This window comes from Azolla caroliniana, unplaced genomic scaffold, assembly GCF_043228905.1.
Source record: "Azolla caroliniana isolate FFs.n. ecotype wild unplaced genomic scaffold, voAzoCaro1.0.p SCAF_13, whole genome shotgun sequence".
NCBI lineage: Eukaryota > Viridiplantae > Streptophyta > Polypodiopsida > Salviniales > Salviniaceae > Azolla > Azolla caroliniana.
In genome coordinates, this window is record NW_028230448.1 from 17,198,572 (window position 1) to 17,259,519 (window position 60,948).

At 38.4% G+C, this 60,948-nt stretch overlaps 5 protein-coding genes and 1 long non-coding RNA gene across 14 annotated transcripts in view; 3 read left to right on the top strand and 3 right to left on the bottom strand.

Annotated features, from left to right (window-relative positions):
- The window catches only part of LOC147856430 (uncharacterized), a 10,269-nt gene extending 2,545 nt beyond the window's left edge, over positions 1–7,724 (top strand). The window contains exons 1-8 of one of the 3 annotated variants that reach the window (XM_087329266.1): positions 1–478; positions 570–651; positions 3,014–3,229; positions 3,374–3,442; positions 3,519–3,788; positions 3,893–4,243; positions 4,325–4,599; positions 4,765–7,724. The exon at positions 1–478 is cut by the window's left edge and continues 1,013 nt beyond it. In XM_087329266.1, the coding sequence (XP_087185392.1) occupies positions 637–651; positions 3,014–3,229; positions 3,374–3,442; positions 3,519–3,788; positions 3,893–4,243; positions 4,325–4,599; positions 4,765–7,534 (3,966 nt within the window). In that variant the 5' untranslated portion in view covers positions 1–478; positions 570–636 and the 3' untranslated portion in view covers positions 7,535–7,724. Of the gene's footprint in view, positions 652–3,013; positions 3,230–3,373; positions 3,443–3,518; positions 3,789–3,892; positions 4,244–4,324; positions 4,600–4,764 lie in introns of all 3 variants that reach the window. The other 2 variants (XM_087329265.1, XM_087329264.1) reach the window with 2 other exon arrangements.
- A 959-nt stretch (positions 7,725–8,683) lies between these two features.
- LOC147856431 (proline-rich receptor-like protein kinase PERK8) lies at positions 8,684–11,294 on the bottom strand. The gene is made up of 8 exons (XM_087329120.1): positions 11,237–11,294; positions 10,722–11,153; positions 10,382–10,471; positions 10,210–10,280; positions 10,041–10,117; positions 9,652–9,799; positions 9,289–9,450; positions 8,684–8,947 (listed from the first exon to the last, which is right to left on the bottom strand). Exons 1-8 carry the CDS (start codon positions 11,292–11,294, stop codon positions 8,747–8,749), a joined length of 1,239 nt encoding a protein of 412 aa, XP_087185246.1. The 3' UTR covers positions 8,684–8,746.
- A 2,539-nt stretch (positions 11,295–13,833) lies between these two features.
- On the bottom strand, positions 13,834–16,656 carry LOC147856432 (pentatricopeptide repeat-containing protein At1g06140, mitochondrial-like). Its single transcript, XM_087329121.1, has one exon. The coding sequence runs from the start codon at positions 16,654–16,656 to the stop codon at positions 13,834–13,836; it is 2,823 nt and encodes a 940-aa protein (XP_087185247.1).
- A 5,954-nt stretch (positions 16,657–22,610) lies between these two features.
- On the top strand, positions 22,611–26,822 carry LOC147856433 (pentatricopeptide repeat-containing protein At5g16860-like). 6 transcript variants are annotated; one of them, XM_087329548.1, is made up of 4 exons: positions 22,611–22,745; positions 23,462–24,375; positions 24,463–24,559; positions 24,652–26,822. In XM_087329548.1, the coding sequence occupies exons 2-4, from the start codon at positions 24,355–24,357 to the stop codon at positions 26,763–26,765; spliced, it is 2,232 nt and encodes a 743-aa protein (XP_087185674.1). In that variant the 5' UTR covers positions 22,611–22,745; positions 23,462–24,354; the 3' UTR covers positions 26,766–26,822. The 6 variants fall into 6 exon arrangements, with proteins under 6 accessions (XP_087185674.1, XP_087185675.1, XP_087185676.1 ...); XM_087329549.1 differs by having other exon boundaries at positions 23,462–24,357; XM_087329550.1 differs by having other exon boundaries at positions 23,462–24,357; positions 24,463–24,555.
- A 6,340-nt stretch (positions 26,823–33,162) lies between these two features.
- Positions 33,163–43,157, bottom strand: LOC147856434 (kinesin-like protein KIN-7A). 2 transcript variants are annotated; one of them, XM_087329685.1, is made up of 16 exons: positions 41,207–43,157; positions 40,028–40,117; positions 39,794–39,894; positions 39,581–39,694; positions 39,040–39,121; positions 38,886–38,953; positions 38,720–38,785; positions 38,401–38,525; positions 38,107–38,311; positions 37,859–37,996; positions 37,653–37,757; positions 36,411–37,272; positions 36,237–36,328; positions 35,651–35,958; positions 34,768–35,099; positions 33,163–33,399 (listed from the first exon to the last, which is right to left on the bottom strand). In XM_087329685.1, exons 1-15 carry the CDS (start codon positions 41,397–41,399, stop codon positions 34,775–34,777), a joined length of 2,874 nt encoding a protein of 957 aa, XP_087185811.1. In that variant the 5' UTR covers positions 41,400–43,157; the 3' UTR covers positions 33,163–33,399; positions 34,768–34,774. The 2 variants fall into 2 exon arrangements, with proteins under 2 accessions (XP_087185811.1, XP_087185810.1); XM_087329684.1 differs by having other exon boundaries at positions 33,163–33,409.
- LOC147856435 (uncharacterized) lies at positions 37,160–38,585 on the top strand. Its single transcript, XR_015530731.1, has 2 exons — positions 37,160–37,298; positions 37,804–38,585. It is a non-coding gene; the product is annotated as an uncharacterized LOC147856435 (long non-coding RNA).
- Positions 43,158–60,948: the final 17,791 nt, after the last annotated feature.

Sequence of the window (60,948 nt, forward strand, 5' to 3'; positions counted from 1 at the left end):
TTATAACCGTGGGCTTTACTTTGAGACACATCAAAATTTGAATTGAGTCTTTCCCAGCACATATTTGCATCTTCAATGGTTAAGGCATGTGATGACATGTCATTGCAGTATGGTATCTACATTCCGTATGACCATTGGCAAAACTTTGAGGCACATTGAAGATCGCAATGAATCTTTGCCAATGCACATTTGTGTCTCAAATGGTTACAGTCATTTGATGATGTGCCATTGCAACCTGATGCTATCAACTTTAAGACAGTCTTATTTGGGCCAATGAGATGTGTTCCCTGTGAAGATGCGTTTTCTTAAATGGGCTTAGGAGATGTGACTTAGCTTCTCAGTTTAAAGCAAGGAGGTTGGTTGAACTCCTTAAACAAGCTTCAGTGAAAATCTTTGGTGTATTTGGACGGTTGCATTCTGACATACATGGTGAGCTGCGTATTTCCCTCTGGTGAACAACCTTGTAATGAAGAAAGAGGTGATCTAAACCATCTCCTCAGTTGTGGAAAGTTGCATTTTGATGTGCATGTCAGGCTGCTGATTTCCCTCTCCTTAACTGTCTTATGAAGAAAGAGGTGCTCTAAAGCATTTCAACAGAGGAGAACCATAAATTCAACACTCGAAATGTATTAAGAAATGAGAAGCTTGCAGGTAAACATAGCTTTATCTATATGTACTCACGAATTTGCATTGTCATGATTCTAGATAGTTGTCCAGACTTTATGCTGCCTTTAAGCATGCATTGCGTGTCATAATTATGCGATAATTTAGATGACATTTGTGTGGCTGTTTATTCTCGTAATTTCTGCATTGACCTAAGGTTTACTTAAGTACAAAGTGATTTGATGTTTCATGCAATACTATAGGATTGTGTTCCCCCTTGTTTTCTGTACGTGCTATGATATGTGGTTCTCACTTTGGGCTCATGTTTATGTTTTCTTTTTTGTCATTTGTGAAACTTGCATTACTGCATTTTTGGAACTCTGTCGTATTATGAGCGCAATAGAATATTGTATTTTGGATATTCAGACCTATATTAATCAATGCAAGACTCAGATATATATCCATGTGTATGTGCACATGTCTATCTATGCTTGTGTAACCACCAACATGCCACATTTTAATATATTAAGATGTCTAATTGATCTTTACAAAAAATATCATATTCTATTCATGTTGGCAGTAGGGAAAAGGCATGCCATCTGAATGTAATTTGGTATTTACTTGGAAGTACATATCCTGATGTCATGGGTAAGGTTCCTCATGCACCAACATGCCACATTTTAATATATTAAGATGTCTAATTGATCTTTACAAAAAATATCATATTCTATTCATGATGGCAGTAGAGAAAAGGCATGCCATCTGAATGCAATTTGGTATTTACTTGGAAGTACATATCCTGATGTCATGGGTAAGGTTCCTCATGTTCCATCAATGTTGCAATGCAATCAATTTTGGAAGAGACTGTTCTCTTTTGCGATGGGCAGGGTGTAGCAAACATTCCATGAAGAAAGGGAATACTTTTTTCTGCTCCTTGAAATATTACACACTCTTCTAAGCATTCTATCCATAGTTTGTCTTATAATATTGTTGTGTCAGCAAACTACAGGTGCTGATTCAAGAGTTGGATAAGAGAATGTAGGAGAGATAGTATGATAATAAATGACGAATTCATATAATATAATGACGGTATGAGCTATGATATTGGACATATTTTCATGTATCAATGAAAAGCGAAGGCATGATAAATGGCATGCATATGCCATATACACAATATTTTATCTTTTTCGAATGTATCTACTTTTCTGTGGGATCGTTTGTCAATATACATGAACTTTTTGAAATAGGGGGAGGGATATACCTTAGTAAAGGAGGGTAGGGGTATTTTGGTTCCGTGCATGTGTACTGCAAGTGGCATTTTTTTGTCTTTTGCTCCTTCTAGTTGTGTACTTCATTTTTTTTCTCCTCCCTTGGCATTTAATATTGATTTAGTTATGTTTGTATATAGTTTACATGTTCCGACATGCTGTTTTTGACACATTTTATGCTGGAAAAGCCTTTCGCGATGATGTTGATCCATCCATAAGTTTCCGTTGAAACAAGCATTAGCATTTGCCTGTCCCACGAAGGTGGTTTTAGGCGACATGGTTATAACATCCTGAAAAGGCCTGTAGATACTAGGAGCGTTGAGCTTGACCAAGAATGGGATTAATTTGTTGCTATAACTAATGGCCATTTGAACCTAAATGGCTACTGTAAAGCTATCTCATTCTTAAACTTGTCCTCAACTTTATTGCATTCTGAAATGTGATGCAAGGATGATGTGTGCTCAGCTTATCTGCAAAATCTGGATCCACAATGTATGCTCTTGTATGGGAAGGTGGTCGATACATGCTTCATGTCGTTACGCATGATTTCTTGTATCTATGGTCATGATGTTTGATACTCTTTTAAATTCTCTATCATCGTATCCCTAGCCATGTACATCTTTCTAGTTTATGATCTCATCTCATCTATAGACTCAAAAGGTGGACAATCAGTCTACTTTATACCTAAATTGTGTCTCTGTATGAATAATTTAGTTTAGCCACTAACGCATATGGTCAGGAAGTGAAGTCTGATACACTGCTGAATATGCACTTCAATGCATCATTGCTATCTCACAAATGATAATGCATTACCATACATTAAAGGTATGGCTTGGACCTTGGCAGGTTTCCTAATAAAGGAAACAATAGTTGCTGACTATATTATTGGGTTCAAATTTTCATAAGTTGTAGCTTAGACGGTGTGTGATACGAATTGACACATTCATGTAAAGAATACTTGCTGTCAATAATTGCTTCGATATTTTCCATTCTTGCTCTTCTGTCTGCCAAAACCAATAATTTCTATGATCGATGGCCACTGTAAGAGCCTATTATGGTGTAGAACATGGGATATCGTTTTTATTATTTAGTCTTATTGTATGTGTTTGTTGCAGCTGACTGTAATAACTTATTGATTTTAGGATGGCATGAGAGTCATACATTATGATCAAGCTCGACCAACGGTATCTTCTCATCTGGATGGCCCTCTGCCTGGAGCACCTATTGGGTCTTTGAAGCGATCGGCTAGTGAATATCCAATCAGTGCCCCAGATGCTCGCAAAAGACCTCGTATACAGGAGCCCTTCGTTGTGTCAGATGTTCAGACGTACAGAATGCACCATGAAATAACTGTAGTGGTATTGATATTATTTAATATATGAATTCTTCATACGCATATGCTATGTTCCTGTGATAAAAATGTATAGCATCTAGTATAAAATGATTTTATGTGTGTTGTGTACCTATTTTGTTAATTCTTTGCACTTCTGTTTGGAATTTAGGGAGACAATGTGCCACCTCCATTCATGACATTTGATTCTGGAAAATTCCCTCCTGAACTACACAGAGAGGTATATGCTATTAAGTATTTTAAATAAGATTCATTATGATAGAGAATTCTTCTTACAATTATAAATGTGGTTACAGTTATGTGCTGCTGGATTTACTGCACCAACACCTATCCAAGCTCAGTCTTGGCCAATTGCTCTTCAGAATCGTGATATTGTTGCTATTGCAAAGACTGGATCTGGGAAAACCCTTGGCTATCTTCTTCCTGCATTCCTTCATTTGCGACAAACCAAGACAAACAGTCGTGCTGGACCAATTGTATTAGTTTTAGCTCCAACAAGAGAATTGGCAACACAGATTCAAGATGAGGCTGTGAAATTTGGCAGGTCATCAAGGATATCCACCACAGTAAGGAACATTTTAAGTTAAAATTTTTAACACCAATTTGTCATTTAATGAAACGTTTTCTATTGGATCACAAACTTTTACATTGTATTTTTCTCTCGGTGAAGTGTGTATATGGAGGAGCTCCCAAAGGTCCACAATTGAGAGACCTGGAGCGCGGTGCGGATATAGTGATTGCAACACCAGGACGACTAAATGACTTCTTAGAAGTGAAGAAAATTAGCCTCAGGCAGGTTGCGTATCTTGTTCTTGATGAAGCTGATCGAATGCTAGATATGGGGTTTGAGCCACAAATACGAAAAATTGTGAAAGAAGTGCCTAGCTCACGGCAGACACTAATGTTTACAGCAACCTGGCCAAGAGAGGTCAGGAAGATAGCTGCTGATTTATTGGTTCATCCAGTGCAAGTAAACATTGGGAATTCAGATGAGCTTACTGCAAACAAAGCCATCACTCAGGTATTGCTCAGAAATATGATTGACATGCTATAAAAAGCTTTTTCCTTTTCTTTTTCTTACATATCTCTATATTTTCAACAGTGTGTAGAAATCGTGCAGCCATATGAGAAACTAAGAAGATTAGAGCAAATACTTCAGAGCCAAGAACCTGGCTCAAAAGTAATTATCTTCTGCGCAACAAAGAAAATGTGTGATCAGCTTGCACGGAAACTGCAGGGTTTCCGAGCTGCTTCCATTCATGGTGACAAGTCCCAGACTGAGAGAGATTATGTCCTTTCACAATTCAAATCTGGAAGGTCCCCAATTCTTGTTGCAACCGATGTCGCGGCTAGAGGTCTTGATGTTAAAGATATTAGGTAAGAGTATTGCTCACATTCACTTGTGGATGATATAAATGTTGGGAGATACTTGTATGCATTATGTATAAACATGATACAGCTACATTTCTGTGTCTTCAGATATTTATATATATAATTTTAAAGACTTCAGTGGTGTTTTGCTGATACCCTGTGATTGACCAGGGTTGTCATTAATTATGACTTTCCAACTGGGGTTGAAGATTATGTACATCGAATTGGTCGCACTGGAAGGGCAGGAGCGACAGGAGTGGCTTTTACATTCTTTTCTGAACAGGACTCAAAACATGCTAGGGAGCTGGTGAAGATATTAGAGGGTGCAGAACAGAAGGTGCCCCATGAGCTTCGTCATTTTTCTGCGAGATCATTTCAGTCACGAGTTAGAGGTTGGCAAACTGATGCATTAGTTGATAGAGGGCCTGAACACCGTCCAATTGACATTGGAGGTAGAGATGGAGGTATGAGGGTAGGGCCGCGTGATGGAGGCTTGCTTATTGATGGAAGTGGAGGTTTAAACTACCCAGATGGAGCAAGAGATCGTAGTATGAGCCGAATTGGGAGTGACAGAGTTGGTAATATAGTAGGGAGAGAAGGTCGGATCAGCAGTAGAGCTGAAGATGCTGGGACTAGGGTACCTTATGATACTAGAGATGAGATAATGCCCACAAGGGAGGGAGATTTTCACGGGGGAATTGGCACAAGTGTTGGTGGGATGTCAGGTACTAGAGAAGGCAATTTTAAAAGGTCAGATGGTGGTCATAAGGATGGATGGGGTGAGCATACAAGTGCAGATGGGTGGGGTGCTGTTGGTGGTGGTGGCCTTAGAGAAGCAGGCTTGAGAAGTTCAGAAGGTGGTCACAAAGATGGATGGAGGGAGGGGCATTCGCGTGATGATGGGTGGAATGCTGTTACTGATGTTGGGACAAGAGTTGGTGGGCCGTCTAGCTTTGGAGAGGCAGGCTTTATAAGTTCAGAAGGTGGTCGTAAAGATGGACGAGGTGAGCATCCACATGATGATGGGTGGGGTGTTGACACAAAGGCTGGCACTAGAGAAGAGGCTTTCAAAAGTTCGGAAGGCATCCATAAAGATGGATGGGGTGAGCGTCCACATGATGGTTGGGGTCCTGATACAAGAGTTGGTACAAGAGGAGGCTTTAAAAGTACAGAAACTATCCATAAAGATCGCCATGGTGAGCATCCACATGATGATGGATGGGGCGCTAGCACCAGAGCTGGTACTAGAGAAGGGGGCTTCAAAAATTCAGAAGGCAGCCGTAAAGGCAGACCAGGTGACCACCCGCATGATCATGAATGGGGTGTTAGGACTTTAGCTGGCGGGATATCTGACAGCAGAGAAGGGGGCTTTAAAAGTGTAGGAAGTGGCCGTGAAGATGGCTGGGGTGTTCACGCTCGATTTGGTGGGATGCCTAACACTAGAGAAGGGGCCTTCAAAAGTGTTGGAGGCCATAAAGATGGACGAGGAGAGCACCATCCACGTGAAGATAGGTGGGGTATTAGCACCCGAGGTAGTGGCATATCTGACACTAGAAGGGGGGGCTTCAAAAACATGGATGGTAGGCATGAAGATGGACGAGGTGAGCGTCCATATCATGAGGGGTGGGGTGTTAGTACAAGAGTTAATGAGGTGTCTGCCAATAGAGAGCGAGACTTCAAAAGTTTGCCAAGTAGCCACAGAGATGCTCGAAGTGAGCGACCACATGATAGGTGGGGTGTGAGTCCAAGGGTTGGTGGCAGTAGAGACGGGGCATTTAGAAGTTCAGAAGGTGGCAATAAAGATGGACGGGGTGAACGTTTACATGATGATGGGTGGGGTCCAAGTACCGCTGATGGTGATGGTGATGGATGGGGTAATGCTGATGGGAGACATGCCGGAAGGGAGGATAGCAAGTACAGCAATAGCCCATCTGGCAGCAAAATATCTGGGGTTCCATATGGCAGGCAATCTGAACGTGGAAGGATTTTTGACCGCCTTGGCGATCGCAAAACTTTTCTTGATAAAAGTGGGCATAGGGAGCGATCAACAGATGATAGAATGCATGGTGGTGATTTTCCAATTAAATCAACAGTTGCAAAAGAAGATACAGTGATGGGAAGTCGCAGCAGAGGTCATAGTCCAAACAAAGGATGGACAGTGAACCATACCCATGGCCGCAGTCGCAGCCGCAGCCCGAATAAAGTTTGGGAAAAAGGCCATAGTGGAAGGAGTCGAAGTCCACAAAGCCATATTCAGCCGAACGATGATCTGTGGAAACCTACTCAATCCGGGCAGAAGAGGCTCCAGACAAGGTCACCTTCACCGAGGTCCTTGAATGCTCCTAGAGAATCTTCTTCAAATGTTTTGAACCCAGCAAATCAACATGTCATTGAGGATGACAAAGAGCATAAAGATGAACAGCATACGATATTGCTGAATGAAAGCGAAAAGATAGTAGCGAAAAACAGGGAGAGTAAGATACAGCCTAGTGAGAACCATGTAGTGGATCCTCTTCAAACAGGTGCTGATAAGGTTACATCTTCTGATCAGAAGTTCAACACCGAACGAGATGCAAGTAAAGAGAATAAAAGCCACTGTGTTTTGGATGAAGCTGGTGCAAAATCTATTAATGGCATCTCTACGAAGTATGAGCCAACAGATAGTAACGTAGACATCAATGTGTCCGAGTTGGAACCAAATATTGTGGTAATGGAAACCGTCAGAATTGAAGGTTCTACAGTCAAGAACCATATAGTAACACATGACAGTTTGCCTTCTGAGCAGATAACCAAGAAAAATATTGTGGATGAGATCTCAGCTTCAGAGGAAAATATCAGCAAGAGCAATCTATCAGGAAATGCAGATGTTACAACTGGCAATGCCATGCAAGAGATTGATACTGTTGTTAGCAGCCCTGAAGAGGGTCTTATAGAAGGTTGAACATTTCATCTTCCATCATTTCTGAGCTGATGGTAATTCTAACTTGATTTTTACAGAAACAAAGTTAAAAAACGGATCTGGTTTTCCAGTGGATGGGGTTACAGTTTGATCTTAGTTATCTTTTTTGAAGCATTTTTGACTGTTTCCTTCTTTGATAGTGCAACCAATCAATATAAGCTTCAGTTATTGCTGTCTCGATCATACATATATTTGTGGATACCTATTATGAGATCAAGGAGAGTTTTGAAACCACGAGCTCTAGCCAGAGTATACAACTTACGCTTTGATAATGAATAGGTTTTGTTTCTTTTGGGTTGTTTGGGACAAGGAATGTACTTTTTTATGCAAGTAAGCTGGCTTGATTAAAAATGGTGTATAAATCTTTAAACAATATCATCTTTGCTCAGATGTCTTAATGTCTTGTAAGGCTTTAATTAAGTTCATGTTTGTTTCTTGAGAGCTCAAAATGTCTGGACTCTACAGTATATATATATATATATATATATATATATGTAGATACATGATTAAGCTTTGACCCCGTTTTGTTCAATCATCAAAGCTACAATATTCCCATTAAGAGCTAATTTTCTTGATTTTTTGTCATGAAATTAACTGGATACAGTGTTTTTTGCTTACAGTAAAAGATATGCGTACCTTGTCTTAGTGTATCTGTAGACAAATAGTTAAAGCTCTTATCAGTCTGTGCTATGCATTCCATGCTTTTCTTTTTAAAAGGCTTTTATGAAGTTTACATGATAACACTACTCTGACAGTGAATTAGACAACTTCCAAACATTGTGGCCAATTACTCTATTGTAAGGGTAGTCAGCTCGTTCTGGACAAATTGTGACCTCTAATGAAATGTTAAAATGCTTGATGTCTAGATTTCCTGGAAGACCTGATTGTTGTGATGAATACAATTTGGTGCGCTTAATATGTACCATTGTGGTTGTAACTTGTATTATATTCCAAAAACAGCAAACATAGCATTCTCAGTTCACCTAATATTTAAAGCTAATATGATAAATAATTTAATTTGAATGCTAACTTAATATTTACAGTAATGTACTTCCATGTCCACATACAACCATTCAGATTGAATGATATAAGTAAAATTAGAAAGAATTTCCTTATCCAATGTCTCTAAATCAAGGCACGAACATATGCATATTGAAATTCTTTCTTGGATTGCATATGAAGAGATGTGTTGAACTAAATTTGTTTTATCTCACCACTATCTTCATTACTCATGTTTTGCTCATTGCTATTGAATGCTAATGGTTTCAGTGTCCATGTCAGAAATGCGTTATCTTGATCATTGCCTTCTGATGAATCATACATCATGCCAGAAACGGGCTTCATAACGTGGTTGAAATCTAGTTGAAATGCATCCTCCTCCAATGCCCTAACAATCTGTTGATTCATTCAGAAAGGTATGTCACGTGAACAATAAGTTTAGCTGCTAACGCATGAAACTACATATTGATACCAAATCTAAAATCAAGCCTAAATGACACAGACTACATTTTGATATGGTCACACACAATGATGCAATTCGACATTCATCACATTCGCCATTATGTGAGCAGTAGAAATAAGAAAACTTTTCAGAGATTGTAAATAACTTGAAAACTACATGTAACTTAACATTATTTACCTGTCCCCATGATGTGAGCAGTAAAAATAAGTTAAAAACTTTTACAGAGAGTGTAAATAACTTGAAAACGAAATGCAACTTACATCACATTATATACCTGTCCCATCTTTGGTCGCATTCTCGAGCACTGGCAAATGCATCTGGCAGCTATATCAACCACCCTTAACAGTTCCTTTGGATTGTATTTACTTCCCAAAGAAGGATCTGCTAATAAATGCAAGTCTTCTTCTGAGTATATTTGTGTTAGTCGAGATTGGGCCTGCGTAATCATTGCCTCATGATAAACTGAGAATCAATATCATATTATCACCTACTAAAATCACATTATTTTCCAGCCAATATTTACACATTCCTCTGCTGCTTTGCTTTACAATAGACATAAATGACTGAAATCACAGTCTTCATTTTGTTGCTTCTGCTTATGCAAATATGATTTAAAACCACATTAATTTCAACATACCCATTCTACAACACTCTCTTCACCAAATGGTTGTGATAAATCCACTGGTTTTCTTCCAGTTATAAGTTCAAGTAGAACAACCCCGAACGAATACACATCAGATTTCTCTGTAACCTTCCCACTTGATGCATATTCAGGAGCTAAATACCTGGGGTAAACATTATTGTTAAATTTAGCTAGACAAAATAGCAAGCCCATGCAAAGACTTCTTTAGTTTTTCTTAAAATACTAGGGTTGTACGAAAAACATCAAAATACCCTTGAATTTCAAAAATTCATAGAAAAACCCCCCTTCTAATACAAATTCAGTACATAATGTAGGGATTCTAGAACGTTTCTGAAAACTTGGGAGTGCTTTTGTGTTTATATCCATGATGGTAAAAGAAGTACCCAAATGTTCCCATAACGCGAGTGGTCACATGTGTTAATGCATCCGATGTAAGCTTTGCTAGTCCAAAATCAGAGACCTAATAAGCCAAAGTCTTTTTATAAGCCCCCTTACACTATAATAGATTGATTTCATCTTTGGAATGTTATGCAATTCGGTATTGAATCTTACCAGAGCCTCAAAATTACTATCCAATAAAATGTTCGAAGATTTGATGTCACGATGAATGATTCGGGGGTGACCTGACTTTGGATACAAAAGATGATCAAAATGTACCTAACTAGTTTTGATGCAATATAAGCAAACTATTTAAAAATACAAAGAGAGTCATTCGGCTTATTACAATCTTCATGGAGATATGCAAGACCCCGAGCTGATCCTATTGCAATTCTCAATCTGGTTTGCCAATCCATGATAGGTCCACCCCTTTTTCCTGTAGAGACAAATCTTTATGCAATCTAAATAAACATGCGGTAAAAAGGAAGCCTGAACAATAATTGCGTTTTCTCGTAGAGACAAGCTCCAACAAAGATATATCACATCAAGTCAAGTGTTTTTTTAGGGTTCAAATCTAAGAGATGAACCTTTAAGGAAGTCAAGACAAAACTGGGGTGCAGAGTCCAGACTAGGGTTTATGATTTAGGCTAATATGATGAAGACTTCTGAATTCAAATGGTGCTTACGGTATAGATGTTGATCCAAGGTTCCGTTGGGTACATATTCATAGACAAGAATTCGATGCGTTTCGACTTTGCAATATCCCACGAGTGAAACGAGATGTCGGTGATGAACTCGGCTAATGGTTTCCATTTCTGCATGGAACTCTTTCTCTCCTTGGGCTCCTCCAATCCTCAGTTGCTTGATAGCCACAACCTTCCCACCTGAAAGGGTACCTTTATAGACGCATCCGAAACCACCTTCCCCAATAAGATTCGATGTTGAGAAACCATTGCTAGCTCGTACAAGATCGTCATATGAGAACAAGATCAAGCTGTTGGGAGTTGCCTTCAATGGAGTTGGAGGGGACACATGATAACGAGTTTGATCAAAATTATGTAAGTCATGCTTGACATTTTGCTGATAGGATGCTGAGTTCGATAGAGCTCCAGGTGTAACTGTAAATGCATCATCTTAATATGTAAGTGTATGTGGATTGATCACCATGGCATCAAAATCATCATGGGTATCATCATATAACATTCTACATAAAGACATGCACAACACATATTCACATCCAAATCCTCATCTAAATCCATATACACATATGTATGCAAGCTGAGACATGAATCATGAATCATGATGCATGTGTGTGTGTGTGTGAATCTGAGAAAATTTTGCCAAATAACGTCAAGTTCCTCATACCTTTATTAATCTTCTTGTAGGCACAGGGCCACTCCTGAAACCTCAATGTCTTTCTCCTTCTGTACAGAAGGCAGCAGACTAAGATGAATATCGTGTACAAAATGATGCATCCGACAGAGATAATGGCTATGGCTCCGGTAGTGGAGGTCAAGGTCGAGGAAACATGGTGCTGTGGATTGATAGCAAAGGAGTGAGGTTGCGCCTGAGGGGGGTTGATAATAAAGGAACGAGGAGATGCCAGAGTGGGCGAGGAATGAAGAGGGTTTACAGTAGATGAATGAGAGGGGGGAAATGCCGAAGTAATTTCTGATGATAGAGGAGGTGGACCAAAAGAAGTGGATATTATGTGTGGTGATGGGCCAACTGGTGATGGAGCTAGTAGTTCTGGAGGTGAACTTGGAGGTGTTTTCGGGGGTGGGGGCAGCTGGGAGATAATTGGCTTGATATGGCTAGCTAAAACAGAGGATTGCATTGTTGAAGAAGGGGACGGAGATGGTGATATTGAATACGTTGATGGTGGTGGCGATGGAGATGATGTTGATGCGAATGCCAAATATGTTGGTGGTGAATCTGGCAATCCCGATGGCAATGGCAATGGCAATGGTGATGGTGATGGTGATGGTGATGGTGATGGTGATGTTGACACCAAATATGTCTTTGGCATTGGCAATGGTGATGGTGATGGCGATGGCGATATTGATGGCGATGCCAAATGCAAATATATTGGTGATGGTGATGGTGATGACAATGGCGATTGGGATGGGGATAGCATAGGCAATGGCAACGGAGACTGTGAAGATGATGATGGCGATGACGATTGGGATTGGGATTGGGATGGGGATAACATAGGCAATGGCAACGAAGACGGTGAAGATGGTGATGAAACAGGGGAATTGGAATAAGCCGAGGAAGGTGAAGGTGGAGTGATCATTGGCTCACTGGGGCCGATGAAAGGAGTGCTTAATAAGGATCCACTTGGGTAATTAATGGAAGGGGAAACAGGGGAATTTCTGGATACAGAAGTTAGTTGGGAGGGTGCATAAGCACTATTTGTTGGGCTTATGATATAATCAGATGATGATGATGATGTTGCAATCATTGACGATAATGAGGCTGGAGCTGAAATATCTGGTATTGTATCAACACTACTACTATATAGATGCCTGTGGTGGTGGCAATGGCCACTGCCACTGCCTGATGTGGAGCATTGGATTGATGATGACTGTGGCAAACCAACAGTTGAATCAATGTCATAATCATCAATATGGCCTCTTCGGATCGACATTGGATGGATTTTATCAAAAATCAGAAAGAAGCAAGTGATGAGATGAGACGTTGAATAATATGGAGTACAAACATTTGGACTAGAGGAGGAAGTTCACATACATAATAATGTACCTTCAATATAACTTATCTGTAAACTCAAAATTTTCCTGTTGAAGTAAGTCATCATATAATCTCCTCACTTTCACATAATTGATCATTTTCTTCTTTGTCATCAAATAAATCCTACGCTTTGATGCTTTATCTAAAACTATCTTCTGGTTATAAGGTACCAGCAGCTATGGCAGAAAATCAAGTTCTTTGGCCATTTTGGAGCATATAAAAAAGGACCACTAAATATATCTGTACACATATGTATATAGACTCTAATTATGCGAGTTGCCAATTTAGCACCCTTGATTTATTGCATTTACAAATGCATTTTGATAATTCAACTTATACACACTCCAAAATAAACACACAAAAAAAGAATGCAGAACCGTTGTTTTATTTTACAAGAATGTGCATAAAAAAGCACAAGAGTTTCTTCATCCTGAAATAATCTTTTATACAATAATAACTTTTAAAGAATTGTAACTATTTTGAGAGAGGCACTCGCTAATACAAGTTACAACTAACACACAATGCATACATGCGGGACATAGTTATTAAGACTTTTCTTTTCCTTGGACATAGCATTTAGTAACCACTCTTATCACTATGTCGGATACCCTCAATAGATGACCAGTGACAATGGTCGGGAACTTGGGCAACGATAGAGACTTTATCTATCCTTGCACATAGCCCTTTTTGTAACTATCAAAATCAATAATTTAGTTGGTTGTGTACATGCATGCTGTATCATGAGAACATTAGTTTGACGGATTGATATGGCATGTAGTTTAGGAGAATGGTGTATGAAGTTTTGCTTTGTCCAGTATTTCGTGATCACACTAGCATCAAAGTCAGAAAATTGAGAGAAGAACCTCACAGCTTGGTCTTATCTGTAGATCTTATTTGGTCTGAAAGCCTGTGGACATATATAACTACCTGCCAGTCTTTGTCTACACATTCCCAATATGAAACACATGTAAGTTGAGATGAAAATTTGGGTCACCCACATGTTCCATAGAAAGAGTTTTGGTTCAATTTTTAATTTTGTAACAATCATTACTCATATGCCTCATTTTCTTTGTCTTGTTTATATACATTACAATCTGAATAAATGTTGGACATGAATATGTAAGGGGCTAAGCTTTGGTCATCCAAACATAGAGCATACTCGAAGGCATGCTTTGCTAGGTCTACATTGCCCCACTTCTTGCATGCTCCTAGCACACTATGCCATGCAACGATACCGGGATGGAAGGGCATCTTCTCAATTGTGGACACCACCTCATCAATATGGCCGGCCCTCCCAAGGAGGTCTATCATACAAGTAAAATGGTCAAGAGTCTGGATTAAGCCGAAAATGTTCCTAATTGAAACAAATAACATATGGGCTATGTTCACTAATCCTCCATCACTGCATGCATTAAGAACACTCAAAAATGTTACTGAATTCGGCTTTACGTGATCATTTCCAACCATCTTGTGAAAGAAATCCAATACAATTTCAGTCTCCCCAAGCTGTGAATACCCAGCCATTAGTGCATTCCATGAGATCACGTCACCACATCCCCACAGTTTATCGAATACATCTTGTGCTTCTACAAGAAAGCCACCTTTTGCATACATGTCAATTAATACATTACTGCTTTGTATCTCTATTTCAAAACCTTTTTTGACTACCTCAGAATGTATCTCTTGGCCTTCCCTCATGCCTCCTATGGTGCCACATGCTTTTAAACCGCATGTATATGTTAAACAATTCAAAGAAGAGCCCACTTTTCGCATTTGCTGAAAGCATTCTAGTGCTTTCTCCCAGCAACTATGTTCTATATATCTTGTTATTAATATAGTGCCTGATACCACATCTTGAGAAGATAGCTTATCAAAGAGTTTGCAAGCTTCTAAAAGAAGACCGCATTTAGCATATATATCAACTAATGTGTTAGCAACAACTGACTCTTCTTCAAACCCTTTCTTGATGATTTCAGCATGTATTTCCTCCATCTTCTGCATCGAATGCATGCTTGGACAAGCTTTCAAAGCACAGATTACTGTGATCGCATTAACAATAAAACCTTCTTGCTTCATCTGTTCCATATACAAAAGGGCATCAGTACCATATCCATGTTCACTATAGGCAGTGATGAGGGTGGTCCATGAGACATTGTCTCGAATGACAAGCCTATCAAACACATTCTGAGCTTCAGGAAGACAGGAAAGTTTGGCATACATATCCACCAAGGCATCACCCACGAGGAGTTCACTATCGAATCCATTCATCATCACCTGATGATGTATTTCTTGCCCCTTCCTGTCATCCCCTATGCTGCCACAAGCTTTCAAGCTATGCACGTACATGGCCACATGAGGAAGAGTGCCCTCATGTTGCATTCGCTCGAAACAGTGCACTACCTCTTCAAAGAGCCCATGCTCAGCATAACCTGATGTGAGTATATTCCATGACACTGAATCTCGTACACAAATCCTCTCAAATATGGCTTGAGCTGTCTCAAGCAGGTTGAATTCAATATACATGTGAATCAGTGTGTTATCGATGTGCTCAGATTCAAAACCTTTCTTAATCACATCGGCATAGATTTCTTGGCCTTTTTTCATTGCCTTTATGGTGCCACATGCTTTCAAGCCGGACATATATGTCACCATATTTAATGGAACTCCAGAACGATTCATAGCTTCAAGACATTGCAATGCTTCTTCTCCATACCTATGTTCCGTATAACCAATTGCTAGAGAAGTCCATGAGACCACATCACAAATCGGAAGACTTTCAAACACTCGATGTGCTTCGATGAGAAAGCTACATTTGATATACATATCCACCACTGCTGAACCAAGGACCTGTTCTGTTTCCATACCCTTTCCAACAATATCAGCATGTATTTGTTGCCCCTTTACTATAGCATTTACACTCCCACAAGCTTTTAAAATGCAGACAAATGTGATAGAATTTGGAGGTATGCCCTCAAGTTCCATTTGTTCAAGCAAATGGATTGCCTCTTTTGCCTCCCCCAGCTCTGAAAAGCCAGCAATTAGAGCCGTCCATGTGACCACATCCTTACTTGAGAGGTGTCTAAATACCTTGTTTGCCTCATCAAGAGAACCACATTTACAATACATATCAATCAAGGCATTACCAACCAAGAGCTCTCTTTCTAATCCAATCCTTACAAGAACATCATAAATGTGGTTGCCTCTCTCTATAGATTCCAAGCAACCACATGCCTTTAGGGTGAAAACAAGGGTTAATGCATTGGGAGAGACCCCCTGTTGGTGCATTTTCTCAAGAGAAACCAAGGATTTTTCATAAAGTCCATGCTCCACATACGCTCCAATGAGAATAGTCCAAGAAACAACATTGTGAATTGAGAGCCCATCAAAGACTTCCTGAGATTTCTTGACCGAACCACATTTAGAATACATATCCACTAAAGTGCTTCCAACAAAGATATCTTTTTCTAATAAACCTTTTCTAGCAATCTCGGCATGTAATACATGACCCATCTCTACACCACCTTCAACCTCACAACAACAAGCTTTTAGAAGGGCTACAAAAGCTGGTCCAGAAGCATAAAAAGGGCCATCTTTTTGAGCATTTTTTTGATAAAGCTTAAGTGCAAGGTGGTAATACCCATTTCTCACATAACCCATGATGAGAACACTCCATGGGAGCTCACCTTTAAATGCAGCCTTCTCAAAAGCTTGTTGTGCATACCAGACGCATCCAACATCCATTAACATAGAGACAACAAAAGCACTTACTGCGGATTGTGAATCTAAGCCAGCATTGCAAATGTGCACATACCATTGTAAAGCTCCTGGGATGGTCTTCTCCGTCCGGCATATCTGAAGCAGCTCTTCCATGGAATGGCGAAGAAGAAAGCTCATAATTACGGATAAGGAAATGGGAGATTATAAAGGGATGATGTGATGACAGGGGTTTTGGGGGGAGCCATAATTTTGCTCTGCAATGAAAGTGAGCTTGTGCTCATCAAAGGGAGAGAGAGTGGCGTATTTCTGTACATTGGCTCGAGTTGTGACGAGAGAGAGAGAGAGAGAGAGAGAGAGAGAGAGAGAGGCATGAAGGTTTACTAGAGACCATAGACCATAGTATGTACTATGAAGTTTGAACGATACGTACCATACGCGCGTTGGCGTTCGCGAATGTTTCAATCATTCGAGTATGGTAAACACTCTCGAAGTATGGTAAATACTAAATATCATAATTTTGTATTCATTATTTATTGGAAATTGGTAAATTCACAGTTTCTTCCGTATTTTAACAGTTTCTTTTTTGAGTTCAGAAATATGATTATTTGCACTACAAATGATAGCTAGATTCCATCCCCCCCAAAAAACTGTGAAAATACGAAAAAAACTGTGAATTTACTAATTTCCTATTTATTATAAGTTTTTTTTTAAAGGTAAAAGGGTTAAGGTAGAAAGTGTAAAAAAAACATAAGAATGTTTTGATAACATACGCATTCGGTTTCATTCGTATGAAAAAGAATGTTCGCCAATGCATTCGAGTATATTACGTACCATAGTATGCACCATACGTGCATTCGCATTCGTGTAAGGAAAACACCCTCAAAGAATCATAAATACCATACTTTTGGATTAACTATTTATTATGAGGTAAATAAGCCTAAAACATGGAAGAAAACAAAAAAATACATTAAAAAAAATAGAAAAAAAACAAAAACAAAAGCACAAGAATGTTTGAATAACATTCGCATTCGTTCTCCAACGTAGGAAAACGAATGTTATGCTAGACGAACACGAGTTTTACATACTATGTTACATACTATGCCGGAGACAAGTAGTAGGTGAGAATTCATGGTGAAACAAAGAATTCAAGCTCCAGCACCAACCATGATCTTCATTCTTAATGCATGTGATGTAACTCTAATATCTATTGGAGATGGGTTGTGTTTCCAAGACATCATGTCTCTAGTTGATCGGTTAGTCGGTCATTTGGTTGATCTGTCTGTCTATTTGTTGGTTGGTTACTACAGGGACCATTCTCTCGACGATATGCGGTATTTGTTACATATATCTAGGTCATTTTAGTCCTTCGCATCACTTCGGCGTCGAAACAGTTGCTCAGTACTGGCACTTTCGGTGGACGTGGTTCAGTCATTTCTATTTGCCCTATCTATTGGTGGGGGGGTTTATGACAACAAGGTATTATATTATGGGCCTTGCCCTTCCCCAAGCAAAATGAAGGTCAATGGAAACTTGGCTATAGTTGGTCAGTCTGTTTATTGGTCGATATGTCCCTTGACACACTAGGCTCTAGCTATGACTACGTTCATTCAACAAATGCACATGGGTATCCTCATGTAGATCCAACATGACGAGCAATGATCTCCATGACTTTAGTGATGGTATGCCCCATTTCGCTCTATATCTTGGTACTCTTCGATAAACATCAACATTCCTTTGCTTGCTCTTTGTTCCCTCCCCTACGCGTTGTTGGTGGGGATTTTGGAGCTATGAAAGAGCTCAATGTTATGCCATTGTCCAACGTGCCAATGTAAAGGTTGATTCCCCCATTTGCCTTTTGAAACTCGAGCAAGACTTGTTTTAAATGTCGTGGATCAACCTCCTTCATCGTTTGTTGAATGAACACGGTGTCTACATAGAGGGTGGCATACTTTTATGCGATGTGTTTGTATGTTGGGAGGGTACTTGTAAATTTTAGACCATGAGGTCGATACAAGGAGTGCGAGCGGTATACAATCGGTGGGTGTATGTGAGAGGGAGAGTGAGAGTTAAAGAATAGAAATGTGAGTCAAGGAGAGAGAGAGAGAGAAAGAGAGAGAGAGATACAAAGATGAGAGAGATACATATGTACAAAGTTTAGAGAGAGTGAGAAACACTAAAAACTAATTCATATTGAGAAGAAAGTTAGGAAAAAAGAGGAACAATGCAGCAGGCACAGCAGGTAGAAAGCGAGTAGGTCGCGTGTGGCGCAAACAGTGCCGCCACATTGCGAGTTGGTTCCACCACGAGCAGGAGGTCGACGGCGGAGCAGACACAGGTTCCATTTGTGGCTGGACCGTACATGCGTACATGGGAGTCCAGTGTACCCCCCCCAACTTTCGCCTCATCTTTGTGATGAGAAAGTCGACCTATTGTTGTCGGAGGAGGATAAAATCATAGTCTTGGGAGAGGTACAATGTTTACAAGTGTTTTCTTTGGTAGTGTAGGTACAGGGTGCGAGATTGAATAGATCAGAGCTTCGACATACTTTGTACGCTGCCTTTTCGGAGGAAACGGATAACATTGTCGACATTCAATTCATGTCTCAAGGATGCTACCATGTGGAGTTTGCCGATAAGGAATCCGTCACAAAGCTATTGGCAATTAATGGTAGGTTGGTATTAGTAGATGACGAGTCTACAATCATGTCTGCTGCGAAGCAGTTACCAGTGCGAGTAATTGCTAGATTGGATAAAAAATTGGTTATTGACCCTAGTCTCTTAATTGCTAACTATGCATCTCAGATTTGGGTTGTACACGCTAGACCACTTGTGGATCTGCAATGGGATCTTGCGAATTATTGTTGGAAATTGTCCATGCCTAATAATTCCACTAAGGTCCTCCCTTTCTTCACATATTCGGTGGTGTTTGGGAGAAACATCATGTTGAGTCAGACTGAGTCAATACCGGCAGAAAAAAAGTATTGGGACGAAGGTAATGTATCATCTTCTCAGATGATGATGTTTTGGAAACAATTTTGGTCAATTAAATGTATGAACAAGATATTACACTTTCGTTGGTTGATGATTCATTATGCGCTGCCAGTAGGTGATTTGATGAGGGGATCTGTAACTGATCGGTCATGCGTTATGTGTGGTTATGTACGTGAGTCATTGCATCATGTATTCTTAGGCTACTAGGTCGTAAGTATGGGTCGGGGATTTTTACGTGGGGTGCAGTCTTATGGGGAAGGTTAGATCAACAAATGACTTTCTATCATCATCATTATTCTTCTTTGACATTACGTGTCACAAGTTTGCAGGTATACTATACTTCAACCTCCTTGCAAGGAATCAAGTTTTTCTCCTGTAGTCATGTCTGGCAAATTGTCTCCTCTTTGGCTTTATGGATTCTTTGGAAAACTAGGTGCTCCAAGCTATACAATGATGAAAACACTCACATCGTGGATCAGGTTAAGTCTTTCTAGAACTTATTGGTACATATAGTTAAAGGTGAATATGATAGTTATAAGGGTTCTGGTCACACAACTAATAAGAAAATAATGAGAATTCGTAAAGTTTGGTCGTCTATACCTATTATGTTGAATGAAGCCGCAAATGTCAAGTGGAACTATGTACTGCCTCGGTGGTTATTCCCGCCACTGGCACCATCTTTAGTATAAATAACATGATATAATATAGATGACTGTAGATATTTTTGTCAGGATAAGTGATGTTGGTAGAAATCAAGGACATGGCAAGCCAAAACTTGGTGTCGATTAGCGAGAAGGCAAGATGGTTGTTGTGGATGTAAAAAGCAATTTCTTATGAACGATAAGGATGAGTGTAGATGGTGTGGGAGTTGAAGAAGCATATTATCATGAGTTGTTGAGGGAATTTTTACGTTAATTTGTTTGCGGTCTATATGGCAAGATGCTTAATGGAAGGAAATCAAGGACATGGCAAGCCAAAACTTGGTGCCAATTAGCGAGAAGGCGAGATGGTTGATGTGGATGTAAGAAGCAATTTCTTATGAGCGATAAGGATGAGTGTAGATGGTGTGGGGGTTGAGGAAGCATATTATCATGAGTTGGTGAGGGAAATTTTTACATTAATTTGTTTGTGGTCTATATGGCAGGATGCTTGATGGAAGGAAATCAAGGACATGGCAAGCCAAAATTTGATGCCGATTAGCGAGGAGGTGAGATGGTTGTTGTGGATGATGCTTGATGGAATTTGGTGGCATGGCACGGAGTGAAGAAGATTTTAGGTTTCATCTTAGGGAGTGCAACAAACAGGATAGTCTTCTAGTTGTTGTCATCATGTAGTTATTGTCTTTATAGAGTTTATTCATGCCGAGAGGATGAGTGACGATGGTGTGGGGGTTGAAGCAAATATATCAGGGGATGAGGAAACATTTTATAATCACTTTGTTATTATATATACAAGAATTTGGTGGTAATCGACGAGATGGTTGATGTGGACTTAAGAAGAAAAATTGTTTTGAGGGATAAGGATGAGAGAAGATGGTGTGGGGGTGAAGCAGAATATTATGAGTAGGTATAGGAATGGAACGTATGGTAGTCTCTGCCAGATTGCTACATGCATTGGAATACTTTGTGCCCTGGTAATTGGGCTTCCAGTAGAAACTGTTCCTGGTTGTTGGAGGAATTGATTTTGGAAATCCATCTTGCCTGTTGCAGTGCTCTTAGTTGGGATGGAGTTCTGTTCTAAGAGCCCGAAATGGTCAATTGGAGCAGCCATGTTTGTTTTGCAACAACTCTTTGGAATCAATGTTGTGTTTTATTTCTGTTTTATTTCTCCCCAACAGTATTTAGAAATGTTGGAATCAGTTCAGATTTGTTTGCAAGTGTTTAGGTTAGGATTGTGAATCTTCTTACAGATCCAGACCCGACATAGATGATTGGGAAGACAGAGGACATGGAATATCATGTAAAAGACAAGTTTTCTGAGGAGGTGTTATTATGTGGTTCATTTGGGACATGGTCGCCCTCCTCTCCTTCAAAGTTGTTGGACTTTGTGGGATTGAACCATCGAAAAAGCTGGATACTCGTAGATATTGTTTATATGTTGGGTATGGTCTTCAGTACATGCGAAACAAAAGGCGAACAAGAAGTTTTCAAACTACTAGCCAGGGTGGACAACTAGGTTGGAGATTGTTTTCGTTTTTAGATGTGGTCTTCTACCTAGTAAAGGTGTTAGTGACAAGGCTGAGAGTTATCTTCATGGATTATAATTAGCAGTATCTTGATAAATGCCAAAGCTTATATTTGGTCTTGTTTTTGATAATATATATTTGTGGAGATGAAACAATATAATGTACTATTTGTTTACTGCCTCTGGGCCTTTTATGTTTTATGGAAAAAAAAAACACTAATTCATATTAAGAAACTTAAAAGGTAATACAAAGAAATGGTTGATGTGGCAAACTAGTTTCACTCCTAAGGAGCTCATCAGTGCACATGACCATTTAGAATTTGAGAGGTTTATATAGGGAAGAAAAGGGATAAGAGAGAGAAAGGGACCAGAGAGAGAGAGAGAGAGAGAGAGAGAGAGAGGTTTCAAATTTTATGGTGTGGGAGTTTAGGGGGAGTGATGGATTTGGTGGGGGGTAAAAGATTTTATGGGGTTATTTGAAAATGTGTGATGTGGGAGTTAGGGAGGGTGATGTATAGTGGTGGGTAGGAAAAGAAAGTGTGGGTTGATGCTGATCGATACATGGAGTAGGGTGGGATAGTGATTCGTGAAAGTGAAGGTTTGATGGTTTGGGTAGCTTCCTTTCTCACGAGGTCGGGGCATGTGGATTGCAAATAACAGAAACTGAGGAGGGGCATTTCGCAGATAAAAAAAACCCACCCACATCTCTGTGTTTCTTTGAAGCTGCCATCCATTAAGAAATTGTGGAAGGAGGGGGGGGGGGGGGGGGCATTGGGCAAATAAAGAAAACAGAAACTAAGGAGGGGCATATGGATTGCAAATAACAGGAATTGAGGAAGGGCATTTGGCAAATAAAGAAAATAGAAATTAAGGAGGGGCATATGGATTGCAAATAACAGAAATTAAGGAGGGGCATATGGTAAATAAAGAAAATCCACCCACATCTTTGTGTTTCTTTGAAGTAGCCATTAATGAAGAGAAGCAAAACAGGGGCGGGGGAAACCCTGGTTAACGCTAATGGAGAAAAACCCTTCAATACTAAGAAAGGATTGAATATGGTGTTTGTATGTAAGTACAAATATAAATAAAACATGGTCATTTCAGTATATGTTTCTGAGATATTATTTTAATCTCTGTCCATGACATTCACGTCATGCTGTTTCCTTCTAATTTGATTATCTGTAATGTTTTCTTTCCTTCCGAGAACAAGGGTTTTCTTGACTTATTTTGAATTTTTTCTTTGAGTGACGGCTTATATACACGTCCTACTTAGTAAAATTTGTAATAGCTAATTGCTATAACATTTTATTACTTGGGGTATATCTTAGTTAGTAGTTGAAACACATGAAATCTCCTAATGTCAGATGTATTTGCTTTAAAAGATTTAGGTAAAGACACATTGTATCCATATGCCGAATGCATTTGATTTAAAAGACTTTGTCACAATCACATGGCATGTTTGAATGCTAAACGCATTTGTTTTAAATGATTTCGATCCACTTTTTTTTTTTGAAGAAAACATTTGTTTGTGTCTCATATATGTATGTATGTATGTATGTATGTGTGTAAATGCATATTTTTTCTATCTTTGTTTTGCTTTGCAAATCTGGAAATTCAATATTCCTAAACAGTTAAAAAATAAAGAAATATTTATCATTTCTTCTATGCCATCTTTTCATTCAACATGTATTGCATGAAATTTCAAGGTTTCTTCTTGGTCAATTAGTGTATAATACTCACGAATCACTTCTTGAAATTCAAGACATTTTGATTTTCTCGTCTAGTTCATGGAGTGTATAATACTGATGACGTCATCCTTACCATATAACTTTACAAACCTCTTGAAGAAAGCTAATGGAACACAATTTGCAGGTTAAAAAGTTGGGGGAAGGTTTAAAAATGCCCACATGGATTGTATCTTCAGAAGAATGAACATCAAGATTTTGGACCATGACAAGGTATTGTGTGTATCCACACAATGCATGAAAACTGAAGGATTAATCTCATGAGAGCTGCAATCTCCAAATGTTTCCTTGGAATCCAATATATACATGCATACTAGTCTCAAGTAATATGCAATGTCCAAATTTCTCAGAAAATCTTCCACATCCATATGGACTACTCCAAATCAATTTTGAATCTCCAAATTTCTTGGAAATATTCCACCATGTACATGAATGTGAATGCATGGTGGAACAACTGATAGTATAGGCTGTGAACTAGGAACTAGGAATGATTTGTTTGGTTCCATTGATAAGTGAGACCTCACATGACTAGCTAATTATACAATTATCCTCTTCATGCCCAACTTCAACTATGTGTCCAAACGTAATATCACTCGAGAATTTTCATAACCTTTTGAAAAACCCCATCAAGAATGGAGACCTTACAACAGCGAGAAGAGTGCAATGTTTTATCTTCTCAATCGGTTTGGAATCTAATGCTAGCTTAGCAATCCAATTAATCCGCATGTTTAGTGTTTGTAGAAGCCTATCTGACGCCGAACGAGTCTTCCGAAAGCTTCTAGATAATAGTATCTTTACATGGACTGCAATGATAATGGCATATGCCAGTTTAGGTGATTGCCAAAAGGCTATCAAATTGCACTATGAAATGGAAGGGCTAACCATGGCACCTGATAGTCACAGTTTCGTGGCTGTCCTCAAAGCTTGTGCAAATGGTGGGTTTCAATCACAAGGTAGATTAATCCATTCTCATATTGTTGAAGCTGGCCTTGAATGCAATGTTTTTATTGGAAATACTCTTATATGCATGTATGCAAAAGGTGGGGATATGGAGGACTCTCTACGGCTTTTCTACCGTTTTCCGAATAAGGACACCACCACTTGGACAGCAGTTATTTCAGGTTTTTTCCAATGTGGGTATGCACCGAATGCCTTGCAACTTTTTGAGCAGATGCAATTTGAAGAGGGCATAGAACCTAACCTTGTTACATGGAATGCTATGATTGCAGGATGTATGCAGCATGGACTCTGTGAAGATGGTTACAATCTGTTTTCAAGGATGCAACAGGAGCGCTTGCATCCTAACAAACTCACATGGAACTCATTAATTTCTGGATATGCTCAGCAAGATTGTGGGGACTTTTCTCTTCAGATTTTTAGGCAAATGCAAATTGAGGGAATTGAAGCAGATAAAGTTACATTCATGAGTGTATTGAAGGCATGTTCTACCATATCAACAGTAGATCAAGTAAGGTTCATACACTCCCAGATCATTCAAATGGACTTGGGGTCATCTGAACAAATTGGAAGTATCCTTATTGATGTGTATGCCAAGTGCAAAAGTGTGCAAGCCGCTGAAGAGATTTTCAACAAATTGACATGCAAAGATAGTGTTTTGTGGAATACAATAATTTCAGCCCACGTAAACGAAGGGAGTGTCGAACAAGCCTTCAAGTTTTTCCTTCGAATGCAACATGAATGTGTGGCACTGCAGCAGAGCACATTTGTTCTCATGCTCAAACTATGTTGCTGTAGGGGACTATTGCATGATGGGCAGTTGCTCTTTAACTATATCTATGATAGTCATTGCCAGGTCAACTATTTTATTGGCACAGCCCTTGTTGATCTATATATGAAATGTGGGGCTGTTGAGGATGCAGCAACCATATTCAACAAGCTTAACCGGCGTGGAGTCGTAACATGGAGTGCCCTTATTGCTGGTTATGCTTGGCATGGTTATGCTACAGAATCAATACAACTTCTCCAACAAATGCAACAACAAGGCATAAAGCCTAATGTAATAACATGGAATGGGTTGATTAGAGGGTGTGCCTACAATGGGCTGTGTTTTGAGGCTCTCACCTCTTTCCAAAAGATGCTCTTAGAGGGTTTTCAGCCCAATGAGGCATCATTAGTGGGTCTTATTAGTGCATGCTCAGGTGCTAAAAACTTGATACAGGGTGAGGCTTTGCATTCATATGTTGTTGAGGAAGGTTGGAACGACAATTCTAATGTTGGAACTGCATTGATTAACATGTATGCGAGCTTTGGTTCCCTCCAATCATCACTCTGGAACTTCAATACTCTAGCAAACCTTGATATTCTTGAATGGAGTGCGATTGTTGAAGCCTTTTCACAACATGGTCATTACCAAGAAGTTATTCAACACTTTAACACAATGCAACATGAGGGTTTGGTGCCAAACCCCATTATAGTGTCCAGTGTCTTGAAAGCATGTGTGAATGCAGCTATAATGATGCTTTATCAATGTAAGATTATTCATGTCCTAGCACTAGAGCTTGGCTTTGGGACTAATTTATTAGTTGGAAACAACCTCATCCATCTATATACAAAGAGTGGAAGCCTTAATGATGCATGGAGGGTATTGGACAAATTACCCAATAGAGATGAGGTAACATGGAGCTCGATGATCGAGGGTTATGTAGATCATAGTGATTACAAATCAGCCTTGAAGTGTTTTGAGAGTATGCAAAGAGATGAGTTTGATCCAAATGGAATCACATTTCTTAGCTTGTTGTCTGCATGTAGCCATGCTGGCCTTGTTGAGGAGGCCTCCCGATATTTCAACCTAATGAGGGAGACATACTCTATCTCTCTAACATTTAACCATTATAGTTGCATGGCTGATCTTCTCGGTCGGGCAGGTTGCTTGATGGAGGCAGATGATTTGCTCCAAACCATGCCTTACCAGCCCAACTTCCTGGGTCATCTTTGCTTGCTTAATCATTGCAAAAACTACGGAAATTCCTCAATAGGAAAGCAATATTTTGATATGAGCTACAACATGACATGTCGGCATAGTGCGAGTTATGACTTAATGTCAGATCTTTATGCTAATTCTGGCAGCTTGGATGCATCATCCACAAACTTGAAAGAGCTGAAAAGGTTTGCAAATGCGTGGAAAAAACCTGGAGGAGCACATGTGGAGTTTGACAATAGTGTACACTTCTTTAGTGTTGGAGATAGAAGCCACCCACAAATAACGGATATCTTAGGTACTCTGAAGAAGTTGTCATTGCAGCTAGAGAAGGAAGGCTATGTGCCCTATTTGGACCTCAATATGAATGAGGAGAGCTCACATTGTATACAACAAGCTTGTTAATACTTTCTTTCTCTTGGGTTTCTGACTTTTATTGAGATGACAAGTTCAAGTCCCCCATATTGATGCTTAATGTGATTTAATGCCAAATTTTTTGAATTTCCTGTCGTAGTGTCCCTAATGTTAATGATGGATATATTCGGAATCATACTTCTAATCATGTGGAAGCGATTGTCATGAATTGTGCACAAACACTTGCTTTAGTTGACCTTGAGTAATTACATTGAAGTGTTTTTAATGTTAGCCGGTATTTTGGATGGTGTCTGTTTGAAGACTTGTGTTGTCATCGATTCGCACTGTTTTATATTTCTGTGGAGCCATGATTTCTTTCAATTGTACACAAATACGGCTTATCCTGGAATATAGGCTTCATATGATAAGAGATGAGGGTAAAATCAACCAAATGATGCAACATCTCTTGTGAAATTTTCCTCTTCATACTTTTATCTATTTCTTTATTAATCTTGTTAATTATTGTCTTCATTTAACTATTTCATGAATAGTGTGAAATTAGTAATGTCCTTTGTTTTGGATGATAGCAACAATTTGAATTGCAAGTTCAACCCCTAAATCCAAAAAGGTTCACAAATTCCAAACATTTTGAGAAGGGGGTTTCTAGAAAATGTTGTTTGGTTTGTGGGAAGTGGGGCCAAATTAGGCTGAATAAGGTGTAATTGTAGATTGGGACCTCCCAAAGGGTACTTTTTAACATGACTTCGAGATTAGATTAATGAATTATCCTTTCGTATCGTGTTGATATGGATCCTAGATTGGAGGGAATTGCAAATTAATCATATTCGTATTATTTGTTAATCACATGGATATGATGTCTACAAACAAGTATGATTCCATTTGCATATCTTAGACTTTGTTTTTAGCTCGTACAAAGGGCAACAAAATGTAACGTTTTCTTGTCAACACCACCTTTTGAGATTTTGAGCCAATGATGAATTGCATGAATGCATTTCTAATGATCCATTTCCCAACATACAAAGGACTATAGGTAGGTTAAGAATGGTTTAAGTGCAAATTAAATGTAATGAGAGACAAACATGGGAAACTAGACATTACGGCAATAACATAGTGCTAAACCCTACATAATTCTTATAAATGATATTTTAATTACACATTTATGTTGGAGTGAAGTCGTAATTTCATATGGAGAGGAGAGATCACTTTAGGGCAATAGTATATTCATGTGTGTGTGCATGAGGACTCTTAAGCACCTATCATACACAAGGGTGTGACCAAGAGAGGAGAACACATGAAATAGGTATAGAGCTAGAGGATTAAGGTCACACCCAAATGCCAAAGGGACAAGTCCTTTATGTAAAGAACTATAAAGCTCACCTTTATACCTTTTCAGTTCTTATGGATCTTCCAAAACTTCTAACTTCATTAACAATCATAACTTATTATTATTATTATCGTAATTAGCTTACCCTAGTGGTAAGTCGATAACATTACAAGCATTGTGTCTTGGGTTCGAAACCCAATTTCCTCACCTCTCTATTATATACTTCATATATATCTCTATTTCACTAGATGCCATTGTGGAATGTAGGGGTTGAACCCATGACCACCTGGTCTCCATTGAGCAACCTTACCAACTTGCTCCAATAAAGAAAATTGTCACATTAGTATTCCCTTCAACTTTCGTCGATATGTTTTCACTTCATGTCTACCATCGAATATAAAAGCGTTGTGCATATTCCAATTATGACGCAATCCCCAATATCTCAAAAATAGAAAAACAATCTCCATCTCTAACTTTGGGTCCACCTGTATAAATTGTGCAAACACCCACTGTCTAGGTGTCAAATAACACCGTGATAAAACTTGCCAAATTTGAGAAATGTAACTCCAAATCTGAGAAGCAATCGGGCATTGTATAAATCGATGAGTACTATCTTCCATTTGAGCAGTGCAAAAAAAACAATTACCCGTTGCTAGTCCACGACGCTTTAGAGCTAATCCCAAAGGCAATCCTCCAATCAAAACTCTCCAAATGAAGACCTTTGCTATAAGTGGCAATTTAGAATGCCAACTACGTTATAAGATTTGCCACCACCCATTATCAGATTTGTGTAATCTCCATTCTTCTTCAGCCTTAGACGATAACCATCCAAGAGACTCAACAGAGCAATGATACAAAAGATTAGTGGTCACTTGTAACAACGATGTTTGACCCTTTAAACGCCAATCAATCCACAGTTGTTCTCTTGTTTGTAGAGGTAAGGGACCTTGCATCAATGGAATATTTCGTAGTTGTTGCCAAATAAACCCATAATTAGGTGGAATGCGTAATAATTGTCGTGCTTCAACAAACTCCAAAATTCTTTGAGATAGAGCCTCAACTATATCTCCCACCTCTGACCCCCAAACGAAACAAACGATTAAATTGAGAGCGTAATCTCTCCTTTCTTGGCCAACATAATAACTGAGAAGACACAAGTAACTCTTTTTGCAAAGAATTACAATGCTCTCTATTAGATGATGGTTTCCATACACATAACAAGAGTGCTTCTTGCCATGAGGTAACCAAGTGTTGAACACATGTAGAGCCCGGAATCCTAAGTGAAATATATCCATTTAGTAATTGCCACCATGAAGCCTTAATTGTTGTCCTCCCATGTGTTAAACCCTTGTTCTCAATGAAATATTGAACAATAGATATCCATGGTTCTGAGTTTGAACACATGTCTTGTAATAATGAAAATCTACGAGCCATCATATGCTTAGATAATTTCAATACTCCAGCTCCCCCCAAGCGCTTAGGAGTTGCTAGATGATTCCATGCAACCCAAGTGATTCCCATCTTATCCCTTTTCTTCCACAACAAATATCGAAGAGGTTGCAAAATAGAATGCAAAGTCTTCTTTGTCCACAACAACAATGGCAATTAATATAATATAATAGGTTCCATAATACATTGTACAACCTTCAAACGTACATGAAATGGCCAAGATTGTGATTTCCAATACATGAACTTATCCCTCAACTTACTAGACATCCATTCAATCAATTGACCATTTGTAACATTCATTCCTAATGGATAGCCCAAGTGTAAAAAAATAGAGCCTTTCTTCACCACGGATCCTTGCCATCCTAAACATTCCAAATCCCTATCAGTACATGATATGAGACTAGACTTCCTCCAATTAATATGTAATCCGGAAGCCAATTCAAATTGGTTCCATACAAGCATCCCCTTCTCAAGATTCTCTCGTGAGGCTTGTAGAAACATGAAATAATCATTAGCCAAAGCTTGTGCAACTAGTTGCCCTCCAGACGAAAGGTCTAGACCCACAATACCACCATTTGTTGCAAGCCTTGATAGCATCACTAACAAGGGATGAGTAACAATAGCAAACAACAACAGGCTTATAGGGCATCCTTGACGAACGGATCTTGTAAGGGCAATATCTGATGTAACTCCTCCTCCATTAAGCATGACTCGAGACACCGCATCTTGTCCTAATAAAAATATGAGGCGAGACATACGAGGTCCAAAGCCCATTGTATGCATTAACCCCGAAACAATGGACCAATTAACATGATCATAAGCTTTCTCCAAAGCTAATTGCACCATAATCAATTCTTGATATGTGTTCTCTCTCTCTCTCTCTCTCTCTCTCTCTCTCTCTCGTATGTGTAGGGTAATCTTCACTAATTGAAGTTGACCTATTTCTACATGTTCTTATTTACTGGTCTTAATAAGTTAATTCTTAAGCATTAACAAGGCACAAATGAGTTTCTTGAGGATAGCCTTGTTAGAGAGGTGATTTAGAGTTTGCTAGGTCCACATGCATTAAGTTCACGATGTTAGTGTCTCGAAAGTGCATGACAAACACTCTCATATGATCCGCCATCAATAAAGTATATGATGCTATGAACTCTCTAACAAACTATCTTTGACAGGAGGCATGACTCCACCAAACAAAGATGTGCACTCAAGGAGAACACCTAGAGGTGGTCCAAGGAGTTGTATGTATATGGCACTCATTAATTAGACATCCTCCCATTTTTTATTTCCCTAAGGTTATTAGCTCCTCGAGAAAATATGGGAATACATAATCACTCCCCAACAAGAACCAACACGGTTGCAAAGTGTTGTTTGCTTGGCAAATGCTAAGTAATAATAAACTCCATAGAGTAAGACAAACATTGTAAGGTTAAGTATGTTGTTTTTGGGTGTGAATGGATTGGGTGGGTTTCTTACCATATGTTGCAACCTGACATGTCATGTTTTGGAGATATTTGAATGTGGGTACCCATCAACGAGAAGAAAAGGATGTGGTTTTGTATTAGGGTTTTCTTTTCTTTTCGCTTGGGTACGCAAGAACAAGGTTACACAACTCTAATTCCATGAAAGGGATGGGAAAATTGACTACCAAGGGTCATTTGGTGATATTGAGATTTGAAGTGGCAAGAAGTTGGTATGTGTTATTAAAAGAGATTGGGGGTTGTGAATCAAATGATAAATGTCATGATATCTGTTTAATTAAAGTGAATATTGAGGACCCTTGGAAGAACAATATGTGATAAAATATCATTCTTGAGGGTGTCAATTATAGGATGTTTCCAAGATTGGTTCAAGGAAATGCGATAGCGAAATCTTTGTGGTGAAAATAGAGCGATAAATCACAAGATGATTGAAAAAATCAAGGGTAATTTGCAAAAGAGTATTAGGTTGTAAATCATGTGTAAATAATGTTTGTTGTAATTGTAATTGTTCAAAAACATAAAAAAAGCTTCATTATATTCTTTTTTGCAATGTTACATGTCATAAAGAGCACTTCATGAGTAACATTGTAGATGTTTGAGACGTAAAAATCATGCTCGTATGTTTAATAATAATAATATAATAATCACCTTTCAGTGGTCTATGTACGATCTATGATGGATCTACCAAGAACCCACCCTACCCCACCGTACACGGGAATTTGTCTTCGCTTGAGCAAAGTCCTTACATGGCATGTTTTGGAGAATATATTTTTCTTTCTAAATTGACCCTAATTGCAATAAACAAGCTCTTTTGTATGTACTAGCAAGCTGGCACACATCTAAGTTCTAAACTTAACCTTTCAAGTGATGTTCGTCCTTTATGTTATAAATATAGACGTGGATATAAAGAACATAAAAGTGGAGTTATTTCAACTACAAATAATTAATGGCATCTATTATCTATGTCAATTATGTTCCTTTACGTTCAAGAGTGACTTTATAAATTGGAGTGGATATATGGTGGCAATACGTAGTACAGAGATGGTTGTTCCCCCCTCCCATTAAATGATAGAGGGGCATGAATGACATGAGAAACATAGAGAACAAACATGTGGGCTATTGAGTGTAAGATAAATAAGTGATGTCGCCCATATGGAAGTGGTAATGACTACCCGTTAAAGAGACTAAAGTTGTATATTGTTGGTCATTTTAACTAATGGAGTATATTCTTATTTGGAAAAAAAAGAGAAAAAAGAAAAGAAAAAAGAAAAAATATGACTTTATGGGAAGGTAATGCCTTTGTGCTCACTATAACTATAAAGGCGCTTCTCATTCCATTTCCAAAGCATCTCTATCTATGCATTTTCTATATGCCTACCTAGTAAAAAGGAGTTCATAACAATGACCATATCACATCATCTATTATAAGAGTTGTTTCAACCTTGAATATTACATAACTTCTAGAAAAGACAATAGGCTAAGGTGATATTATTTGGTTCGTAGCTTGTATCGGATTTGTCCTATCATCTAACGTATGCTATGTGAGAGATGGGCATGTGTAGGACATTATTCATGTAATGTTCCATTATTATGCCCAAGGGGTACGTAGGCTCCATAGAAAGCCAACCTCTTGGGAGAGTGCCATCATTGTAACAGTGGTGTACCTTACATTTTTTATTTGATAAATTTACATGGTATTGCCTGTTTGCTCATGAGTGTGCACATTTTTGTCTATCACCAAGGTCTTTCCAAGTGTTGCCACCCCAGCAATCACAAGGCATCAAAGCCAAACACTACTAGTGTTACCTCTCACGGAGAACTCTGGGACCTCAAAGTGATTCTAGGTATAGGTGTGATTCTACATTAAAATCTCTGTCCATGCCAAAAGTCTTTGGTGCTTCTTGGTGGGCTTATAATCAGCTCACTCAAATCTGAAATCAGGATAATCCCTAGATCCTCCGTACAAAAGAATCGAATCAGATGAAATTGATGTGCAATTCAATGCTGACTTCCAACAAAAATCATACTAAATTTCTCTAATTGTTGGTTATTTAAAGCATGAAATGGAAGCTTCACCGGATATTAAAAACAAATTCCCGAGCATTCATTGTCACATTTCAATTACACGACCATTTTTTCAAGATTGACTGATTACTAAAAGATAGCCACATCCTAAACTTGAATCAAATGAATATATTGAGGATGAAATTTATGAATACAACACCTGGCCATGGCACCACCATGACCAAGTAAGTGGGTGACAATTGATATATGAGGTAAATATCGACTTCAATACTATAATACATACATGAATGTTTTGGAACTGTGTTAATACTGTTTTTGCTGTGTTAATCCTTCAAAAGTTAGCTCGACAAGTTCATCTATGCCACACCTTACTATAATTTCCCTCCTGCAAATCACTTAAGAACGTAAATTCAAATCAGTAGATTGCTCATGAGTCACAAAATAGTTGAAATGTTGCGCCATGGCAACTTTCACATTGGAATGGAGGAAGAGGAAATGTTTATGTTGGTTCAATCACCTTTGAGGATACAATGTACGTATGTAGAAACAAAGGAGTTGAACAATATGTTAATAGATTACAAATACAGATGGGATTCGAGCACAGACTAGATGACCAAACCACTAATATAATCAAAGTGAGTACACATTCAACGTACGTTCGCATGCTTGATGAGATACATGACAGATGACATGTCACAAGTGAATCTCTAAAGCCAATTTTACGGAGAATATTTCAGTTTGCAAGATCAAACCATGAATAATTAGTGCTAGCATGTGTAATATGTTTTGAATAGTGTTCTTATAAGTCACCTTAAGACCATGATTGGAATTATATATAACAAATATATATATATCCACAAAATAAGTGTGGGTGTCTAAATAATATGTTCATATAAATTAGATTAATGTGGTTAAAACTTAATGTTTAAAGGTGATGCTTTCACATTGTCCTTAAAGATGTAATGTCTTATTATTTTTATGGATTTGTGTGACATTCTAGAAGTTCTCTTTCTATTCTAATGCCACTTTTACACTACATAATGGGAGGAAAAAGAAACAAAAAGGACACATTCACACAGATGTTGGAAGAGACAACATTTTCTTCTGTTTTCTACCATTGGCCCACCCACAAGCATTTTTGTGCCTTGGGGTACCCTCTGTTGAAAATCATTATAGATGCAAATGCTACTATTTCTTTTGCTTTGATTGGTCGTTCATGTATAAAGAACAAAGAGAAAGAGTGTGAAAAGATTTAAAAAAAATTACAACGCATCGGAAGCCAAAGAACAAAACAAAGTGATGCAATTTCACCTTTCGTATTCCTAGAGTAGTCCATAACGACTCTTATCAATGTTTACTAAAAATCTTGTACCAAATATTGATCATGTGATGGGTATGCTTACCAAAAAAAGATTTTTAAAAGAGGGTCTTGATTATCCAACGCATAGGCTACCAAGAAAGATGTAAGCCTAAATTTATGCAACGCAAAAGATATTGAAGATTAAGAATTCCGGTTCTTTAACCCAATCTTTATCTTGATTCCATAACCTAAACTTTATCTTGGTTCTTTTTAACCTAATATTTATCTTGATTTCCTAATATTATTACTCTTAATAGATGTGAAATGAATATACGTTCCTTTTTCATATAAACCTTACAATTATTTTTTCATATCTCTGTTAGATACATGCATCATGTCATGAATCCACAAGAAGAATGAGAGAAATAAGAGAGCAATGGAAAGAAAATGAACCTGTGTATTAGAAGCTGAAAAAACTGGAAATTGAGCTTGTGCTAATCCGAGGGTTCTCGTTGAGTGGAGAAAAGCTGAGCAAGAACATCTCCTTAGACACTTTCCCAGTTCTATCCCACAGCTTGAGGAGCTTAGCTACCAAATCTGCACTCATCTTTATATGTTCTTCATCATTTGGATTTGTCCACATCAGGTAAACTAACTTCAATTTCCTCTGCTTAGATTCCAAAGGTATACCCCATTGCTTGTACAGTTCGTCTCTTTCAGCAGAAGTCAAGGACGATTTCAAAAACTTCACTAATGACTCCCTTTCACGCTTTAGAGTTCTTGCCCTATTGTAAATTACATCACAATTCTTATATTTTAGTAGCATATTTCATATCTAGTAGAACTAGAACTAAAATTAACAAAAATATGTTTGGGTCAATAAAATGCCGTGTTATTTGTGGCATATCATTGATAATTAAAACAATAACAAACAAAAATATTAGGGTCAACGAAATCACCTATTATTAGTGGCTCATTTAGTGAGAACTAAAACTGGAACAAATACATGGTAATGTCAGCAAAATCTCCAGTTATTTGTGGCATAGTTACAGAAATGCAAAAAATTTCGGTTATTAGTGGCTTATTTAGTGGAACTAAAACAAGAAAAAATAAATATCTGAGTCAGTAAAATCCTGTGTTATTGATGGGATATTTAGTGAGCATCAAAATTAGAATTAACAAATATGTCGGGATCAAAAAAATGTCCTATCATTAGTGGCATATTTACTGAGAATCAAAGCTAGAATTAGTATTTATATTGGGGTCTCTTAAGAGAATGAATTAATATTAATGGCGTATTTAGTGAGAACTAAAACAAGAAGAATAATTCTCTTACCTCAATCCAGGACTAGCACCGTGTTCTTCTCGAGAAAGGATGCTCCCCTTAAATCCTAGTGTTGAGTTATGAGTCCTGAGCCATGTTAGCCTTCTTAATTCAACTTCTACATATATAGCATCTCCAGGATCTCCACGAAACAAATGATAAAATTGTGATCTGTATACTATTGAAATATGACAAATATCCCAGAGTTCAAAAATTTGCTTCTGTTTCATGTGGAACTCAGACTTCCAACTCTGAACTGATAAAACGAGTGATGAATCTGAAGGCAGTCCATTACTTGCACCATTTTCTAGGTCAGAAACCTTAATCAAATAAGCAATAGTGTAATCATTAGCAACATAAATTGGCAACTTGATAGCAACTAACAGATATCTCTTATAATTGTCTACGCTTACACTACCTTTCAATAGACAACTTTCATATTTTCCATAAGTGCTTTAACCACAACATTGTCCATGGGGTATTTTGTACATTGACATTCTTTTGTGTGGTTTCACCTCATATTACATAATGCGGGTTTTCCACGATAACAAAAGGGGTTTAGGGTTTAGGGTTGAACTGAAAATTGTTAAAAGATTACCCGAGAAGTAAGTACTTCTTTCTGATGCTGTAGCTCAGCAACCCTCTCCTTGAGATTCGTAACATACGCATGAACATTCACGACACTTTCTTCTGCATGACCACATTATACAACCTTTTGTATCCTGTTCTCCAACAACATGAATTTATATGATGATTAAGCATATACACTTACCTGCTTCTGGTGGGGCATCCTTGCCAATCACTAAATTATCTTTCACGAAAACTTGGAGGGCTTCCTGATTCTCATTTACGGAATTTCTCACAATGTTAAATCGTGTTGCTTCATTTTCAACTTCACATTTTCCTAATGCAGGCAATATTGGCACAGTTCGTTTCTTCACCATATTGTCTTCATTATTGACAAGAACCTTTTCCACATCATCAAAATCAACAAGAGCATCCTCCTCCTTACTTTCTTTACCATTTGTCTCTACCCTTTGAGTCTTGTTCTCCAATGATATGCCTATATCATTTGCATCTACCTTAATAGTTGCTTTCTTCAATGGTATATCTTTATGGTGAACCTCTACTGTATGCATTGCATCCTTCACAAATTCGTTTGTTCTACTTTCTTTGATAGTGACGTCTTTGGTAATAGAATATGTTTTAGACATGGATCCAGCTACCCGTGACTCATATATTCCATGTATCTCTGCTTGTAAGAGTGCAACATTATCTGCCGCTTCTTGATTCTTGTTCAATTGTGACAAACACAAGCATTCAACATTTTTCTCAACAGCTTCCAATGCCTGATTTGCATCTTGTGCAAGTTCTGTTTGTAAATTTTCTAGTCTGTAAATTTCTTTAAGCAAGATATCAGAAGCTGATTTGCTTTGCTTTTCTGACACTTGTATTGTGCTATTATCGAAAGTTTGATTTAGAATTTTCTCCTCATTTACATCCACTGTATACTCATGCTTCTCAGGCTGAAACATATCTTGCTCAAAGGATTCATGAGTTGAATTAATGTGGTAGTAATACTCCTCAGCTGGACTTAATAGTGAGGTATCCACAGCATCAATCTTGGACAAAACCTGTGTTGTCCAGATCCAGTCAAAAGGTCAGAACGACCTTCAAACCCTTCCACAGTGCAGAGCTATTTATGCATAACCACACACAATGACGTTTGGGTATCTGTTGCAATTACTCACTAATTAAAGTGTGCAATTACAACTACATAGAGAAGCATGTAATAATCTCACACATCACATTTGGGTACATTTTGCAATTACTTGTTTACATGTGCACTCAAGCACACGGAAGAAGCATGTGTTACAGTTATTTATCTGTTCTTTCAATACTTAATCACATACACAATCATATGTGAATCTGTGTTGCAATTACTTTTTCCTTTCCATATTCACTCATAATCACATGGAAGAAACAAATAATACATTTATTCATCAATACTCACATGCTGCCTTTCATCCTCCATTGCCTCCATCTGTTTTAGGACAGCATTTAATTGTGATTGTACAAAATCCCTCTGTTGCATTATTTTCCTCATTTCATCTTGCATCTAGATTATACAACACCACACTATGACAAAGTTAACATCTATGCAGGAGTAAAAGAATGCAACAGGAGCCAGTAATAGAACTTAGCACAGATAAGTTGTACCTTTTGGATTTGTATCTCTTTCTCGAGCACCAATTCATCTGGAAAAGACTGCACTGGAAATGTAGAAAGCTGTAACTTTGATTCAAGCAAAGCAACCTCTTTTTTCAGCTGCTTGATCAGATCTTTCTCTGAGATAACCTGAACATTCATGAGACCATATACTTTGAGAAATTACGGAAATTATATGTCAAGGAAACACTGTAGGGATTTGCATATAGTAATGTTATATATAGACTACAGATCCTCACCATGTTTACTTGGGCTCGATTTGTGACCTCTTTTGCACAAGATGCAAAAAACAAAGTGTTTCGTGTCTGCTCAATGTGTCGATTTGATGGGCTTACCGTACAAATTACTGCTGTTCTTGCATTACCACCAAGCGAGTTTTGTAAAATTCGTGTTAGCTTCGAATCTCGAAAAGGAATATGACCTGATTTTGCTCTGTTTGACTCACTGCATCATCATGAGCAACATTATTGAAGGTATATACTATACTTGAATTTTTCAAATTCCACCAATGCATAGAAGCAGTGTTGAAATACCTGAGCTTCCGGATTACAGTACTTAAAGTTAGAAGACTACGATTGATATAACAACCTTCCTTTAGTCTAGTTCCATCAGATTGAGAAAGAGATGCACGTTCACTTCCTGCAAGATCAATGAAATTCTGTACAGAAAATTTAATTTTTGTGGCAAAAAATACAAATATAGAGAAAACTTCGAAATACTGATAACTGGGGGGTCTATGCGAAAATAAAGGAAATCTCAGGGATATTTCAGAGTTTTTCCCTATTATATATATATATATATATTATCATCAGTTAAATGTCTAGATTACTTGCAGATGGAGCCTAAACTTACCAAATATGCAATGAGGGATTTTGCAGGCCTTTCATCCATCATCACTTGAGAATGGCTTTCAATCGTCTGACCAACAGGAGCAAAGAGACAGCAAATTACGTCAATAAGAGAGGAAAATATAGTCATTTATAACCGATGCAGTAAGTTTCCTTATTACAGAACATACCATTCTGATGATCTGATGAGATCTTGAGCTAATATCATTCATAGCTGTCTCTCCAACCTGCCTGTGAGCTACAAAAATGATGATCCATATATTTAATACTTGAACTAATGCTTAGAAGGGCCTTTACTAGGAACTGTCAAAATAAGTTACATACTCTCACAAAATGCGAGAAGGTTATGGAGATGATCTTTATCCTGCACAACTTTCTCTGTCAATCCCTCTACAACTGTTCCTTTCTGCAAATGATATATGAATAGTCACTGGCATGTAGAGAGCATATTAAGAATGATAGATATGGAGTTTATTAGAAAAGAAGATGATTATCTTCCACCTCACAGAGGACAATGTAAAATGAAAAGAGATTCTAGATTAGTTAGGTGAGGTGTGATATAGTTAACAGATTTTTCTTATCAGTATTGTCAGCTTGTTGGTTGATGTACATTTTTTAGATGATATTCACATACAAATCGATGAGGACAAGTCTTATCCGTATGTATAATCATTTGGCATATAATGAGTATGAACATACTCAAAACCTGAGAGTTGTGTTTAAAACAAAGAGAACCTTTCATAAAGAGGAATAGAACATAAATCTCGTTGGCTTCTTTGCATGCATTTTTATGATTATATACAAACTTCACAAAGATATTCCTGCCTATGGGAATATATCCAGCATAAAACCACACATTACAAACCTCAGGATCATCTAGCAGACGTAGTGGGCTGCTTTCTGGATTGAGAAGATCATTGACGACCTCGTTATATATCTCCAGTGCAGAAAATTTAATAACAAATATCCTATCAGAATGCTGCAATAGAACATACACATGAGATAAATTACATATGAGTCTATTAATACAGCTCATCCCCATTTCATATTAGAAATTGATGTAAAAAGACAATTGCACCTCGTTGACGTATCTAAAAATATCATCTGCAGCATTCTCTGTGATACCATGCATTGTGTAGGTCTTTCCACTGCTTGTCTGACCATATGCAAATACGGTGGCTGAAAGACAGAGAAGATATCTCATATAATTGTACCGTCCATTACAATACTCGTTTACAGAAAAAAGATGTATTCACATATAAAATACATCCTGAAGAGATTTTTGTATTGAGGCATTCAGAGAAGCACTTACCATTCTTCCCCATCAATGCTGAGAGGGCAACTTCTTTAGCACCTTTCTCATAAACTTCATTTGTTGATGCTTGAAGGTCAAAAACTTGGTCTGTAGAAATTCAGCAATAAATATTCAGCTGGAGAGCAAATACTTGCCATAACTGCCCAGGCAGTGCATATGAAACATATCAACAATGTACATATATGTTTACTTTTGTATATGTTATTAACAGTTAAATGAATCTGCATCTCAACCCAGTTTTCTTAGTTTCTTAACATCAAAATCTTGGGAAATCCTTGTGTATAGAATTACCACAAAAGCATAAGTAATGTAAGTAAAATACATTGACATTCAAACCAAAAACCCCTGAGAAACTTGGATTTGGCAGATGATGAGAAGCACATCCAATGAAAATCTTTAAGAAAGTTAGTATCTATGGCTCTTTGTCCATGGTGTGTAAGTTGTTCCTTTCTACTTACATTTGAGTTAGTTTCCATTTACAACTTTCAATTGTAAAAAACATTGAAAGAATTGGACCAGTTGGCACAAACGCTGAATGGATGCTAAATTATGGGAAAAAGAGCAATGCAAGAAAAATGTCCATACACATAGAGCTGACACAAATTCATGGTTGTGATGGCGTAACTGTTCCAAAGATGCCAAATCATGAAAGAAGAGCAATGCAAGAAAAAATAGAGAGCTCCTCATAGACATCAAATGGAAGAAAATCAGGTTGATGATCTAAAGATGCTACATTGGGGGGGAAAGGAGCAATGCAAGACCTATGTAGAGCTCACTATAGGTCTAAAGATGTTAAATTATGGAAGCAAAAAAACGATACATTTAGAGCGCACCAGACATAGATCTCAAAGAAGCTCATTGGCATGAGTGCTCTTAAAATGAACACAATGTTGAATTAAAATTAGCTAAGAAGGACAAAATGTCAACTGAGAATCACCACAGACATAGAATTGAGGAAAATTAATTGGCACAGAGTGCTTTAAATTTGAACGCATGCTGAAGATTATGAATTATGATGAGCAATGCAGGACAAAATGTAGGTAGAGAAGCTTTCCACAGACATAGAAGTGAGGGAAATTCATAGGCACGTGCACTCTAAGGAAGAATATATGCTGTAAATAATGAAAGAAGAAGAGCAATGGAATATAAAAAATGTAGGAAGAGAGCGAAGCTCACCATAGACATAGAATTGAGGGAAACAAGTTGTGTTGTATGCGACATGATGAGCAACAGTTTTCTCATTCACACACTTCCACGCGTAGAAGTCATTATTGCTCACTTCTTTGTCAGTGAGTGGTCTGAGACGAACAGTAACAAGGATCTTCTCTTCTAATAAGCCCTTGCTTTTACCACATTGCCCTTGTTCCATCAGGAATATAATTAATAGATAAGAATGACTACACAAGAGATTATTATTTCACTCGGATTAGTTGCAGAAAGGAATTCCTTTTACTAATACAGCTATTGATATTGATTCTTTTCTTTAGGGCTGTTGACATTATCCGATCATAATCAGATAAGATTGATGGAGCACATCGACAAATTTAGATGTGATGTGCTTGTTACTGTAACGGATTATGAATTCTCATTAAAATACTACGCACTAGTGTGGTGAGATGATGATGATGACGAAGATGAAGATGAAGATGTTGAAGATATTGATGATGAAGATGAAGATGGAGATGAAGATGAAGATGGGGATGTTGATTTTGATTTTGATTTTGATGGTGATGACCAACAGTACCAAGACTGTGTTCTTGAAGAAAAGGCTAAATCTTTGCAGATTACGAGTTCGGAAAGGTGAGGAAGCCAGAAACGTATGAGGTCGTAAAGTAACTAATTGTGGTCGTAAAGTTGAGAACACCAGAAACGTATGAGCTTGTAAAAGTAGCGACGACGAGCAGAAATCTGAATACTTGCGTCGATGATCTTAGAGAAGGTTAAGCAACAAAAAAAGAACAGCGGAATTGAGAGAAAATCGGCACAAATAAACATCCAGCGTTTCTGATTCTGAAGTATAACAACGAGAAAAGAATTGCCGAGGAAACCCTCCTGTTTCTCTTATTATCATCATCTTCTTCTTTTTCTTCTGAGTCAGAACATCAAAGGCATGGAAATGACTCGCATGCCGAAGCTCTGCGTTTCATTCCGAGGAACATTTTGAGGAAAGTCTCCCTTTTCCTTGTGTCTTGCTTCAAAGGTACTGAAAACGTTCCTTATTCGAGAAATAAGGTCTCAATTCTGTTGAGAGATGAAGAAACAGGAAGAGATTCTCTTGCGAGATGAAGAAACGTCACAAAAATTGTGGAAGTTCTGAACGATGGAGACAAAATAACTTCTCCTCTTCACCCTAAACCCTAAGATAAAGGCAAGAAAGTGTAAGTATAACCTACCGTTTCTGATCCTGTGTCAGATAAACAGGAAAGAAGCTTCCAAATCTCGAAGATAATGAAACAGAAACAGAAACAAATCTGGTTTCTGATCCTGTACCAGAATTACACATGGCCTTTCCTGAATGGAGTCGAAATAAACCCTAATTATTATTACTACTATACTCCGAGCTCAAGAAACGCTCCTGTTTCTCTTCTCCTGTCTCCGTGGGAAATAATGGCAGATAAAAGAGGCAGCTTAGAGAGGATATAGACAGAGATTTAATGTTTTAGATGCTAGTTCTGAAAAATCCATGGATATATACTTTTTGAGTTCGCGTACACCGAGAGAAAATGCAGAGAGAACTGAGGAATTAGCACTGGAATTTGATTCAATGGTGGAACTGATGATGATGTGATAATAATGGGGATCATGACTATCAGAATGTCGTAGCAGAAGCGAAACTTTAGAATCTAATAATCTGATAATAGAATAATAATAATAACTGCGAAGATGAAATTCCGCAGAGGATTGAGAAATTAGCAATGGAGCTCGACTCGATGGTGGAATTGGAAATGATGATGAATGATGACAACTATCAGAATGTTGGAGCAGAAACGAGTCGTCACACTCCAATGATAATCTGTGAATGGGAAGATGAACAAGAAGGAGAGAATGAGGAGAAGAAACAGAGGGGAGGAGGAGTTGCAATTAGGGTTAGGGTTAGGGATATGGCTATGGCTATGGCTATGGCTATGGCGTGCGCTGTCCTCTTGCCTTTCTATGTCAGTCAGTTTGTCTGTCTCTCTCTCTCTTCTCTCTCTTCTCTCGTTCTTGCTCTCTCTCTCTAGAAACAGATGCAAAAGGCGGTACCGCACCTAATCAAAGATTAGTGTAACTAATCCTTTCGCTTAGCGCGGCTAATACTTTGAATTAGTGCAGCTAATCCGTCCAATTAGCCCCCTATTCATCCATTTTGAGTCTTTAATTCGTTTCCTAATTAAGCTTATTTCTTTCCTTAATTAAGGCCCAGAACCTTGGTCTATTTTTACGTTTTTGGTAATCCATTTATTTCTAATTAGCATTTTTCTCTGTCCCTTGAATTTGATTGATTGATTTATTATATTATATTTTCTTTATAAACCCAATAATTAATTAGCTAATTTTCTTGGTTTCTCATATTATCTAGTGAACGTCTTTCTTTTCTTTAATTATTTTTCTTTAAACGTATTTATTTAATTAAAATATTATTTTAAATCCATCATGTGTTTTTTTTTCTCCTGTATTCATTTAAATTAAGACTTTTTCGCCACTCAATTTATTTAATTAAGCTCTTTATCCATTTTATCCTTTTTTAAAAAGAAATCTATACATACATACATACATATATTTATTTATTTTTTCATATTTGAAGGATCTCTTCGCCATCAAATTGTCAATTAATGAAAGGGCTTTTTGGCTTAATTAAAAAATTTTAAATTATTTTCTTCTTTAATTATTAATTCTAGAATTTTAAGCTTAAATAACTAGGATTACTGACATGTTTGAATCTATTTCTAATTTTTCTTTTTCTTTTTCATTGTCGATATTTTAATCTATTCAATAATGATTTAACCCTAGTTAATTAATCTATTCGTTATGCTCATATGCATTAATCCTAGTTATTTAATCCTAGAAATAGATTCAATAATCCTAGTTATTTAATCTATTCGTTATGATCATATTCAATAATCCTAGTTATTTAATCTATTCGTTATGCTCATATTCAATAATCCTAGTTATTTAATCTATTCGTTATGCTCATATCCATTAATCCTAGTTGTTTAATCCGAGGATGAGGAGGATTATCAGTAGCTTTGTTATGAGCTACTGTGGCCATATCCATTAAGCCAACTTGAAGAGACAATGTTGGGTGAGTCATAAACCCATGACATAATTGGCTCATAGTATTGGAACACAAAGGAGAGATGGAATGTGATAGTTAGTGCAAATATCTATCAAGTTTGGCCATATTCATCAAGGATTTTCCCCCAATAGTTCTTTCTCAACTCAAACGATTGTTTTAATATGCCGAGTATTCTTTGGGCACATGTATATTTCCTTGTACCACTTGTTGTGAGTTCCCTGGTCTTATAAATGAAGGAAACCCATGAGGGAATCATTAGTTCCCTACAACCTTAGAATTATCAATATGGCTCCTTAATCTCCTTTTTAGAATGCTTATATAATAAAGCTACTTGAATTAATGGCACATTTGAAGAGTTGCATAATCTAATAACACTCCATGAGTCACTGTGAGATGAACTAATGATCCGAGTTTGATAATCCATTTCTAGACATGTTTGCAGTTTTAATGGCCCTAGTGACTAGATATCTAACACATTTTGCCTCTCCATTTTCTCAAGGAGTGTGGTCTCAAAGAGCTTTTTATGCATTAGCTGTTTGAGTGGAAAGTTCTCCTAAATTATGGTCCAATACGACTTCAAGGGAGTTCATCTCCTTACAAGGTAGAGAAATAATGAAGTAGATAGATAATTTATCTAAGAATTAGTATGAAAGATATCTTCAACAAACTACTTTATGGTCGGTTGAATCCATGGAAGCTTGGTTTATACATTTCTAGTGGTATTCACTCTGGGTATAATTTTTTCGCCATTTTTTTTCAAGAACCACCCAAAGTGTCCACCAAGGAAAAGTGACATTCTATCTATAGATACTCAAAAACAAAACATGAGTACTTGTTTTCATCACTAGCATTGGTGGACTCACAGAAGAAGAGGTATGACTAGTTGGAGACCTTCCTAAGTTGTTTTCCAAGAATGTCTCTCGATCTAACTAATCTTCGTGTTCCTCCGAGCTCTTTAAGACCACATAAAAATAATTTGTCAAAGAGTAACACATAAAACGAAGTTCTTTGAGACCACGCACCTTGAGAAAACAGACGGTGAAATGTTGAGAAGTAAGATGTATTGGATTTCTTGTCAATAGAACCAAAAATTTACAAACATGTCCAAAAATAAATTATCAACCTTGGGTTAGAAGTGAAAACGCTAGAAGTGCATAGACGTGTAGGTCACTATGGCTTGTTGACCCATACGTAGAAGACAACATTGTTCAAAACCAACAAGGATCTATGGTCCATTTGTTGGATGTCGTAACAATGAGTTCTACTTCCTTTATTTGTCACCTCACCTTCTATGGAATCACATCATTTAAATAGTTTTATTGTCAAACACTTTTGAACACAATCACATTTGACATAATCTCTAGTGGCACTTTCATGTATGTGTGTTTAACTGAGTGTGACCATCTTCTATGCATTTGTTCAACATTTTAACTCTAAGAGGCAATCTAGCATTTCAACAAAAAGCATAGTTTAAAAAGCCTTGAAACTAGGAAATGTAAGCCAAATTACCCAAACTCAATCTATGAAGTGACGTGTTATTGATACTTTGAATTGTTATTTATCAATAGCTCTTATGAGATTACAGTTTAAGAGGATATAGAAAATGAACCTTAATTATGGAATCTACTAGAATGCCATCAATTCAAGCGTAGATCTAGTTATCGTTTGAGTTGAGTAAGCGCAATGTTGAATTAAGTTATCTTGCAAGTAGTTGGGGTTGCTAGAACCTATAATTATTCAATTAGTTGGGATTTTATGAGGAGCTAATTGGTGTGTTTTTGGGATTTGATTGGAGTTTATTACCATTTGACAAACGTGGTAGGTGCTATGGTGTAGCGATTGGAGTGTTACCACTTGATTAAGAGTGATTAACCATTTTTATTTTAGTTCCATAATCATATTATTTGTTAAAGGCAAAAGACTCAAAATTTAGACAGAATTTCTCAAATCAATTATTGTATATTGGTCATCTTCATTCCTCTTACGAAGTTTGATTACTTTCATTGTTGTGTTTATAAATAAAAGGGGTAGTGTGCCATATTGAATCATTTACCTGTAATATCTCATGTTAGAGTGGCGTGTCCATATCATTAGTGATGGGAGTGGTAAAGTTATGCTAAAAAGTGACACGCTACGGAACTTTGATGGCTCTTGCAATTTACAAAAGAAAGTTTTGGTGTGTGAGTGCCTTGTATCAAAAGATAAGACATGCTTGTATCACGCTGTTGGGCGATGTTTTGTACTTGGGTTAAGCAACCCAATGAAGTAAACGATGTGTCAATCACTTTTTGGAGAGTTGAGAATTAGCTTATTGGTTGACTAATTGATTGTACAACTAAACTTAACTACTCTTGCCTTTTATTTTTGTAGTCTTATTTGCAAAATGGTGCGCGGAACTTTAGGATCCTACCTTGTTGTCACTTTTTAAAGTAAACATTTTCTCGATAAACATGCACACATAACAAGTCGTCTATTGTTTTTTCTCAAACTTGAATATATCGGGTGCAATCTTGTGTGCATCTCTCAATCACTTGCACATGTAATAGGAAAACCTAACTATGTTTTTGGCGCCTTTTTAATATGTACGTATAAATATCCATAATCCCAAAATGCTTTAACTCTAGCCATTAATTTGTCGGCCTAAAAAGTTTACTTGTAGCATATTCAAATGTTCTCTGATGTTTCTTCCATTCTTGTGTTATTTTCTATTGCATATGCTCAATAATATTTTGAATCCCATTCTAGAATCCAAACAATATGGCACCTCGATAGATGAACGTTTTGCCACTTGTCTCTTAATTTTCATGAAAGAAGCTTATCAACACAAATATTTAATGTAAGTTGTACGATTGTCTACTTGTAGTTGGACTACTCATTATGTTGTCCTTCCTTTTAAAATTTCTTTAGTCTATGTTTCAAGGCATAGACTAAGCATGAACTTCATATTTCAATGTGATGGTAGTCTTGATCCCGTGATTTCATATAGTATCAAAGGAGACCTCCTTTACGAAGTAAAAAAAAGAAGCTCCTTGCAACTATGACTAGTAGTGTGTACTTAATGGTGTCAAAATGTCATCTTAATGATAATGGATCATTACATTTTGTCAGTATTTCCTTTAATAATGTATTGTTGTCATTTTCAACCCATGAATCATGATGTTTGTAAAACTATATTTAAAAGAGACAACTTTCAAATTGAAAAACATGGACTCGTAGAACGAGAAGTTTCTCAACTCTTGAGTTGCAAGAAATGAATTCGTAAAACCAACTCGTAAAGAGATACAAGTTTGAAGTTGAATCAATTTGAAAAGCCAAATTTTTTTGGCAAACTAAGTGTTAGTTTACTTAATCATCTTAAAGTAAAAAATGGAAATATTTATGTAATGCATATAACATCTATATGTTGTTCTTTACACTTTAACACACCCACTCTCATGTAAGATTACATTATTCATCGCGAAACACTGGTGCCGATACCAATGCTTGTGAAGACTTGCCCTTAGGTTATATGGTTGGTGATGCTTCACTAATTACATGTTAACTACTCGCTACATCTCTTTAGCCTTAATTTAGAGCATCTTAGGGAATATGTGAGGATATAGAAGGATTTTTATTGGACGTGCCTCATTACTAGCCCTAATGGGTGTTCACTCATCCTCAACTTTGAGTGGAGCTTCATGTTGGTAAAGTACATGTGGAATTGAGTTGTAGTTCTTATTGTTCAAAAATTTTCCTAATAGAGTGATCCGGAGTGGACATTGTGATTGTGAGAGGAATGTGTGCGTAGGGAATGGATTGAATGGGCAAGGTTTGGAACACAAACTCGAATGTAGTTGAATGCAAGACATTATAACAAAGTGTAATGCTTTGATTCCCAAACTTATTCAACGGAAAATATATATAGTCAATACGTCTCCTCACATGTGCCCCGGCCCCCAATACCTCATTTCACCACACTTTAGTGGATGTCTCTCCTATTTGGAGCGCCATTTATTTGTGACAAATTGGATTTTGGAAATCACCATTGTTTCCATCATTAAATTTGTTAGTGCCAATGATATTTATCATCAGATGGAGATTTTTCTATATGAGGCATCATGAAGCATGTGTAACACGACATAACTTCCAAACCATTTATGCATATTTTCAATCCAGTCTTGCCACTTTTCATTATGCTTTGACAATCACCATGACTAGTTATTTTTCATCTAATAGCATAATGTTTGATAAGGAAGCTCCAAAAGAAACCAAAGACAAGTGAAGTTGATAGCCAAGAGCATGGCCTAGATATGGTGTTGAAACAATCTAAACCATGACTAGTTATTTTTCGCCTCATAACTTAATGGTTGATAAGGAAGCTCCAAAAGAACCAAAAACAAATGAAGTTGGTAGCCAAGAGCATGACATGGATATGGTGTTGAAACAATCTATGCCATGCTCTTCATATTGAAGTAATGGATTGATGATAGAGAATGGGATGGGCTCCATGATGTATCAAGGTCTGCATTTTCCCCATTTGATGAAGAAAATGGTTTTCTAGTCATGTGTGAACCATGTGCCTCCACATTTTTTCCATGTCATGATACATCAGGGTTGCAAAAAGGCGTCGTTCACAAAGGAATTTATTCATGCATCATGAAGCAAGCGTGTTGCATCGTATCATCCAAACCATTTGTTCATATATTGCAACCAGCTGGAACACAAATTTTTGCTTTTATGTGTTTTTTGGATCTTTTGACTTGTTTCACATGTGATTCTAGGCAACCAATGTGAGAGACTTTTTTGAGCCTCGAGCATGTACTCAACCATTTCCATGATTATGATCTGGACGGGAAATGTGGACCCATCACAAAAAGTAGGAGGGTGTATGGTGTTTGTTTGTGAATTGGAGAAAGCTTGTAAGAAAAAGCTTTTGGACATCTTTCAAACTCTTTCTCAACAACCTTAGGTATGCTATCATCCCACACTTCCACCCCATAAAGAAGCATCAATGTCACCTAAAGTGTTTAAAGTTATTTCTTGAGAACCCAACATTTTATTTCTCCGCCATTACATATGTTTTCAAATGCATGATATGCTCTCTTTCACAATTCAACGTGGAGATAGCACATTCATTCAATTTATGATTTGAAGAAACTTTTGAAGAAACTTTGATGCCAAGGTACTTAAATCTTGAACCACAATTTGAAGTGGTTAATTGTACATAATACATGTTTTATCCTTATTTTGGCTCTTCATGATTGCAATAGTAGTTTTAGATCTATTGAACTCAACTTAGTATGCATACAAGACTCTTCCAATGCCTCATGAGCTTTTGTGCATCTCCTAAAGTATTCGCATCATTGCATACAAAAAAAACATGATGATTACATTCCTAATGACCAACTTTTGTTGTAATTGATCAATGTATAAACAAAATAGAGTTGGTGAGAGTGGGTGTCTTTTCTTAACACCAGTAGTGCAATTGAAAAAAAACTGAAATTACATCGCCCATATGCACACAACATATAACCTTCTAATTGATTTGAGAAATAGCAGAAATACATTTGATTGGTACAATGTGTTCTTCACGTGCCACCAAAGATGTGAATGAGGTACCATATCAAAAGCTTTATGTTACTTTACAATAACCATGCGCAATCCTTGACTCGAGACTTAGGTCTTTCTAAAAAGAGATAATGTATGGACCAAGATGTTGATAAGTCACTTATGTTAGTTCATACAGGAATGTATGGTTTGTTGGACTTTACGTTACTTCATAAGTGTCATACACGAATCCCAACTTGAAAGACGAGCCTTTATAGTAATGAGTCGAGGTGATGAGAATCTGAAAAATTCTTGTGTGTGGCTTGAGTATCACGTAAATGGTAATAACTCGTGTACAACATGAATCTCTTGGAGACAAAGTAGAGGATCCTCTGGTGGGCTTTTTCAAGATTTTGGGATGTTCAAGCTTCATCCAAAGGGATAACATCCCATGTTGGCCAAAAAGGGACTAGAATTGATCAAAGAATGAACCAAATTATCATAAGAAACCTATGCGAAATGCAAATAGTCAACCCAATCATCATGTTGATAGTAGATGAAACCATAAAGAAACTACTCTAGGATTTGAATGGTACATTCAATTTGACCATCAATTTCTAAATGATAGGTCAAAGAGATTCTACAAGAAATTTGGAGGAACCCAAGCAAGTATTTCCAAAATTTAGAGATGAATTATGGGCCTCAATCATTGATCATGCCATGGGGAAGACCATGATGTTTAAATGCTTACACAAAACTAGATATATTGTCTCTTAACAATTGATAGTCTTTGTGCATGTAAGGAAATGTGTCACTTTAGTGAGCAAATACATCACAGTAAGAATGATATTAAAACCTTTGGAATATGGAAGATCAATAATGAAATCCAAAGAGATAGACTTCCATCTATTGACACTTTAGCCCAACACCATCGACTATCAACAACTGCTAAGGGTTGGAATAACCCATATGGTTTATGTAAACTAGGATATTTCAATCGACAACATGTATCTCAACCACAAATGTAATGCTCAACAAAGTTATGAAGTTGTGGTTGCTAATAGCTTCGAGAAACTGATTCCAAAGTCTTGTGGACCCTAAAATATCTGTATCCATCAACATGTCATGGTAATTGTGTTACAAGACTTGGAGTCAAGAATGACATCATGAACATGTAGTAATTTATTATGAAAAAACAACTCATCATGTTGATTGACCTTATTATAATATTTTAAGACGCTAGTTTCCATTAGCCGCAAATGATTAGGACTCAAGAAGACTTGCTTAGTAGGCTCTACTAGATGCGGTGCCATATAAGGACATTGAGATAGAGCATCAACCTTTCCTTGAATACATGATGAAGAAATTGTGCGTGAAACTACGTTCAACAAGTTTGTTATCAACTCCAAACTTATGTGTTCTAAAAATGTGTTAGGTTCTTATGATTAAATTGAACAATGATTTGATCGGTAGAACCTTCTAGAAAATGGTGCCATGCTCAAAAGAACTCTACAATAGCCAAAAGCTCATTGTCATGAATCTCATAACTGATTTTCATAACCTCATTTTCCCATGAATGGAAAGCGACTAGAAACAAATTTTCCCTTTGTCATTGGTTTGTAATATGAAAAATTTGAGTGCAAAATCAAACATATAAGGTTCTAGAATAATGGCTTTGGGTGGTTTTACATGGATCAAAATAGGGTTGTATATAAATCCACTCTTTATGCTTTCAAATGCCTTTGTTGCACCTAAATTCCATGTGAATGGTTGGTTCTTTTGTGTAAGAGATAGAACCATCTTCGATTAATTCCTGTCATGAATTTCTAGTAAAGATGATCAAACCCCAGGAAGCATTAGACATCATGCATGGACCATTCCGTTTTCTAGTCTAGAATTGTTTGCACTTGTGCAAGATCTATAGACTATAGAGATACTTTCCAATGAGACTAAATATCCTAGGAATTCCACTTCATCACAATTAAAACTAAACTTCTCACGTTTGCCATAGAGCCCATGTTCTCATAATTTTCGTAGAACTTTAGAAACATGAACATCTAAATAAATGATGGTGAATATGTCCAAGAAGTCTAGAAAAATATCATTGATCATAGGTTTAAAATCCTTGGCTCATTCATGAAACAGAAAGAAGTGACTATACTCTCAAAATGTCCATATGAAGTGTGAAACATAGTCTTCCACTCATCAATTAGACAAATTCAAATACGATTATCAACATTTCTAAGATCTAACTTTATGACATTTTTAGATTCAATCAGGTATTTGAAAAGAGTTGAGATTAGAGGAGAGGCATACCTATTTCAAATTGTGACTTTGTTTAAGCCTTGATAGTACACAATCAAGCGAAATGACTTGTCTTTTTTCTTAATAAAGAAGATTGTACCACAATAGGATATTTGGAATGCCAAATTATCATCAAGATATTTTTCAAAAACATTTAGCTTTGGTGGTGATAGGTTATAAATTGGTCCCTATGACAAATCTTTTCACTAGTTGAAGGTCGATAGGAGAATTATAAGGTCAATGTTCCAAGAGTGTAGTAGCCTTCTCCTTATCAAAGACATCTTGAAATTCTTGACACTTGGTTTTAACTAAGGTTCCTAGTTTATATGGACTCAAAGATGGTATTGTTACCACATAAAGTACAAACATTTCTTTCTTTAATCCCTTGATGCATTACACTTAGACTTTGAAACAACTTGGAAGTTAAATGTCTGTTTTTTTGTAAGATCCCATTTTCTCCAATCAATCTTTGAATTGTGGAGCTCGAATAAAGGTAGATCAAGGACAATTAGAGGCTCAAGTCTATGGATTATATTGAATGAAATCACACAATTCATGTAGGTTTGTAACCTAGAAATACACAAATTAGCTCAAACTCTTGAATTATATATTCGGAGGCATTAGGATGAGCATTTATGACTATGCTAGATGTAATTTTGTCAAGAGGCTTTTCTCTGTCGAGGAAAAAATTTGGTCCATGAGGCAAGAATTGGCTTCTAAACTTAAGAGGCCAAAGGCAAGAACTCAATAAGATCTAGATGACATATTAAGTTCAACTTGTGACGCAAAACTCATACTAACTTGATTTGACCAAATGGAACCATTACTTTGACTCTTGTCCAACCAAATTGTTGTAGTTAAGGTCGTCAAGATGAGGGTATACAACACAACACCGTGTATGATTAAGACAACAAGAGATGGATATAGAACAATAGAATAGAAGGATTGATAGAGACAACTCATGAACAACAAAAGACAGATAGAGAGAGAGAGAGAGAGAGAGAGAGAGAGAGAGAGAGAGAGAGAGAAACTAAAAGGCACCAAAATACATGATGGGAAACGAGTCCCTCCGGATGGGAAGGAGAACACAAGCCGGATCCGAAGGAGAAGAAAGGTCGGACCCAGACCCGGATCCGGATCAGTGTCCGGATAGGTATTCGGGAAGAAGGAATAAAATGTTGTTAAGAATTAGGCAAGTAATTAAGCAAGGATTAATTAGTACCTAATTATGTGATTAGTTGATAAGCGGAAGATTATGTGATATGTGTGTGAGAGGAAGAGAGGGAGAGAGAGAGATACACTTATGAACAACACAAGATGGGGGATGAGTAAGTATATTAAATTAGCATTATCATCATCAAATACAAAAATACCCACAATGAGGTATATATACATCTCATGTGCAAAGGTGCACATGTGTGAGTAGAATGTAGGTACTAAGGTGTAAGTCCTATATTAAATGTACTTAGGAGTGGAGGATCTAGAATATCCTACTTAAGTATAGGGTCCTATTTAAGGCTTTATAGTCAACACTTCTAACTAGATTCTATCTAGGTAACTACGAAGTTACATGGTTGACTAACTAACTAAACTAAGTTGAGCTTGATCTCTCAACAAATGTAAATAGGTTTCGGTATCAATGTTGTTAACAGAGTCTCAATGTTCCGGAAAATAGTGAGGCTCCGATATCAAGATGGCTCAAGCATGGCAGATCATTTGAATGTCTTCCAGGGACTGATAAACCAAACCACCTCTCTAGAAGTGGCTCTTACCCACAAGGTACAAGCATTATTATTGTTGCAATCCCTTCCGGACAGTTGGGAGACACTCGTCATCACACTGGGAAATGCCAGACCTGAAGGGAAACACATATCCTTGGAGAAGGTGAAGTCAAGCTGGCTTAATGAGGAAGCTCGTCGGAAGGATAGAGAAGCAATTGCCGACCCAAAGGCCTTAGTCACGGAAGGTAACTCGAATCAGGGAAGAGGCTGGAACAAAAGTCCCCAGAACTGGGAAAAGTTGGGGACCAGGTCGAAGTCACGGGGAAGGCCTACTTGCTTCTATTATGGGAAGTCAAGGCACTTTTAGAAAAATTGTCGACACTACCGAAAAGACAAAGGGGAAGCTAGCGGTATTCAGCCAAAGAAGAATCCACATAGTAAGAACACCTCGGGAATTGCAACAAGTGAGGAGGAGCTGTTGTTGATTAACGAGCAGAACGAAGTGAATCTTGTCGATGACTATTCGACATGGGTGGTCGACTCCAGAGCGTCATTTCACCTAAGCCCCAACCAGATGTGCTTCTCATCGTACAAAGCTGGAGACCAAGTAGACCAAGTCTTTGTGAAGAAGGGGAATGAAGGAGCATGCTGAATTGTCGGCATAGGAGATGTGTGTCTGGTGACGTCGACCGGGTGCTGACTAGTGTTGAAGGATGTCTGACACATTCCAGAAGTTCGACTGAATATGATATCAACCGATCGACTGGATGATGAAGGCTACACATGTAGCATCCAGAATGATGTCATGAAGTTTTGCAAAGGGAGTCTAATTGTGGCTTCAGCCCGGAAAACCAACACGTTGTATCGTATGCATGCTCGGATATGTCGGGAAGAAGCGAATGTGGCAGTCGGCATTGTCGGTGAGCTATGGCACAAGAGGTTGTGCCATGTGAGTGAGAAGGGGATGTGGAGACTTGCCGATGACGACCTCATTCCGGAGGTGAAGAACGTGCAACTTGAGAAGTGCACCGATTGCTTGGCCAACAAGCAAAACAGAACTACCTTCCAAACTAGGCCCCCGACAAGGAAGAGAATGTTGTTGGAACTCGTGCATACAGACATATGTTATGTAGATACTAAGTTACAAATTGGCTCACAATATTTTGTGACATTCATTGACGACTATAGTCAGAAGTTGTGGGCTTCCGTCTTGAAGACCAAGGACCAAGGATTCTCTGTCTTCAGAGAGTTCCAAGCGAGTGTTGAACGAGAGACCAGCCGACAACTAAAAGCGGTCCAAGCGGATAACAGTGGAGAATACCGAGGATAGTTCAAACAATATTGTTGGTCGAAGGGATCTTGACTCGAGTATACCGTGCCGAAAATGCTGGAACTAAACGGGTTGGCCGAGAGGATGAACTGGACCATTATGGAGAGGGTCTGAAGTATGTTAGCACATGCTAAATTGTCCAAGACATTGTCGTAAAAATCCGTCACTATGTGCGAATCGTGAGGCGGAACCATCGGGGTTCTAAACCGGAAGGATTTGAAGTTTGTACTAACTTTAACGAGAAAGTATTTAAGATAGATTGAGAGAGATTGATATGGAGAAAGAGAGAGATTGAGATAAAGATTAAATGCTTAACTTTAGATTTGAGAGACAAGATACATCAAAAATAGGATAACAAGTTTCTTATTTTTCCCAAATTTTTCATTAGTTTTCTCTTGCTTGATTCCTCCACTCTTTTATAGATGCCCCCATGCATATGGTGCATGTGAGGGTGCAAGACATGCACGTAATGCATGAAATGCATGTTTGCCATGTCATCATCTAAGCTCTCATGTATGAGAATTTACATCTAAAATGATCAAAGTAAAACTTTTGAAGATATAACTTGGCTTAGTGGTAAGTCTATTGATTTTCAACTTGGAGGTGCAAGGTTCAAATTCCTACTTGCACCCCTTTCTACACAAATTTTCTTTTTACTAGGCTTTTTAGTCTTGTTTTTACAAATGTTTAAGTGCATATTGCACCTTCACTTGACCTCCAAAGAACTAGACGATTTTGTTCGTTTCACACAAGACATCGTGCGTCACGATAAATCTACCCGTCCGTTCCATCCTATCTGCATCCGTTCGGTCCAGTCCCATCCGTTCGATCCGGCCCGGTCCGCATGCCATCCGGTCTGCAACCCGAGCCGGTTTCGTCCGATATGCATCCCGATCCGGTTCCGGTTCCGTCGTCGTCCAGTCATCGGTTCCGTCACCTTCCGTCCAGATTCGTCCAAAACCAATGAACTCTGCTGCATCCATTCGTCAAGTCATAAAACTCAACATTTTTATGCTCTAAACACATAAATATATTTTGAAGAGATATTGGTCTGCTTATATACTCTGGAATCCTTATTTGTCCTGTCTATGTGGGATATCTCACAATTTTGTTTTTCTCTTCTTCTTCGCAATCTTCATACCCACATAACTTGATACTTAGTTGTCTGTTTCTTATGTAGTAAAGTGCATTTGAAAGCTCTTGAAGACCTCCATCTTTTCATACCAAGATATTAAACTTATTTAGAATAGTATCTTCATTATTATTGTTTCATATATTGTGAGAAGAACCACACTCGATTTTGTATGTTCCTCACAATTTACACACTATCGCCGAAATCTTCACGACAACGTGTTGGGCTAAGGCATTGATGACAGCGGTGTACGTGATAAATAGATCACCCTTGGTACCCTTGAACGGAGATATTCCACAAAGGGTGTGAACCGGCAAAGACATCTCCTATCGACATCTAGGGGTGTTCGGTTGTCTTGCCTACATGCATGTGGCAAAGAACCAAAAGGCAAAGATTTCCGGATAAAGAATATGTTGTCGAGGTTATCCTCATGGATGCGTAGAAGTTGGTTTATATGATCCAGCCTCTCGGTTTTCAGTTGGCGGTGTCCCGGCTTAAGAAGTCGCTTTACGGTCTGAAACAAGCCCCTCGAGCTTAGAATGCGAAAATCATGCACCGGTTGCATAAGATGGGGTTTGTGACCTCTAAATTTGACTCATTGTTGTTCATTTGGCAAGGTTCGGACGGTCCGGTTTGCATCTTACTTTATGTAGATGATTTAGTCATCACCGGACCCAGACTCAATGAAATTGGCCGTGTCAAAGCACAACTGTCGGACACATTTGAGATGAAGGACCTAGGGGACCTTCATTATTTCCTTGGGATCGAGGATCTGAACCCCCGATGGCATATTGCTCTCACAACGACACTATGTGTTGAATTTGTTGTACAAGTTCGGCATGACGGAATGCAAACCTGTCTCCACAACCCTCGACCAAAACTAGAAGCTCTGTCCCAACTCCGGACCAACCTACGATGAGAAACAGTTCTGACAAATAGTCAGAAGCCTGATATACTTGACAATCACCCGGGTCGACATCAGTTATCCGGTCGGTGTGATCAACCAATTCATGCAGAAGTCAACCGTGGAGCACCATCAATGCGCGCATCAAATATTGCGGTATGTGAGCGGCACGAAGGACTGAAGACTATTATACCGACATGGTATAAATAAAGATATAGTCGAATACACAGATGCCGACTGGGCTGGCGATGCATCAGATTGCCGATCCACTCCGGTTACAGGTTTTCTCTAGGTAGCGCGGCTATTGCGTGGAGCAACAAAAAGCAACCAATTGTGGCTCTGTCAAGCACTCAGGCTGAGTACCGAGGCGCTACCAATGCCACCTGTGAAGTCATCTGGCTTCAGCGACTGTTGCGAGATCTCCGGATCGAGGTGCCGACCCCGATCCTAATCTATTGCGACAACATAAGCAACATACAACTCGCCAAGAACCACATATTCCATGCTCGAACGAAGCACATAGAAGTGCATTATCACTTCGTGCATGAGCGGCTCTTGAGCAGTGAAGTCAAACTTCGGTATGTTCAAACGAATCGGCAAGTTACCGACATCTTCACCAAGCCGCTAGGATCAGACAAGTTGCAACATTTTTTGGAGATGCTCGGTATACAACATCTCAATGTGCCGCACTTGAGGGGGAGAACAGGAATGGGAATAAATGGCACCAGACAAGGAGGTGGAGAGGAAGGAAGAACCAAAGGGGGAAACAAGAGGAAAAAGCAAACCGATTCAATGAAGGAAGTCGGCACATCCGAACAAGTCGGAACGAGCGGCAGCGGCGACAGAGTCAAGAAGGACAAAGCCGACCGGAAGGAGAAGGCCAAGACTCGGACATGGTCTAATGTGGTGAAGGGCCTGAAACTGGAAGACGAGTTGGAGAACACCGACTCAGACAAGACCGGGAACGAATCAGAGACATCCGATTCGCTTCAACAGTTGGATTCTGAGGAGCCGGATCAACTAAAGACTAAGCGGACACGAACGCAACAGAAGTTGACGCCAACACGAAGGAACCGACGGGTTGACAAGCGCTGGAGTCACAATAGCGAGGGAGCTGAAATGGGCCTATTGAGCAGACAAGCCAACCGAGGAGGTTGAGGTGCACAGAACCAAACGGGTCGCAGCAAACAGGACCGGACCCGATGAGGAACACGACCAAGGCGGAGCGATGCTAGAAGGAGCCGGGTAGAAGAACCGGCTACCACAGACACTAACACCACGATCGCTCAACCGGATCCGGATCGGCATCCGAAAGGATGAGCCGAATCGGGGAGACGGATCGGAGAGCCTAATTCAAGTGCGAACCGGAAGCCTGGTACTAGCCTAGACTACTAGGTAATCATTGTCTTGTAGTAAGTGTCTGTCGCTCATATGAGCATTGAAGTACATAGTACTTTTGTCAGTCCTTTTGAGGACTTGTATAAATAGTGTTGTTTAGGACGTTGTATGTACAAAGAGTTACAAAATGTTTTTATTTTTGAATCTACATTTACGTTCTGCTCTCTCTGTCTCTCCCACGTATACTCTCTGTGTATTAAGCTTCTCCAGTAAACCTTCATCTTATTCTCAGTTGCTATCCTGCTGAGTTGGTTCTATCTAACGCTTCTGCACGTTAACATTGACATACTTCGATGCACCTTGATTACAATCAAGGTGAACAACACTAGTTACAGAAGCATAATTTAGTTCTTGCTCTTTTGTCTACCTTCTCTCTCTCTTGTTCTCTTGTCTATGCTCTCTCTCTATCTATATATCTATCTTTCGCTCTCTCTTAATATTTAACTCGCCTACTTATGCCTGTCCTGGTCTACCCGTTCGTGACAGCATCCAGCACCTTGGTCAGTATGTCTAACCCATTCTCCTCTGTAGGGATCTTCGTAAGCAAGAACTCTTTATCTTCTATCTTCTCTCGGAACCAGTCATATCTCCTTTGGATGTGCTTGGTCTGGGAATGGTAGGTTGCGTTCTTCGCGAGGTGGATGGCACTTTGACTGTCACAGTAGAGATGGAATTCATCTTGCCGAATCCCTAGCTTCCCGATGAAGTCCTTCATCCCGATTACCTATTTACTGGCTTCTACAACCGCCATGTACTCCGCTTTCGTTGTCGATAGTGCAACAGACTTCTACAACCTCAACTGCCACGATACGGCTCCCCCTACATATGTCATAACATATCCGAACGTTGACCAGCTGGTATCCGCATCAGCCGACATATCTGAATCCGTGAATCCTTCAAGTTGGGCTTTACCTGAGCCGAATCGGAGGCACATACTCGAGGTGCCTTTCAAATACTGGAGTATCCACTTGACTGCAGTCTAGTGTTCTCTTCCCGGATTTCTCATGAACCGGCTTACCACTCCGATAGCATATCCGATATCCGGTCGGGTACACACCATTGCACATCAAGCTTCCGACGGCAAAGGCATATGGTACCTTCATCATCTCCAACTTCTCTGCCTTCATCTTCGAGTCTATTTTTCGGACAACTTGCAATTTGCCGGAAGTGTTGATCCAACATGTTGAACCTTTGGAGTACCTTTCTCACATACTTCTCCTGTGACAGCCATAACTATTCCTACATCTCTGAGAGGATATCTCTGTCCTTGGTTCTCAACTACCGGTTCCTCTATCTGTTCTTCATCCAAATCTGATTCAGGGTCTTGTCCGTTTCTTGTCTGAATCCGGCCGGTTCTTCGAGTGTCATCCGACTTTGGCCGGATGAGTCCTTGTATCTTTTGACCGATCTCTGTCGGTCGACCCAGAGTCCACTATCTTCTTCTCTGACTCCCAGTCGGTAATGTTCTTGTCTTCCATGAAGACTACATCTCGACTCTAGAAAACCTTCTTGTCGACCAAGTCCCACACTCGGTAACCGAATTCATCATCGCCGTAACCAAGGAATATGCATGGCCGGGACATTGGATCCAATTTCGCTCTCTTGTCCTTTGCAACATGCACGTAGGTGAGATAGCCGAACACCTTTAGATGCCGGTAAGATACGTCTTTGTCGATCCATACTTTCTGTGGTGTGTCTCCATTCAAGGGCGTTGAGGGTGACCTGTTTATCACATATGTTGTTGTCATCAGCGCCTTAGCCCAAAACGTCTTGGGTAACTTGGCATGTGCCAACATACTCCGGGCTCTCTCCATTACGGTCCGGTTCATCCTTTCGTCCAATCCGTTCAGTTCTAGTGTCTTCGGCACGGTAAATTCGAGCCGGATTCCTACCAGCAACACTCCTCGAACTGCCCCCGGTATTCTCATCCGTTGTCCGCTCGAACCGCCTTCAACTTCCGACCGATTTCCTTTTCCACCCTCGCATGGAATTCCTTGAAGACGGATAATACCTGGTCCTTCGTCTTCAACGGTGAGACCCACAGTTTTCGGCTATGATCATCTATGAACGTCACAAAGTACTACGATCCGGCATGTGACTTCGTGTCCACTTGGCATACATCAGTATGCACAAGTTCCAATGTTGCATTTCGTCTCGACGGTGGTTGGATCCGGAAAGAGGTTCGATTTTGCTTGTCGGCCAAACAGTCGGTGCATTTCTCAAGCTGCATGTCTTTCACCTCTGGCAAGTTTTCTCATCCCTTTCTGGCTCATGTGTCACAGCTCACCGACATTGTCGTATGCCACATTCACTTCTTCCCGGCATAT

Bases quoted from the DNA above. Each gene is read 5' to 3' on its own strand.
- LOC147856434 (XM_087329685.1), bottom strand. From the start codon at position 41,399: ATGGAACAAGGGCAATGTGGTAAAAGCAAGGGCTTATTAGAAGAGAAG. The intron at 39,895-40,027 runs GTAAGTGCTTCT...TCTGTCTTTCAG, and splicing joins AGCATTGATGGGGAAGAATG to CCACCGTATTTGCATATGGT. The intron at 38,786-38,885 runs GTATGTTCTGTA...CCTGTTGGTCAG, and splicing joins CTCATCAGATCATCAGAATG to ACGATTGAAAGCCATTCTCA.
- LOC147856432 (XM_087329121.1), bottom strand. From the start codon at position 16,656: ATGGAAGAGCTGCTTCAGATATGCCGGACGGAGAAGACCATCCCAGGA.
- LOC147856433 (XM_087329546.1), top strand. From the start codon at position 24,421: ATGTTTTTATTGGAAATACTCTTATATGCATGTATGCAAAAGGTGGGG. The intron at 24,560-24,651 runs GTATGCACCGAA...CTATGATTGCAG, and splicing joins TCAGGTTTTTTCCAATGTGG to GATGTATGCAGCATGGACTC.
- LOC147856431 (XM_087329120.1), bottom strand. From the start codon at position 11,294: ATGGATTTAGATGAGGATTTGGATGTGAATATGTGTTGTGCATGTCTT. The intron at 11,154-11,236 runs GTTATATGATGA...ATGCATTTACAG, and splicing joins TGCATGTCTTTATGTAGAAT to TTACACCTGGAGCTCTATCG. The intron at 8,948-9,288 runs GTATATAATGTG...ATGAATCAACAG, and splicing joins TGCGACCAAAGATGGGACAG to ATTGTTAGGGCATTGGAGGA.